At 43.4% G+C, this 72089-nt stretch overlaps 1 protein-coding gene across 3 annotated transcripts; it reads left to right on the forward strand.

Annotated features, from left to right (window-relative positions):
* Window positions 1-5426: 5426 nt before the first annotated feature.
* On the forward strand, window positions 5427-14743 carry LOC100285089 (ubiquitin family protein). Of its 3 annotated transcripts, XM_020551592.3 has the most exons (19): window positions 5427-5730; window positions 5945-5984; window positions 6080-6209; window positions 6415-6532; window positions 7712-7807; window positions 9150-9193; window positions 9447-9515; window positions 9594-9740; window positions 9838-9907; window positions 9991-10142; window positions 10877-11041; window positions 11122-11193; window positions 11274-11388; window positions 11929-12105; window positions 12205-12441; window positions 12565-12854; window positions 13058-13660; window positions 13982-14137; window positions 14238-14658. In XM_020551592.3, the coding sequence occupies exons 3-19, from the start codon at window positions 6081-6083 to the stop codon at window positions 14310-14312; spliced, it is 2715 nt and encodes a 904-aa protein (XP_020407181.1). In that variant the 5' UTR covers window positions 5427-5730; window positions 5945-5984; window position 6080; the 3' UTR covers window positions 14313-14658. The 3 variants fall into 3 exon arrangements, with proteins under 3 accessions (XP_020407181.1, XP_035822841.1, NP_001151456.1); NM_001157984.1 differs by having other exon boundaries at window positions 5610-5730; window positions 11929-12441; window positions 14238-14743; XM_035966948.1 differs by lacking the exon at window positions 6415-6532 and having other exon boundaries at window positions 5477-5730; window positions 7522-7807; window positions 11929-12441.
* Window positions 14744-72089: the final 57346 nt, after the last annotated feature.

Below are 72089 nucleotides of genomic sequence, written 5' to 3' on the forward strand. Positions count from 1 at the left end.
TAGTTCCATCAATTAATCATGTGAGGGCCCGAGCTGCTCATGACCGTGAGCACGGCTAGTATACCAGTTTTACACTCTACAGAGGTTGCGCATCTTTACCCACAAGTCATGTTACCCATCTGCCAAGGGATAGCGACTCCCATACAACTCTACCTAGGAGGCGGGGCAGGGTAACACTACGAGGCATTTACAAAGTTCCACTAACTTCAGAAAACTCGCTACAGTTTCTAGGAAGCTCCAATGCAGGGACCCCTCGCCTGACCGCCATCGCAGCAAAATCAACCCAAGGGCCTCCCTACACTGACCACTCCCCTACTACCCTTGCTCCTTCGGGTAAGGTAGTCCTCCACTAGCTTTCCTAATTAGTCAACCAAGGGCGTCCCATACCACCCTTGTGGTAGCACTGTTTTTCTGGGTGGTCGCTCCATGTTCCAATTAACATAATGATCTTAACATGAACAATAAATAACAACTGATAATAAAAGTATAATCATGAATAATGTGTATCTCTATACCCAAAACCACATAAAGCAATAGCAGGTACTACCCAAAAATTCAGTGGTGAACAAGGTATAAAGATAGTCAAACTAGGGTAACCTATTAGGTCCCATCAAAATTAACCTATACAAATCATTATGATTAATAAGAACATGAGTGGATAAAAAAAAGTGATCAAGGGCACAACTTGCCTGGGACTTGAGATTCCAGGTACCAACTTGCTCTTCAAGTGACTCGTATTCTCGCGCTAGTCGTAGCAATACAAACAAACAATGTATAGACACTATTAACATCACACCAAATATAAGTACAAACTGAATAATAATGATCTACGCGAAGCTACGAGATTGTAGGAACAAGAAACACTAAATTCGGAGTTACAGTTATTAAGTAATGAATTTCTGAAGTTATTAAGCACTTAGAATAGATTAATTCAAATGAACAATTTTAATTTAAGTTTCATGGCTAAATAGTGTTACTAGTTGATAGACAATATTAAAACAAAATTAATGCCACTAAAATGAATTAATTTGGAGCTAAAATGAATTTAATATGAATTGTATAAGTTTTTGGAATTATTTTTGTATTAAAAATCAATTTCTGATATTAATTACCTATTTTCTTAGTTTTCTGGACTGTGCGCCAAATACCAAAGAGTACGGGGGCATAACTATAAAAATCCCCGAGACACAGAGTTATATAGTGATGGACCACATGTTGTTTTTGAATAAGCCTAGGGGCTCTTTAGAAAATCTGTCACGGTGAAGTGGTATTGTGCTATTTGGGTCGTTGGATTTGAGGCATACGACACAGATCTGTCCGGTCATACCCTGAATCAGTACGCCATCATAGTCACCAGATCCGAGATCTACGACCAAAAATCAACTTCACCTGAACCCGTCCGATCTAGTTTCTGCGGCATGGATTCAACACAACGAAAGGTTATCCAGCAACTAATCCCAGCCGTTTATTCACCGATCTACGGCCAACACACTTCTCGCTCTCTCTGACCCCGACCACGGTGGTGCCGCAGGTCATCGCGATGGAGTTCTTGCCGGCGGTCGCCAAACCACGACCCTGGTGACCCAAAAACCAATTTGAAGGGCGCATAACAACCGGAGGGTGGAGCCGCCATGAAAGGTGAGAGGGCCATACCAAGGCTGTGGCACATAGGCGCTGCCCACGGTGAGACGTGGGCCGCGGCGGTCGCCATTGCTCCGGTGAGCAATTGCCCGAGCACCGACCGTCCATTCGTTGATTCAGAGATAGGTACAGTTTCCCCGCGTCCTGGCGATGCTCCTAGTCTCCCTTCCACGGCCAGAGACGCAAGCCCGACCGATGGCCATGGCGGCGACAATCTTCTTCTTTCTCCCTTGCTCTCCCTTTGTTTCTACGCGCCGTTGTTTGGGGAGCAGCGATTCCGCTTTTATACTCCGAGGAGCACGATCGGAGAAATCGGAGTCCGAGCCCAAAACTCGCGCGGGTGGTTTGGTGTCCGAAGATCTCAGCATGGAGGAGATGCGCGCGAAGCTATTGTGGTCATTTCGCGAGGTTGGTGCCGAACCCGCCAGGTGGGGGCCATCTGTAGGTGACCGAAGGCCGCGCGCGCGAGCCCTGTGTAGCCGATCAGCGGGACCCGCACATTAGCCAATAAGAGGACCGCCAGATTCCGTGGTGTACGAGATGAGAGATTGACGACCCGGTCCCACAGGTAAACGTCGCGAACAGAAAGCGAAGAGATTTAAAGTGGCGACTGCACAACGAGGTCCACCCGTCAGCGCAACCAGGGAGCGAGGTTGGGTCGAGGGGGAGGCACGGATTTGGCCCAGGATGGCCCAATTTCTTTTTGCTTTTCCCTTTTTCTTTCCTATTTCAAATTTCAAATATCCAAACCAAATTCAAAGTTTGGTTTTGAACTCTAGATTTCAAATATAAACAAAAGTCTACATGAATTATACTTTTGCTATCTGCAATAATATTATTTATCTTATAATGTGTATTATTTTCTTTTTTTTCTTCTCTTTCCTTTTTCCTCTTATTTTCTGATTTCTATTTTAAATTCAAATCAAGCTCAAGTTTGAATTCCAAACTTTACTTTTAGATGCACAAATAAAACTCCCGCATGAATGAAAAACTTTATACTATTATTTTTTATATATATTTGTTTTAGTTATTTTATACATGATTCCAATAATAAAATAGAGAATAATTCACATCTTATGAATTTTAGTGAAATATAATTTATATTGTAGATTATATATATTAAGAAATAGTTAAATCATAATTCTTATATATAATTTCAATCCAAGAATAATTTAGTTTATCTAGGTATAAAAAAATTATATTAATTTTGGGAGTAGTAACTTTGAAATTATGAATATTTTTAAGAAAAAGTGTTTTGATTGGAAACCTTTTGGGAATTTTTCCTTATTTTCACAAGATTGAACTTTAGGGTGTTACAGTAAGCCTTACATTTCACATGAGCCCACACCGTAAGTGAGCTCATGCACATTATTCCCCATAACTTATCGAGCGATGAATATATGTGAGCTCACCATTGCTGTACTCACACCCCCAGGTCAAGAACAGGTACCGCAAGATAAAGAGCATGAAGGATGTCGCAATGAGTTCGTGAGAGATCTAGGCCGTCGTCTCCCAATCAACTATAGTTGCAGGATCGTTGTCTTCGTATGATGTAATTATTTAGTTATTTTGTACAAAAATCCTATTATATAGTGAAGATGTTACATTTATTTCTGTACCACGAGTCATCATATGTGTGAGACTTGATCCTAGCACATATTTGAGACGCACCCAGGTTTAGCCCTTAAATCCGGGTGTGACATCCTTGGCGCGTGCGTACCATAGAATCTTGTTAATGATTGTAGAACATGGATATATAATTATTCTTTTTTAACCAAGACCGGTCTACGTGATGTTTAGAAGTCATAACAAATGTATGTATACTTAACTAGTATAATAATAAAGGAAGTAATGAAAAACTATAGCGAATGGATAAATGCTTGTACTTGTGATGTTGTGTTTGCGTTGGTTAAGTATAGGAAGTGTTCATTGTCTTCTAGTGGTATTGATTTCGTGTGCCCATTGACGTATAAATAGCTGGCGCTTGAGTATGGTCGTTTACAACGTCTTCCTTTTATTGTTTAGATCGTTGTCATGTGGCTTTGGATTGTCTTGTGCTATTTTCCGTCATGTTCATACATATGCATCATGCATCTTATTTAGAACCTAGAGATGATGATCATGCAGAATGAAGGACGTGAAGTGGAGCTGACCATAAGACAAAGTCGTTCAACATCCTAAAGATGGATAGACTGAACAAATGATGATCGCCAAGTGAGTACCCTCTAACAAACACTAACTACTATTGGATTCCAGGCAAGCCCTAGTTTTATGCATAACCGTTATATATATATATATATATATATATATATATATATATATATATATATATATATATATATATATATATATGCTATTTTACTGCAATTATTGTTTGTAGGTTTGTATTGTGCACTTAGGTGTAGGAGTTGCTTGGAACCCTAGATGCATGAGCTCAGGTTCCCTTGAGATGAATACTAGTATGCTAGGATAAATAGCTGCTATGCTGAATAGGGATCTCGGTACAAGTCGAGTGATTTTTCTAGCACTCGCACCAGGTCAGGAATTGATTGCATTCATTTTGATAACGAGAATTATGATTATCTGTAGACGCGGATCCTTGGAGGATTCCTTGTCTACGAGATGGAATTGGATTAAGGATTAACGTGTGGATACTTGTGTCAAGCGTTTGAACGTACTAAACATATACCGAGAAATATGAGTGAACCTGCCCGTCGGGCAGACTTTCCCCCTCACTAGTCCTGAGATGGAGTCTCCCATGCTAGCAATGGTGGATACAAGTGTGGTCACCGCACGGCTTAGTCCTCGAAGGTGGAGCATTGCAGCCATAATATTGAAATGAGATGTAATTTCAATTCTATTGTTGAATGTCACAAAATTGGAGTTTAGAATTATGCGATCTAATTCCACGCAATTCAAAGGGGTGACACTCTATTTTGGGAGAGAGAGTTTTTAGTTATAGTCCAATTCCAAGGAATTGAGTCTCTGATTTCAAATCTCAATTCCATGTGCAATCGAATAACAAAATTCAGAAAACCTAATTCCAATTTCTAATTCTATGCTCCAATATCTACATCCAAACGGTGTATAACTTTTTCTTTGTTCCAAGGGTCGTGAAAATTTTACAAATGTGGATATATAATTATTATACCATTTTATTTTGTCCGCAACAACAAGAGCCGAGACTCAGGACATGTTTGGGAACAGAGTATTTTCTTAGCCCCCAAGACAATACCGCAGTATTTGAGTATACCATGGTATTTTAGACCAAAAGGTGTTTGGAAGCCTAACTAGAAACTATATATATTTTAAATCATGGTTTCACCAATACCATGATAGTTTTGGGTCTAAAAAATTTGGTCTAGACCAAAGTTTTTCTCTCGCACGTGTCTGCAGTCTACTATCCTCTTACGCTGCAACTAAAATATTGTCTATAAACAGGTGTTGAATTGGACTAATGTAAAATATGCCATAGTTATGTCATTACGTATAGTAAACTATGGTATTATGAGCGTGTTTGGCATGATTCTGCTCCAGTCAAGAGCAACCATACTCCAAAACTCTGGATGAAATAACTCTACTATAGAGTTTAGATTGCTTTCTGATAACCAGTAACAAAGATGGATAAGTAACTCCAAATTATATGTTTAGGTTGCTCTTTAGAATTTTTGAAGGAGCAAAATAGATACTTAAAATGTACTTTAACTCAAAAACTCTATAAAATTTATAACTCTCGAGTTAGAGCGTTTGACAAGCTTTAAATAACTCTTCCGTAGAGTTTTGTTTGGAGTCCTTGTAAACCGTGGTTCGAGAAAAAATGTTCCCAAACCGGCCCTCAAACGCAAGGTGCTCAAGGCAAGTATCGCCGTCGCCGGGAACCCAGCAGTGACGTAGAAGTTTCCAGAAGTTTGCACACACGCGCTCCCCAAGGCCCCAAATACTCCCTGACGCCCTTACCCTCACAAGTCGCAGCCAGGTCTCTCTGTCCGCCGAAGTCCTCCCTCGTCGCGAGAGACGAGTCGCGTTCCTGTTCGCCGCCCCCGCCGCCCATCTCCCAATCCGGACTCAGGAGATCGACTCCTCCTCTCGGTGAGTACCCTAGCTTGCTCGGGCGGGTTTGTCGGAGACCTTTTCGGAGCTCGAGTTGTTCCATGGGGCCCGGTTCCTCGCTGCGTCCCTTGGCGGTCGAATCCAAATCTCGCATCCTCTCCATTGGGTTCGTTCCGTTGGGTTAGGTTTTGTGTTTAATGCCGCGGGACACTCTGATAAACTTCTCGAATCTACTCGTCCGTGTTGCGATCAGGTTGAGGTTGAAGGGGAAGGAACTAGAAGGCTACTCAAGGGTACGAGCTTGTCTATAGACCCATAAACAGTTGAGTTATCCGTGGGGAGGTTTGTGGCGCCTGATCTGCGTAATCATTATTTTCCTCTTGCGCAGGATGGCTGAGGATGCTTCTCACGGGGCCAGCAGCTCGACTGTGATACCTGCTGATGGTCCAGAGTCTACCATCGAGATCAACATCAAGACCCTGGATTCACAAGTCCACAAACTTCGCGTGGATAAGAATGTGAGAATTCTCCTGCCTCCTTCACATTGTTTATGTGTGTCTATCTGCTTATCGGCTTATTTGCTACCGAACTCGACTCCATAGAAACTCTATCCACGACTCTGTGATCCTTTCAGTTACGGTTAGCCATTAGGTGGCGTGCAGATGTTAATATGTGTGTTATGCAATGGTTCGGGAGAGCAAGTAATAACCGCCTCATTTTTAGGCGCCTGTTTCCGTTCTAAAAGAGAAGGTTGTTGAAGCGACTGGAGTTCCATTGGATCAGCAGCGCTTGATTTTTCGAGGAAGAGTCTTGAAGGATGACCACCTCCTATCAGAATACCGTATCCTTTCTGTTTCTGCATCCTGTGTCGGGAAAATTGAAGTGTATACTTGATCCATCTGCATCTTTGTTTCACTTATTCTTTTTGTGAGTCATACTGTGTAATAATCCCTCTGTCCAAGTTTGAGAGGCGCATGAGATCTGAAAAAGTTCCCAAATTTTGCGGGCACACGAGCTGTTGGATGCAGTTTTCTCTCAGGTCCGACACACTCGTTTCTTGTACAAAGTAAAATAAATGCAGTCCGATGCTTGGTCTCCTTCCAAACTGTCCTTGCTCTTGTTTCCCACGGTTAGAATGTACGGCAAGCAGTGAAGAAACGGATTTTTTTTGCTGAGAGTTAACAGATTAAGGGGAGTTATTGGTAATTACTTGGTCTTGGTGAAATTTTCTTGTAAGCCCGTGAAACTTGGATGGAAGGAGTATTTGGTTGCCTATTTCCTTGTTACATTTTCTTCCAGTATTTGCTTAGTTATTTTCTGTGTACAATTAGGACATAATTTATTTTTCTTGCACTGTAAGGACTAAGGTTAGGGCAATTTGATGACATTGAGAACGAGAGGATTTTCTTGTAAGTTGTTCCATAAGGTTTTGTTTGGGTACTCTAGTATTCACCCTAATCCACATGTATTGAGGTGGATTGTAGTGTAAATTGATTTAATTTACACCCCAATCCACCTCAATACATGTGGATTGAGGTGAATACTAGAGTACCCAAACGAGGCCTAAGTGGTTTTAATGCCTTTTTAAGTGGATTCCCATTTAATGTTACAATCTTACGTGCAACTCTGTAGGCCTATGCATTCTGGAGGCTGTGCTAGATTAATGGTTTCCATCACCTTCACATTTATTTCTAGTCCAGTGCTCATTTTTGTATTTTTTTCTTCTATTTTTTCCACTTGTAACGGCCATGCCTAGTGCTGACGGCTCCCACATGAGTCGGGTGTGGGGAAGGAAAAACCAAGGCAAGCCTTACCCATGCATTTTTGCAGGGAGATGCGTCGAACCCAGGACCTTCGGCTCAGTGGAAAGGCTTCTCACCACTGCGCTAGGCTTGTCTTTTCTATTTTCCCACTTGTATGGTTTTAAAATGCTTTGCTGTGTCATTTACCATTCCTATGTGTTTGTTAGTTTGTTTCTCTCCATCCAAATTCTGTCACTTGTATCCTTAACAACCACAAGATTTGGAGGATGGGTATACATTGCATCTGGTTGCTCGGCGTGCAGCAGAGGGCCAGACTTCTTCTGGGGCTTCTGAAGGAAACACAAATGCTAATGGTAAGTCATAATGCTGTTTTTGTGACAGCTGGCTACATGATCTATTCTGAACCACCAAGTATATCTGTATATGTTTCCATGGTTTGTGGCCTACTTTATGCCTTTTATTCCACATAGCTAAGGGCAAACCCAGTGGCGGAGGCTCCCACATGAGTGGGATGTGGGGAAGGGGTAAACCGATGCAAGCCTTTCCTCCTCAAATGCGGAGAGGCCGCTTCGAACCCGCGACTTGATGACCTAAGCTTTCACCACTGCACCATGCTTGGCCTATTCCACATAGATACCATTGGAAAATTAAATAGACTTTGCACTTTCAGCTTAAGGGCTGTGGAAATTAGTTATGTTAAGTAGTGTTAAAATAGTGAGTGCATAGGATAGTGCTGAACAGTGTTTTGAAGGCGTCACCTAGTCATCCAGGCGAGAAATTTTTTTGGGCATCTGGGTCGCCCAAGCATATGGCGTACACCTTCACGTCCTAGGTGTCTGCCTTTCTAGGAGTTTGAGGCATCGTCTAGGAAGCTGCAGCGATTGCCTTACTCGTGAATAGCCTTGCACGGCCACATGAAGGGAAAAGGAAATGCCAGTGCCCGTGTGTGAAGAAATCGATCCAGCGCAATAAAATTTCGCCTTCCACCGTTCCTTATCTGTGGGCAGGAAGGAGATCACACAGAAATCACATGGGAATACTGGAATAGAGAGGGATTGAAGACGAGAAGGATAAGGAAGAGAGGGAGTACGAGATTATTATGGTAGTTGCCTCACCTGCATCCTATGTCCAGCGTTGCGCGGGTCGATTGCATGCCGTCAGCCCATCCCGGTGCGCAGCTTTGGTTTCGTGCTGTACACACCCAGGGCGAGGCCAAGTGGAAAGCTGCTCGGCCTGGCCAAGCTCTGCTTTGCTCTTCCTGGGTGCATCTCTGTTCCTGTCCTCTGCTCTGTGGCTTCCTGCCAGGCTGGATTGAGCCAAGATGTCTATGCTCCTTTCTCTTCCTATGATCTCTTACAAAGCCAAAACTTTCTTGTTCTTCCATGTTGCTTGTACACTTCCTATAGAAGCTTTTATGTTGCGCATTAGTACTCTACTAATTATTGCAGAATTGGACATATTAAGGTATGACCTGCTTCATAATTTTAGTGGCGTCATAGATTGAGATCTTTGTATGGCGTCGCCTAGACGATCACCTTATTCGCCTAGGAGGCTTGCCTCACCTTGCCTTGTTGCCTTTAAAACACTGGTGCTGAAGCTAATTGGTTCTAGCCAAGTAGCCAGTGCTTAGGTTATTAGTTATTACTAGAAGACGTGGGCCTGACAAAAGATTTTATACTTCTCTTTTCTCTGCAGTAAACGTTACTGGAAATGGAGGATTGTTGGATGATATTTCCAGGGTATGTTCCTCTCATTGCTGATTTTCCCCATGAAGTTATCTGATTGCATGACTCTTGGCTATTGTGACATTTCTACACCTTTTTTGTCAAAAAATATTTTGTCAAATTATCTTTGGAGAAACCACATATATGATATGATTAGAGGTTTGTGCTTTGTTCTAGACTTCTAACCCTTTGTATGTTAGCAAAATAACTACCAATTAATTGACAAATTTCTCGGTATGATGCCATCTAATTCTTCTACTATTTGCAGAGTGTTCGGGATCTTCTGGGTTCCTTAGGTGTTGCAATGTCTGGTGGTGTCACTAACACGGCATTTTCGGTAACATGACAGTTCTTCTCAAGATCTAGAGGGGGTATCTGAGACCTAAGAATTAATTGTTTATGGATATTTTATCAGGTTCCTTTGACTAGCACACCAGAAGGGCCCAATAATGTGCCTGGAAGAACTCAGCCAATGAACCCAGCACAACCTGGATTCTCAGTTCTAAATCATCAAATACAAGTAACACAACTTCATCCGCCAGGAGCTATTCCTCGCAATATGGTAGATATTTTGTGCTTTTTCTCTTTTCCTCCTGTATTTCAGTTTGTAGTTTTGTACATCATTATCTTAAGTTATTAACTTTAACCAATGGTAACAGATTATTCCAGATTCTTTGACAACTCTTTCGGAGTACATGGATCGCATTGACAGAGTACTACAGAATAATGGTACCATTTTTTTTTCTTACAGTTGGTTCATCCATTGCTTGCAACCAAATATTTTTATATTCATTTTTATGCAATAAATGAAGGTGTTCCACCATCCAGAGATTCAGAAAGCCAGCAACAACCAACAGTGGATGATGCTAATGCCAACCCAAGATATCCAAGTGCTGATGTTTTGGCTTCAGTTATTGAGAGAGCCCAACAACTTCTTGGTGGCAGTGCAGCTTCTGCTCTTTCAGTATGTTACTTCGCTGCTGTGGTTATGGTGGTTATTTTCTGTACTATTTGCCCCCGACTCTCTGAGATTGATATATTGTTTCATCTAAAATGTTTGCCTCTCTGGTTATGTTCTGCTAAAATGTCCATTTCTGTTCTGGTGGTAAACACATTTAGTACAATGTTCACATCATTATGGGTTGTCTTTTGTGCAATTCTGTGAGAATCTAGATAAGAGAAAATGAAGGACTAGTGAATTCATGACCACCCTTACACATGACCTCAAGGTGAAATTATGAATGCAGAAGGAACTTTTATAATATAATGTCAGCTCACTGTTTATTGTCTCTAATGCCTGCATGATTTTTTGAGTAGGCCTAAACCTTTTTAAGGCTAGTTTGGCACTTTGGCAACCCCATTTTTCCAAGGGATTTTCATTTTCCCAAGGGAAGTTAGTTCATTTTCCCTTGGGAAAACAGGAATTCCTTGGGAAAATGGAGTTGCCAAACTAGCCCTTACATGTTGGATTTTCCCCTTGGATGCAAAGTTGCTGTTGAGCTGCATGGTTCAGTTTTTAGCACACTTCTCAATACTCTTTATGGATTTATTATGAGGATTTATTATGAACTGATAGATGTAAACTTCTCTTTGGAAGTCTTCAAGTTGATACATTTAAGGAATTCCTGAATTTATGGAGGCAAAATTTTTATTGCCAACATCTCTGACTTTTATGTACCTAACAATTTTCTGTTTTAGCGCATTGCACAACGTATTCGGCAAGATGGTGGGACTGCAGATGCATCTCTTCGTCGTGAGATCCAAACTGAATCGGTTCAGCTAGGAATTTCGATGCAACATTTGGGTGCTATGTTCTTTGAGCTTGGTCGGACGATGATGATGCTTCGCACAGGGCAATCTCCTGTATGCATAATTTGTTTTTCCTTCATGTTATGTAACTAACATCGTACATTTAACCATATTGAAATCTTTTAATCCTGCAGTCTGAGGCTTTTGTAAATTCTGGGCCTGCTGTTTATATAAACTCCACAGGACCAAACCCAATCATGGTTCAGGTGATAATTGCTACACATTTTTCATGCTACTTTTGATGGCCAAGAGCGTTATAATCTCATCAACACATTTTTTTGTGCAGCCATCTTTTCAAAACACCCCTCCTTTTGGTGTATCTAATATACCAGTTCTGGGTGGAATTTCTGGTGCTTTTGGTATTGTTGATCCTTCTCGACATATGAATATCCCAAGTAACGGTAAGGTTACATTTGAATGCCTTTCAACTATTGGTTCCCTCTTGTTAGGGTCTTGAACTAGGAAGTTGTCAAGAACTTGAGATTTTCTGAACAAATTGTCTATTGGACTGTTAGATAGGCATAAATTGTTTATAAAATCCAATTGGTCTTTACAGCATTGTTAAACTGCTTTTATTTCTTAATGATACCAATTTATTATAGTTTGTTTGAGATACCGGATATTTACATCTCCTATTCGCTTTTAATATCATGAACTGGATACCTCATAAACCTTATGTGACTGATGTGCTGGCATGATTATACAATACTTATATTTGAAGTTCAAATTAGTGTTGGTTGTAGTCTCTTTCAGATATGATGTGTGTCATCAATGTACTTGCTAGATTAGATGCTCTGTTCCTGAGTATCTTCTGGAATATCCTGGAGTTCATTTGCACATGGAAATTTATATTATTTTGCTAACTAAATCTTTGATTCTTCCACCTTTGTGTTTAGCTGGTTTCCTGTAACTGATATTTCTTTTCTCATTCCCTAACTTAGGTGCATCTGCAACAAGTGGTTCAGCTGCTGGTACTACCACCGGTTCTGAAGGAGCTATCCACGGGAACCGCCAAGATGCGGCAAGAACTCAAGGAGGTAACCCACCAGGTTTCCTGGCTGCAACACGTGGATTGCCAACCAGAACAGTTGTTGCTGCTGTTCCAGCACGGTCCTCAGGCGAGGCTCCAAACCATATCTTTAGTGTTATCCTACCTGTTCAAGTGAGGGGTCAAGTTGTAGTGCCTAATCAGTCCTCTCAAGGTTCTCAAACAGCAGTGGGCAATGGAGCTCAAGGAAATTCAACATCTGCTATTCCACAAGCTTCTGTTGGTGGTGTTTCTGGTGTTCCTCTTATAGCGGCACAGGTAGCCAATGCATTGGCAAATGCACCAAGCCAGGTTTCTTTATCTACACAAAGTGCAGCAGATCAGGGATTTCACCTGACTACAGACAACAGAGCTGATGTTCTGAGTTCATCAACACCAGCCACTACACCACAGAATGGTCCCTCAGGTTAGAATCGTGGACATTCACTTAAAAAAATGCAATATCATGTGACTGAATCATGTCTTTTGAATAGGGTGTTTGCGAGTTTTTTTGTTGGCCTCCTAATGATATTCGATATTCTATTGTTAGGTACTTCCGGTTCCAGTTTGCCATCTCAAGACAGGAATACTTTAAATGTTCCCAGTCTTGATAGTATACAACAGCATCCACAATTGGGAGATACTTGTGCAGATACAGCTGACTTATCAGGAGACGCCACAGCCATCAGTACTCATGATGCTCCTTCGAACCCATCAGTTGACAGTTCTGTGCTGAAGAACAAATCCTCGGATGAAGTAGGTTCACAGACCACTGAGCCTTCTGCAAGTGGCAGTGCTGAACCATTAGGTCTTGGTGGAGGTCTGATTCCAATTCCAAAGGTATTAATTAGTGACTTTAAGTGTTCAACCTATCGGTATTCAGATGTTTGGTCTTCATTATAGTGTTCATTGTATTTGTCGAGTTGCATATTTGGAGTTTGTTGTATTTTTTACTATTATTTGATTCTATCAGCAAGTTACATGTTTGGAGTTTGTTCTATATGTTTCTAGTGTTTAATTGCTTCTTTTAACCACACTTGTAGAGGCGGAGCAAAGCAGTAAAGCCATCTGGGAGCACAACTGATCCTAGTAGGGATTTGTCCTCAGTCAGCCAAAACCAAGATCCTATTTCAGTAGCCCAGCAGTTTCTGGAAGGTTTTGCTTCCCGAAATACTAATGGTAGCAGAAGCAACACCCTCTCCTCTGGTCCTCCATCTTCTGTGCCACAGGCTACTGAAGTTCCTCCGAGAAGACAGGGTGGTGGACAACCTGATATTGGCAGCATGATATCTGGTATGCTCAACAACCCAGTTTTCAGCAACATGTTGTCGAATGTGGCAACACAGGCAGGGGGCTCTAGTGCTGATTTGAAGAGCGTGATGGAAGGATTACAAAGCCCTGCTATTGTAGATACGATAAGCAATATCGTGCAGAATGTGGATGAGCAAGACCTGGGGGCCATGTTTGGTTCAGGCAGAGGACAAGGTGGCATGGATTTGTCAAGGATGTTGCAGCAAATGATGCCCGTTGTATCCCAGGCTCTTGGTGGTGCAGGGGGGCGTTCTGCTGGTGCAAATGGTGGACAGCATAGGTCGCGGCCTCAGCGCATTGACGGTGAAGGAAATGCACCAGCCAGCAGTTCTCAGGTAAGTTCTCAGGAAATGTATATGCCGCCTGTGCTGCATGTTTGGCTTAGACTTTAGACAGCAATACTGTGTGAATGATTTACATTATTTTGCCATATTGATCTTTACTATTCAGCTCAGTTATGCAAACCCTCTTTGTTCAGTATTACTTTCCATGGATGCTTTTACATGGTTGTTAAGAGCCGGGAAAGGCTTATATGACACTAGGGCAAAACCGCAAAACTATCATATGCTTCTTTAACTCTTCCTGTGTGAATTTGAGTTAGGTCTGTCAAGTCTGTTCTATTGCTGGTAGCTCACATTTTTGTATTCCATGGCCAGATTGATCTCCATGAAGCTCGTCAAAGCATTGAACAGCATGAATCCCCAGAGAATATCTTCCGCGCTGTCCTTGAAACTGCTGCTCAGGCCCATGGTGAAGATAACAGCATTCAGGGCATGGTCGAAGAACTTGCCACTGATCAAGAGCTTGCCGATGTATGCTTCCTACACCGTTTCAGTTTCTCTACCAATGTTTAAATAACCCTGTCAGATTTCTGATGTTAACCGGTTAATGCTGAACTCGTGCTTTTGTTAGGACTACATGAAACTTTTGATGGAACAAGTTCGGCAGAGGATACAGTCAGAGTCGCAGTCGGGGAGCCAGCCTTGAAGGATTGGGCGGCAGGGTCGTGTAGCCAGCCATTCGCTCTGCGATATTTATCTATGGGAAAGAACAGAACCAAAGCTGTTGTCTGGGCGTTTTCATGATTAGGTGCCCGGTGTACATGTGGCGTTGTAATTTTCCGAGATAATGTATCTGCAGCAGCATATCTCGTACTCTGGTTAGAACTGTTTTTTTTTACGAATTTTGCTAGAGGTACATACAACGAGTTTTAAAGGTGGTGACGTCTGAATTTCGTGGAATTGACAATGACATGTCTGTATGATTGGTGTCGCAACTCTCCAGTTCGGAAATTTGTTAGCACAGGTTGTCCTTGTTCCTGGCATGTGTTTCACCTTTTAGCCATTAAATACCATTTTGGTTCATGTAAGGTAGTAACCTTGTGCACTGGGTCCGGTTATAAATGATTCCTTAAGGGCTCATTTGAGATCAAAGGTAATGAAGAGGAATAAGGGATCAAAATTCCGTACTATTTAAAATTAGATATGGGATCAAGGGTAATAAAGAGGAATAAGGGATCAAAATTTCTTACTATTTAAAATTGGATAGTAAGATATTTTGATCCTCTCAATCTCCTACAATACATTTGTTTCTAAACAAGTTCTAAATATTATACAACTTATATAGTATGTGTGATCTATTCTTATTCATAAAAATCTTACAAACATAAATATAAAATCGGTGTAAGGTTTATTCTTTTATTTAGAAGATATAATTTAAAAACGAAAAACATCATCTCAAATATCGTGCCTTTGCATGCGTGCGCTGCTTCACTAGAGGAGGTTAGGGTAAGGAAAAATGATAGAGCAAGGAAAGTTTCCATTTCGGATGGTGAATCGTGTCATGTCTGAGGACATTCTTCCTTGACGAGGTTGGTCACCTTTTTCTTTCGGTCTTGGTGTTTCCATCCGAGTTTAGGGACATATAGTTAAGATATATGCGAGAGGATGGACTATATGGTGTAGGTAGGCTAGGATTTTTTTGTGGTAGGTTGGAATAAATAGATTATGCAGCCCATCAAGAATATGTTGGTTAGGCTAGATCGTTTGTTTATGGCCGAGTTGGTCTAGGTCACCGATTTAAGGTAAATAAGGTGGGTACAATGTTTTGTAGGAGTGGTAGCCTAATCTATTTTACCAATATTAACTAATCTAAGTTAATTGGTTCTAACTTTTAGATATAGGAAAGAAAGAGGAATCAAATTAAGATACGAGTTTTAGATTAGATTAGTCTAGATCAGACCAATCATATTAGGTCACCTTATACTAGATCATATTAGATTAGATCATATTAAATTAGATGAGATCTAGATTAGATAGATATGACTAGATTAGACTAGATAAGATCTAATTAATTTGGATTAGGTCCTGGTTGTTACTCTAAAGTGGGATAAGCAAAGTTGTTAAGATGAGATGAAAAGGATAAGTTAGAATCCTTTTAAGGTAAGATGGATCTTGTTAGGATAAGGCTATTAGATGAAATGGATCTATTAAGATAGGTAAAACACTTGCTTTGATTTATCTACCTCATTCTAATGGGTAATAATGTCTCTCATTTTTCTATTTAAGTCGATGTATATATATAGATGCAATTGCGGATAATACTCCACAACTCATCGCACTCAATCAAAGAACCAAATCAAACATGTATCATAAGGACAAATATTCAAGCATATAGATACCTACAAAAGTAGTTTTTCCTATGATGGGGACTCCTATTACTTAGGGTCACATTAGGTATAGGATTCCAAGGTGTAAAATCCATTTTCTTTTGTCTTTAAAGAGAAAAGATAGGAGTAATCAGAGTAAAGCAGCAAAAGATGAGAAAAGATTGAGGGAAGTTTAGAAAGAATCAGAGTAGCTTAGGTGTAAGGAAAATGGACCCGGGCCATTTGGCTCAAAAGGTTTTGGTGTTTGAAGATCAACATTACCTGTGGACTAATATATTTGCTAGTGTTTGTGTTTATAGTTCACAGGATGCGAAGAGGATTGGACTAAGACACCAAGGATGTGAAAGGGAAATAGGGTTAACCTTTTCCTATAATTAATTTTGGTGGTTGATAGTCAACACAAACGCATGGACTAACTAGTTTGTCTAGAATTTATGTATTACAGGTGCATAAGGTTCAACACAAACCAATAAAGATTCAAGTTAGGGACTCAATTTGAAACGGAGCAAAGAACTTTAGTGTGCTGAAAATTGGCGCACCGGACTGTCCGGTGCACCAGGACCGTACACTCCGAAGCAGCCACTCTCGGGAATTCAACGACGCCCCCGCTATAATTCACCGGACTGTCCGGTGGGTCACCGGACTGTCTAGTGAGCCAGCGGAGAAACGGCTATGCAGCGCCAACGGTCGACTCTGACAGGAGCTATAGTGAGCAACAGTGCCGCGCAGAAGTCAGAGCAGCGAAGTCAGAGGGGCACCGGACTGTCCGGTGTCGCAAGAGGACAAAGCCTCAACGGTCGACTCGGCTCCGAACCCTAACGGTTGGGTGACGTGGCAGCGCACCGGACTGTCCGGTGCGCCCTTCGCCAGCAGCCTCCCCAACAGCTATGGAAGTGGTTGGGGCTATAAATACCCCCCAACCACCTCATTCATGTCCATCCAAGCATTCCCAACATCTGATTCAATACAAGAGCAAAAGACTCCACTCCAAGACACATCAAATAGATTGAATCCTCTCCAAGCCTCCAAATCAACTCAATTCCATTAGGGACTTGAGAGAGGGTGTTCTTGTGTTCTTTTGTTGCTCTTGTTGCTTGGCTTGGCCTTTTTTCTTTTCATATTCTTATTCTCAAGTGTTTTGTAAGCAAAGCAAGAGACACCAAGTGTGTGGTGGTCCTTGTGGGGTCTTAGTGACCCATGAGATTAAGGAAGAAGGCTCACTCGGTCTAAGTGACCGTTTGAGAGAGGGAAAGGGTTGAAATAGACCCGGTCTTTGTGGCCTCAATGGGGACTAGGTTCTTTGGAACCGAACCTCGGTAAAACAAATCACTGTGTTCACTCACCTTATTTCTTGGTTGATTTGTTTTCCCTTTCTTTCCGACTTGAATTTAATTCTAACGCTAATCCTTGGACTGTACTGTGTGTTTAAAGTTATAAATTTCACGTTTCACCTATTCACCCCCTCTAGGCGACTTTCAGGATGCAACACCTCAAAAGAAGACATAAAAGATGCCTAGAAGTCCAAGACTCAAGAGGAAAAGAAGCCCAAAAGAAACAACGAAGAAATCCATGAAGTGGGCATTCAACCAGCGCACTGGTGGTGCACTGGACAGTGAATAATAACATGTCTGGTGGGACACCGGACAGTCTGCGCAGAGAGGCCCATAACGGACGCTCTCGGGCTGTAGCACCGGATTTTCTGGTGTGCACCGAATTGTCTGGGTAACGGTCGGATCCAACAGTCGACTGCTACAGACCCCAATGGTCGACTGACGTGGTAGGGCACCGGACAGTGAACAGAGCTTGTCCGGTGTGCACCGGACTGTATGGTGTGTCCGTCGACAGAAAGCTGTTGCTTTCTGTCAAAGGGCTATAATTGTGTGGGGAGGCTATAAATACCCCCAACCAGCATTTCAAGGTGTGGGAGCCCAAGCAATATACCAAGACATATTGTAGACATTTTCAAGTGCTCAAACAACCAAGTGCTTAATAGAATCAATCAGTGGTTAGCGTAGGTGCTTTACGAAGTGCTTAGATTAGTTAGACCGCATTAGCGCTTGCTCTAGGTGAATCCTAGTTAGTTGAGTGAGTTTATAAAAACCACACAACCCCTCGGCTCTTGCGTGAGCCGTTGTAATTGTACCAAGTGGGGCGGGAGTCTTGTGAGACCGTGAAAAGCGAGTTTGTGTCACGACCGCCACCGTGTACCGAAGGGAACGAGGGCCGCGGCATTTTCGGACGAAAGCTCGATAGTGGAGACGGCGGGGAGCGTCCGAGAGGAGCTGGAAGCGGAGCACCACTTGCGCGTGGAGAAGGCCCTCGACTCTCTACAGAGTTACTCGACCATGGTGCTTGGCCCTCGCGTGGGATACCCTTTGCGTAGGGGCACCAATGAGGATTAGTCGGAACCTTGCGTGGTTTTGGATACCTCGGTAAAAGCACTAGTGTCATCCATGAGAGTTTGCATCTCTACCTTGCTATTTACCTTCCGCATTTATATTAAGTATTTAAGTTTCAATCTTGTCTTTAGTTAAATTATTTAGGATTGAAACTTAGCCATTGCGGTAAAAATAGCAACACTTAGACAAAACCTAGTTTGCACATTCTAGATTATTTATTTGCATAGGTTTTGCTCTAGGGATTTATTAGTGGCCTAGTTTTGAAAGAGTTTTTAGAAGTCCTAATTCACCGCCCTCTTAGGTGTCACTGTTTCCTACACTAGGAAAGTAAGAGTTTATCTAGTTCTATCTAGGTCACGTCCTACAGTCAACATTCCTTTGATACCACTTCTGTCACACCCGTATTTAAGGGAAAACTCGGGCGCGTCTCAAATGTGTGCTAGGATCAAGTCTCACACATATGATGACTTATGGTACAAAAATTAATGTCACATTTTTATTATATAATAGAGGTTCTTTACAAAATAGCTAAATAAATACATCATATGACGATAATGATCCTCCACAACCAAAGTTGACTGGGAGACGACGGTCTAGACCTCTTCGAACTCATCATAGCATCGTTCGTGCACCTCATCTTGTGGTACCTGCTCTTCTCCTTGTGTGAGTTAGCAAGGGTGAGCTCACATACGTTCATCGTTCAGCAAGTGTGGAAAAAGTGTAGTGTAAGGCTTACCAAGGAGAATGGTTAAGGCTGATCATCGCTTTTAAATATTTGGTCAAAATTTATTAGCAATTACTAAGTATAAGTGAATACCAACTCAATTAAATAATTGATCATAATTAATAATAAAGCCCACAATGTAATGCATATGACAAATTAAATTTAATTCCATAAATTAATCATGTGAGAGTCCTGAGCCGCTCTTAACAGATTTAATTTAATTTCATAAATTAATCATGCTCTAGATCAGAGGGTTTGGGGGAGAAGGTCTTAGCGATCATTGAGTTGCCCAACTATGAGACTCTCACTGTGGATGAACTGTTCAACAAGCTCAAATCCATAGAGATTGACCTCCAGACCTGGGCAAGATTAAGAACCCTGGTGCACCCACCATGGCCCTGGTCATTGGAGGTGGTTCCTCCTCTTACCCCTCACCTGCTATGTTTGCATTGTCTTCTTTGCTGTCTATCATAGAGGAGCAGGTAGAGAGCCTTGGGAATGAGGAGCTAGCGATGGTGGCCAGACGGGTCACGTGGTTCCACAACGACCGTCAGAACTAGTAGTGTGGTGGGTCGAAGGATGGATGCTTCAACTATGGTCACCCGACCACTTTGTCGCCAGTTGCCCCAAGTAGGGCAAGCGGGATGCTGGTCTGCGCGACCACTCTGGTCAGCGCAAGGGCAAGCATGAGTACACTCCCAAGTAGGGCAAGCAAGATGCAAGCATAAGTCTAAGGGAGGATTCGATAAGGAGGCGCTCAAGAAGAAGTACCTACAGAAGGCCAAGATCAAGGAGCATTCCTTCCTCACCTCCCTCGGCGACCTCGACCACGACTCCGACGATGCAACATCTTCCTCGAGTGACGAGGAGACCCACAGACGAGTTGAGGACAAGCTGAACGAACTCTGCTTCCTCGTGAACACCATAGGTGGCCTTTGCACCATAGCCCTTGGTGATGATGCAGTGGGCAGCTACAACTAGGACATCAGCGATGGCTCTACGTGTGAGGTGTCAGATTCCGCCGATGATCTCATCGCTGAGGTAGAGGAGCTGACAGTTGCTTTGGCTAGTCAGGATAAGCTTCTTAGGCTTGCTGCTCATGAGAGGAAAGATTTTAAATTGAAGATGAGAGCACGCTTAGGAAGCTTGAGTCTGCTAGAGCTTCAGTTGTGGTGTCTGACGAGACATAATGCGATGTGTGCACTCTACACATGTCGAACATCACAACAACTTTGTAGACCAAGTACGCCACCTTGCTAGATGAGCATGATGAATTGAGATCTAGGTCTATCTTTGTGGCAGAACCGCCTGAATTATTCCAGCTTAAGTGCTTAAGTCATGCCTCGGGGGCAGCAACACACTTAAAACGGAATAACCCGTCAGTCTCTCAGATCTAGTCTGATAAAGCCACTTAACCAGGATCAAATACCACAAACTCACTTGAAGGTGAGTCACAGAAGAAATACAATAAAACAGGAAAAACCTCAAATTAAAATACTGGAGTTATTACATAAATCGAAGTTTCTCAAGTAAACTGAAATAGTTCATAAGATAGATTTTGCAGCGGATAATCGATAACGTCGATAGCGAGGAATTGGGCAAGGCCTAGCCCACTACTCCTCTTGCTCCTCTCCTGCCAGAGCAGCATCCCACTCGACCGTCTAACCTGGTGGCAGGGTGGTAAGCCAAGTCACACCATCAACCATATCCTGAAGCGTACCTGCAAAAATTATGCCACAAGCAAGGCTGAGTATACTAATACTCAGCTAGACTTACCCGGTGTGAGGAGTCTACTCCTCTACCTCTAGACCATGCAGTTGTTTGGCTGAGGGGTTTGGTTTGCCAAAAGCACTAGCTGAGTCTAAAATCAATTTTTAGCTTTTCAATTTCTAGCATCATTATCATAACTAGGTTTGCTCATTCTAAGCATACATGGTAGCAAGCATTTAGTACAATCAACAAGTTATCTCAAGTAAACCTCATTTCACTTCTTACTCAATGTAGTACAAGGGGTCAAGCAGTCTCATTAGCTGCGAGAAGCAGACGATTCGAATCGAGTTTTAACCTTGCAAGGTAAACCTAAACACACGACATGTCAGGGCACTCCGTCTCCACACACGTCAACCGTCCCCATCGATTCTCCGTTCGCGGCCAGGCCTCACCGCCTTGGCATACAATGCTCCACTGACCCCGGCTGCCGCCGTGCAGTGGCCGCACTTGTACCCACCATAGCTAGCATGGGAGACCCAGTCTCAAGTCGCGTGAGGGGTAAAGTCCGCGCCCGGCTTCACTCAGGTACTAGGTTTACCGGTTACCATATTTCCCGACATGTGCTTAGTACATTCAAACGCTTGACTCAGGTATCCACACTTTAATCCTTAATTCCTTTTCCCGTCTTATGGACAAGGCATCCCCCTTGGATCCAAGTCCATAGACTAACATAGATCCTGTTATCAAGATGAATACAATCAATTCCTGACCTCGCGCGAGTGCTAGAAAAATCACTCGACTTCTACCGAGATCCTGATTAGCATAGCAGCTACTCGACCTAGCATACTAGTATTCATCTCAAAAAGGAATCCTAAGTTCATGCAACTAAAGGTTTCAAGCAACTCCTACACTTAAGTGCACATTACAAGCCTACAAACATTAAGTGTAGTAAAGTAGCATATATATACGGTTATGCATAAAACTAGGGCTTGCCTTCAATAGCTGGGGCTGCGGGGAGATCCTCGATGACAGTCTCGGGAGTTTGCTCCTGGTCTTCCTCGTGGATAGCTCCTTGCTCAGGGATGAGCACGTACTCTCCGTCAGCGAGATTGCAATCTAATGAATGCAATGAGTGTGAATCATCTAGGCCCCTTTGGTAATGTTTTGGTAATTAATGACAACTGTTTGTGGACTAACGATTCTTGGAGAAATAAGAATGCAGGGTTGGACCACATATAACAGGAAATGTTGAAAAATCATCCGCATTGGTTGTGGATCTGATGAAGGGAAAGGTATAATATAGGTTTTACTTTTGCCGGTCTTGAGGAGTTTAGAGAAGATACCTGACCGGATTAGTAGGCTAGATAGCCGTACTATTAAGAGGGGTCAATGACTCAGATCTGTGTGAAACTTAGTGCCTCATAGAGCTTCAAGTAGTTGCATTTGCATGAGGACTAACAGCGCTTCACATTTCGTGAGTTAAATGTTCTTTCAAAAGCATGTTTGAAAATTGCGAAGTCATGGTGGCGCGGACTGTCCGGGCCTCGGGGGCGGACTGTCCGCGATCCTCCAGAGGGGTCCGAAGTCTGACCATTTGTGGGGACACTTTGTTCTATTGCACTGCGGACCGTCCAGGCCTTAGGGCCGGACCGTCCACAGTCATGACCAGAGGAGGGTAGCTTCGGGCCAGTCCCTGAATTATAGGCGGACGATCCGCCTGTGAGGGGCGGACGGTCCGCGAGTGTCAAACTCGTTTTTGGACAGGGACTGTGTGTTTTTATAGATTTGTACTACGGACTGTCCGGGGGACCAGTCCGGACAGTACTGTCTCAGGTCGCGGACCGTCCGGGATTTATAGCCGGACGGTCCGCGTGTGTTAACTTGTTTTGATCCGAGACTCGGGTGTTTCATTCTGCCAGGTCGCGGACGGTCCGGCCTTGAAGGGCGGACTGTCCGGACCCACCTTTTGAGTCAGCTCTGACATGTTTCAAACGGTCATTATAGCCGTTATGATGTACGGCGGACCGTCCGGCCCTAGGGCGCGGACGGTCCGCGTGTGCGCAGAATTGCCCCCTTTTGCACATAACGGTTGGTTTTAGATGGGGGGCTATAAATAGAAGGGTAGCTCGTGTGAGAGAGCTTCTCTTGGCCATTCCTTGCACACATTGAGCTCACTTGTGATCCTCCAACTCACTCTCTCACACTCTTTGCTTGAGATTGCATTCTAGTGAGAGATTGAGGGTTCCTAGTGCATTTGCATCATTTGGTGATTCTTGAGGCACTAGGTGGTACACCGAGCAAGCGTCGTTGGCTTGTTACTCTTGGAGGTTGCCGCCTCCTAGATGGCTCGGGTGATTGTCTCCGTCGAGCTCTCCAAGAAGATTGTGGAGAAGCCGCGGTGTTGATTGTGAGGGGTTCGCGCCTACCTCGCCGGAGCGGCAAAGGTGACATTAGTGGAATCGAGGTATTGAGTGATTTCTTGTCCACTTGGCTCAAAGATCAAGTCGTGTCTTGATAGAGGAGCAAGTGAGAGCTTGAAGTCCACCTCAACGTGGATTAGGGGTGATCGGCAAATCACCGATACCACGGGATAAATTTCGGTGTCTATTCCTTCTAGCATTACTTATTGCCTTGCAATTGATTAGTGTTTTGCTTATTGTTCTTCAAGTATTCAATCTCCGTAGTTGTCTTTCATACATTGTTTACTTATTGACACTAGTAAATTTATTCCTCTTGTTGTATTGATTAAATTTACTTAGTATTGTTGTTTTTAGTCAAAACCGTCTATTCACCCCCCTCTAGCCGGTGTCCTAGATCCTACAAGTGGTATCGGAGCCGAGGACTCCATTGTTTGTGGATCTAATCATCCCGGAGTGGGACAAAATGGCTAGTAACAACAATGTGCACATTGGGAAGCCACCGCACTTTGATGGAAACAATTATGATTATTGGAAAATAAGAATGTCAATGCATCTTAGAGCAATGGGTGGAAAAATTTGGCCAATTGTTAGAGATGGATTTGTTGTATTGAAGGAAGATGAACCATCCGTTAGTGATAATGAGAATATCCTCACAAATGATCAAGCCATGAATGTTTTTTATGATGCTCTTGATATAAATGAGTTCAATCGTATCAAGAATCTCACAACCGCTCATGAGATTTGGATAAAACTAATGGAGATTCATGAAGGAACTACAATTGTGAAGAGTGCCAAACTATATGTGTGCAAAGGGAAGTTTGAGCAATTTATTATGAAAGAAGATGAGAGTGTATCCGATATGTTCAATCGGTTGAATGAGATAGTAAATGAACTCAAAGGACTTGGTTTTAATGTACCGGATGTGGATTTCACACACAAGTTCCTTAGATCACTTCCGGAGAAATATGAGACTATTGTGACAATGCTAGTAAGGAGTGATCTATCTACAACTTCTCCAACCGAAGTATTGGGAGAAATTCTCACTCAAGATATATTTAAGAAGTCACAAGCCGATGCTTTAAGTTTGGCAAAGAAGGTGAAAAATGAATCTATTGCTCTCAAAGCCAAGGCCTCAAAGGCAATTGAAAAAGAAGATAGCAATGATGAAGAAAATGAAAGTGAGAGTGATGGTGACATGGCTTTATTTGTAAGGAAATTCAATAAATTCATGAAGATGAAAAGAGGCCAACCTAGAAGAGGTCAAACATCTAAAAGAAATGCTTTCAATGATAGAAAATGTTTTGAGTGTGGGGAACCCGGTCACATTGCCATGAATTGCCCAAGCAAGAAGAAGAAGGGCAAAGATGAAAGTGACAAGAAGAAAAAGAAATACTATAACAAGAAGAAAGATGGCAAAGCCTACTTAGTTGAATGGGACTCGGATGATAGCTCGGATGATGATGATGATGACACCTCATCCAAGCTTAATGCCGGAATTGCCATCAAGGAAGCTCCCTCACTCTTCTCATCCCCCCATTGTCTCATGGCAAAGGGAGATGCTAAGGTAAAAATCATCACCGATTTAAATGATATAAAAGATGATGATGATATCGATGATGTTGATGATGATGGCTATTCATATGATGATCTTGTTAGAATGTTAGGTGAGGCCGATGACTACATGCACAAAGAAAAAGAAAAATTTAATACCTTGAAGGAATTGTATAAAACCTCCAAGTGTCTTTTGAGGAGCTCAAGACCTCTCACAATGACCTCAAAGAAAATTGTGAGAAGCTTGCGGATGCTCAAAAATCATCTATTGTGCATGAAGTTGAGGTGGTCACTAAGGATGTTGGAGTCACTTGTGACTTACTTGATAGTCTTACAAGTGAACCACTACCTACTAACTCTATTTGTGATAAATGCAAAATTTCTCTTAATGATAACATTGCTCTTGATGAATCAAAAATTATTGTTGAGAATGAAGTGTTAGTGGATAGAATAAATACTCTAACTCATGACCTAGAAAAGGCATATGGTGGTAAGACTAAATTGGATTTCATATTGGGAAGTCAACGATGCTCTCTTAACCGTGAAGGTCTTGGATATGTTCCCAAGAAAGGAAAGAATGCTTTTGTAAAGCAAAAGACATTGTTTGTGAAAGAATGTGACAAAGTGTGTCACAAGTGTCACAAAAAGGGACATGTTAAGAAAAATTGTCCCAAGTTCAAACATGTATCCTCCACTTGTTTTGAGCATTGTTATGTTCTTTCTCATAATGCAAAAGGTGTTCATGCTAAATTTGTTGGTACTTCAATTGTTGGAAACAAAAAGAAAGCTATTTGGGTGCCAAAGACCTTGGTCACTAACATCCAAGGACCCAAGCAAGTTTGGGTACCTAAAAGAGATTGATTTCCTTTTGTAGGTAAACTACAAGGCGGGAGGGAATCATTGGGTGTTGGATAGTGGATGTACTCAACACATGACCGGGGATATGAAGATGTTTACCCAAATGAGTGAGGAAGATTGCTCAAATTATGATAGTATCACATTTGGAGATAATCGTAAAGGAAAGGTTAAAGGTTTGGGTAAAATTGCTATCTCAAATGATCATTCTATATCAAATGTGCTATTGGTTGAGTCTTTGAATTTTAATTTACTTTCCGTAGCTCAATTATGTGATTTAGGATTTTGTTGCAATTTCACGGTTGAAGATGTTATTATCTCTAGTGTTGATGGTAGCAATCTTAAATTTAAAGGTTTTAGACATGAAAATCTTTATCTTGTTGATTTCTCATCTAATGAGGCAAAGCTCACAACTTGCCTATTTTCAAAAGCTTCACTAGGTTGGTTATGGCATAGAAGACTTGGTCATGTTGGGATGAAGCAACTCAATCGGTTAACCAAGCATGACTTAGTTCGAGGCTTAAAAGATGTGAAGTTTGAAAAGAACAAATTGTGTAGCTCTTGTCAAGCCGGTAAGCAAGTGGCAAACACTCATCCAAATAAAAGTCAAATGTCCACTCATCGACCTTTGGAATTACTTCACATGGATTTATTTGGGCCCACATCTTTTGTAAGTATTGGTGGTAATTCTTATTGTCTTGTGATTGTGGATGACTATTCAAGATTTACTTGGGTTTATTTTCTACGAGACAAATCCAATGTGTTTGAAACATTCAAGTCATTTGCTATATTGGCTCAAAATCAATTTGATTTCGACATCAAAAAGGTTAGAAGTGATAATGGGTCGGAATTCAAAAATGCAAGAATTGATCAATATTGTGATGACAAGGGTATCAAACATGAATTCTCTTCCAAATATACCCCGGAACAAAACGGTATTGTTGAAAGAAAGAATAGAACTCTTATTGACATGGCTAGGTCTATGTTAGCGGAATATAGTATATCGGATTCTTATTGGGCCGAGGCAATAAATACCGCTTGTCATTCATCAAATAGACTATATTGTCACAAGCTCTTGAAGAAAACTCCATATGAATTGCTCATTGGTAGAAAGCCAAATATCTCATATTTTAGGGTATTCGGTTGCAAATGTTATATTTTGAGAAAGGGGAGCCGGCTTTCTAAATTTGAGAAGAAATGTGATGAGGGTTTTCTTCTTGGATATTCATCAAATAGTAAGGCTTATAGAGTCTTCAACAAAACTCATGGTATTATTGAGGAAGCATATGATGTTGAATTCGATGAAACAAATGGGTCTCAAGATGAGAGTGAAAATCTCGATGATGTTGGGGGAACTCAATTGATAAATGCAATGAAAACAATGGCCATTGGTGAAATAAAACCAAAGGAAGATGATGATGAAAATAGCGTGGTTGTCATTCCTTCATCCTCAACTATAAATGAGGAAGATCACCAAAGCCAACAACTCAATGAAACCATGGATACTCATGATCAAGGTACTTCAAGACCTTCGGTTCCTCCTAATGCTTCAACAAGCAATTATCAAACGGTATCAAGAATTCATCATTCCATTGTGAAGGATCACCCGGTTGATCAAATTGTGGGTGATATTAGTAAGGGTGTTCAAACTCGCTCTCGCATAGCTTCGTTTTGTGAACATTTCTCTTTTGTATCTTGTATGGAACCTAACCGTGTAGATGAAGCTCTACTTGATGTTGATTGGGTGAATGCAATGCATGAAGAATTAAATAACTTCGCTCGAAATGAAGTTTGGGAGCTTGTTGAGAGACCAAAGAACCACAATGTTATTGGTACAAAATGGGTGTTTCGCAATAAGCACAATGAAGATGGTGTGGTAGTAAGAAACAAGGCAAGATTAGTTGCACAAGGATATACTCAAATTGAAGGATTGGATTTTGGGGAGACATTTGCTCCCGTAGCAAGATTAGAAGCAATCCGGATTCTACTTGCTTATGCTTGTGCACACAATATCAAGCTCTACCAAATGGATGTAAAGAGTGCCTTCCTAAATGGTAAGATTAGTGAACTAGTGTATGTTGAACAACCTCCCGGTTTTGAGGACCCCAAAAGACCTAACCATGTGTTCAAGCTTTCTAAAGCTCTCTATGGGCTTAAGCAAGCTCCACGCGCTTGGTATGAAAGGCTTAGGGATTTCTTGCTTTCCAAAGACTTCAAAATTGGGAAGGTTGACACTACTCTATTCACTAAAAGAATTGGCAAAGATTTATTTGTTTGTCAAATCTACGTTGATGATATTATTTTTGGATCTACTAATGAATTATTTTGTGAGGAGTTCAGAAAAATGATGTCAAAAGAATTTGAAATGTCTATGATAGGAGAATTGAGCTTCTTTCTTGGCCTTCAAATCAAACAATTGAAAGATGGAATTTTTATAAGTCAATCAAAATATTTGAAGGACATGCTCAAGAAGTTTGGTTTAGAAAATGCTAAGCCTATCAAGACTCCAATGGCAACAAATGGTCATCTAGACTTAGATGAAGGAGGTACTATGGTTGATCAAAAACTTTATCGTTCAATAATTGGTAGTTTGCTTTATATTACCGCATCTAGGCCCGATGTTATGTTTAGTGTATGCATGTGTGCTCGATTTCAAGCTTCACCTAGAGAGATTCACTTGAAGGCCGCTAAAAGAATTCTAAGATATTTGAAGTATACTCCCAATATTGGTCTATGGTATCCCAAAGGTGCTCAATTTGAATTAATTGGGTATTCGGATTCGGACTATGCGGGGTGCAAAGTTGATAGAAAAAGCACCTCCGGTTGTTGTCAATTTCTTGGTAGATCTCTTGTTTCATGGTCTTCTAAGAAACAAAATTCGGTTGCTCTATCTACCGCCGAGGCGGAATATATATCGGCCGGAAATTGTTGTGCTCAACTATTATGGATGAAACAAACCTTATTGGACTATGGAATTATTTTCAAGAATGTGCCTCTCATGTGTGATAATGAGAGTGCGGTAAAATTGGCTACCAATCCGGTCCAACACTCAAGAACCAAGCATATTGATATACGACATCACTTCTTAAGGGATCATGTTGGCAAGGGAGATATCTCTATTTATTCCATTGGCACCGATGATCAATTAGCAGACATTTTTACAAAACCTTTGGATGAAACAAGATTTTGTTCTCTAAGTGAAATGAATGTGATCGATATCTCAAATGTGGCTTGAAGTTGATCACACATGTGTTGTCTTGCATCTCGGGTCTAAGTATGCTCTTTATGCTATTTATTTGGTATTATTGGTGCATTTTTCATTTCTAATTGCTCTAGATAGTTTAATTCAAAAATTTTGCACTACTCAATTACATAATATGTATATGCATGCATACTAACTCTTGGATTGGTCGAAATGTCCATATATAAGCACCAATTCGGATTCGAAATTCAAAATCAGCAAGTGGACAGCAATTGGAAAAATGAGTATCAGGCCGCGGACCGTCCGCCCATGGACCGCGGACCGTCCGCAGCATCAGGAACTGGACAGTCCGATCAGCCTCGCAGACAGTCTGAAATCATCAGGGCGCGGACCGTCCGCCGCCCCAGCGCGGACCGTCCGCGACAGGGCAGTAAAAACAGGCAGTGGCCGCAAACTTGTCAGTTGTGCTCATTCGCTTGTTCTCTCTAGCTCTCCACTCACCAAATACTCTCCTGTGTCGAGTGTGCGCGGACGGTGAAGTGAAATTGTGCGCGGACAGTCCGACAGCTTGTAGCAACATTCCATCAACATGTCTTCATCACGGTATCTTCAAATCTTGTGGATTTCATCAAATCTCTTCTATTTTGAGATTATTTGGGTTTCCTCTCTGATCTAAAATTGAGCAGTGGGTTTCAAAATCTGATTGGTGGGATTGTTAGTTCTCCTCAATATGAATGCCATGCAAAATTTTGAACTTGTTTGGATGCGTATTCTCTGCAAAATCATCAAATTAAACTTTGGTGGCGGCTAGGGTTCTTTGGAATCGCCCCTGGTCGGTCGCGGACCGTCCGCCTGGTGGACGCGGACCGTCCGGGCCTCTGGCGCGGACAGTCCGGCCCCATAGCGCGGACCGTCCGGACCCTGGCAGAGCATTACAGTTCCATTCCTTTTTATAGTGGTGATTGGTATCAATTATTTATCTATGGATGTCTGTCACATTGTTGCAGTGGTTTTGGTGGTCTCCGCAAGAAACTTGCAGGTCGCTTTAAATCCAAGCGCCCTCGTGGAAATGATGATGACTATACACCAACCACTGATTCAGAGGCCCAATCCTCAGCTGGGGGCACTGAATCCATGGATGCTGAAGATTTTCCTCATGTTCATCCCGATTATCCCATTGATACCCAAGGCTGGACTTATCCCAAGCAGAGATTTTCTATGGCTGAGTACTGCTCTAGACGGACTGTGAACCAGTATACTCTGCCATCTGATACAAATATCCAGTTTTTTCACACTCAGCTGTAGTTTGATGTCTTTTGGGGCACCCTGGTGGATACCAATTTTCATAAGCATCAGGTGATTGATTGGTCCTTCTTGCTCGGTCAATCAGTCATGGAGGGTCTCATCCCTAAGTTTGAAACATGTGGATTATATCAGTTTATGGGACAACGCACAGATTTCAATGAAATGGCTGTTAAGCAATTCCTGGCTACCTCAGAGATTGATATTGAAGAAGAATCTATCACCTGGATGACTGGTTTCAAGCGCTATTCTGCTTCTTTTGCTGACTTTGCCGCTGCCAACAGTCTGGACTATGGCACCATTTCTGCTGGGCTGGATCTTTACACTGAAGATAATTTTGAGGATTTTGTGCAGTTTTATGAGCCAGCCAGGCTTGGTATACCCAGGAGGTTTGGAGAGACAGCAGGACTCAGACATCATCCTGCTGTAATCAACAAGATTGCCAGAGTCACCATTCTTCCCAAGAGTGGTGATAAGAGTAAAATACGGGATAAGTTCTGGAACATCATCCAGCACATCATGAATGGTGAAGTCATGAATATTGTTCTTTTCATGATGAGGCAGCTTAATGATTTGAAAATGGACAAGAATCAAAATTTGGCATATGCTCCGTACATTATGGCTCTCATCAAATCCAAGACAAGATTTGAGGGCCCATGCGAGATTGTTCACACCCCATTCAGGCCTTTTAAGAATGAGATAGGGTTTCTCACCAGGCCACTCACTCCCTTCCCGGATGATGAGGAAGACCCTGGCTATGAGGGTGGAGCAGCTCCTAATGTTGAGGGACAGCAGATGCCTCCTCCTCCACCTCCTCCTCAGCCTCAGCACTATTGGGAGCCTGCTCCAGGATACTTTGATCCTTATTTTCACACTATGCAGCAAGGGCTTGAGACTCATATTGATACTCGCTTTGAGGGCCTGATGACACATGTGGATCACCGCCTCGATGACATGCAGTCTCGCTTTGACAGTAACTGGGATGCGCTCAACTCTGAATTTTCTGAGTTTCGTGATCAAATTCACACTAATGTCACTGATCCCATCATGTCCAGGCTGAATAATATGCAACAGAGTTTTCAAGATAACATGGGTGCTCTCTCCAGTCAATTTGACAATCTTTCTACAAATGACAACATGCATGATATAAGTCAGAGGCAGCAGCAGCTCCAGCAGGATTTTGGACAGTTCTCCTCCCTGTTTGACACCTTCAGCACTCACTACTACAACATGCATCCTCCGCCGAGTGATCAGTGAGGCCTCTCCTTTGTGGCAATTGATACCAAAGGGGGAGAGAAGTGATGAGAAGTTGTCTGGCGTCTCCTTCAGGGGGAGTTGGTGGTTCTATGTGGACATTAAGACCATGCATATGCATTTTACCTTTTTATGCCGCTTGCATTAGTTTATGTCTTACGCATTTGGAACTGGTTTGAACTATTAACTCTATGTCGTATGTCTGTGGACTATTATCTGTAATATTCTGTGGGATGAACTATGTTTTAGTTCAAATTACTCTATGTGTGGTTAATCGAGGAGTGATTATAATTGCTGCGCTCACTCTATGAATCATCTCTTGTATGCCTCGATAACCATGATTGTAGGAAAGTCTCCATCAAACTCCAATATATTATGTGTGTTGTATCTTCAGCTTCAAATAATCCTGCACACACTTAGGGGGAGCCTTTCTTACATACTGAGTTTTTTATTGGGATTTATCTATCTCTCGGACAGAACTTCAAACCAAGATAAGTCCTATGAAACTCATCTCCAAGATCTATCTTATACTGTAGGTATGAGAGAGATTTGGAGAAACTAAACTTCTCTTTAATATACTATGTGTTGTTGTCATCAATTACCAAAAAGGGGGAGATTGTGAATCATCTAGGCCCCTTTGGTAATGTTTTGGTAATTAATGACAACTGTTTGTGGACTAACGATTCTTGGAGAAATAAGAATGCAGGGTTGGACCACATAGAACAGGAAATGTTGAAAAATCATCCGCATTGGTTGTGGATCTGATGAAGAGAAAGGTATAATATAGGTTTTACTTTTGCCGGTCTTGAGAAGTTTAGAGAAGATACCTGACCGGATTAGTAGGCTAGATAGCCGTACTATTAAGAGGGGTCAATGACTCAGATCTGTGTGAAACTTAGTGCCTCATAGAGCTTCAAGTAGTTGCATTTGCATGAGGACTAACAGCGCTTCACATTTCGTGAGTTAAATGTTCTTTCAAAAGCATGTTTGAAAATTGCGAAGTCATGGTGGCGCGGACTGTCCGGGCCTCGGGGGCGGACTGTCCGCGATCCTCCAGAGGGGTCCGAAGTCTGACCATTTGTGGGGACACTTTGTTCTATTGCACTGCGGACCGTCCGGGCCTTAGGGCCGGACCGTCCGCAGTCATGACCAGAGGAGGGTAGCTTCGGGCCAGTCCCTGAATTATAGGCGGACGGTCCGCCTGTGAGGGGCGGACGGTCCGCGAGTGTCAAACTCGTTTTTGGACAGGGACTGTGTGTTTTTATAGATTTGTACTACGGACTGTCCGGGGGACCAGTCCGGACAGTACTGTCTCAGGTCGCGGACCGTCCGGGATTTATAGCCGGACGGTCCGCGTGTGTTAACTTGTTTTGATCCGAGACTCGGGTGTTTCATTCTGCCAGGTCGCGGACGGTCTGGCCTTGAAGGGCGGACTGTCCGGACCCACCTTTTGAGTCAGCTCTGACATGTTTCAAACGGTCATTATAGCCGTTATGATGTACGACGGACCGTCCGGCCCTAGGGCGCGGACGGTCCGCGTGTGCGCAGAATTGCCCCCTTTTGCACATAACGGTTGGTTTTAGATGGGGGGCTATAAATAGAAGGGTAGCTCGTGTGAGAGAGCTTCTCTTGGCCATTCCTTGCACACATTGAGCTCACTTGTGATCCTCCAACTCACTCTCTCACACTCTTTGCTTGAGATTGCATTCTAGTGAGAGATTGAGGGTTCCTAGTGCATTTGCATCATTTGGTGATTCTTGAGGCACTAGGTGGTACACCGAGCAAGCGTCGTTGGCTTGTTACTCTTGGAGGTTGCCGCCTCCTAGACGGCTCGGGTGATTGTCTCCGTCGAGCTCTCCAAGAAGATTGTGGAGAAGCCGCGGTGTTGATTGTGAGGGGTTCGCGCCTACCTCGCCGGAGCGGCAAAGGTGACATTAGTGGAATCGAGGTATTGAGTGATTTCTTGTCCACTTGGCTCAAAGATCAAGTCGTGTCTTGATAGAGGAGCAAGTGAGAGCTTGAAGTCCACCTCAACGTGGATTAGGGGTGATCGGCAAATCATCGATACCACGGGATAAATTTCGGTGTCTATTCCTTCTAGCATTACTTATTGCCTTGCAATTGATTAGTGTTTTGCTTATTGTTCTTCAAGTATTCAATCTCCGTAGTTGTCTTTCATACATTGTTTACTTATTGACACTAGTAAATTTATTCCTCTTGTTGTATTGATTAAATTTACTTAGTATTGTTGTTTTTAGTCAAAACCGTCTATTCACCCCCCCTCTAGCCGGTGTCCTAGATCCTACAATGAGTAAGATACATGCATGGTATGATATGCAATTTAGCAATTAAACTTTGATGGTGAATGATCAAATTAATAAGGTAGAGCTTTAATCTTGCTATTGAAGATTCTTGTGGTACACTTAGCAATTTAGGGCCAAGCTTAGTTAAACTAATTGGTAAGTCCATTTTGGTGTTCCACTGATTTCTTTTTAATGTCTTAGTGAGAGTTTATTAAGGTTTCTAGCTGAACTTATTGGAGTGAGATTTATTTTTCCCTCTCTTTTTTTCTATTTCTTTTATGCTTTTAAGGTGAGTTTGAACTACAAGATAGCTTAATAAATTTTCAAAAATTCTGCAAAACTTATAGTGGCTTCTTACTGGTGTATAAGTTTCTGTCTCCAAATTTGAGGTTTAAACAGTGAGGGGTTCTCTCTGTATAAAATTATCAAATATTAGGGCAGAGAGGGTATTTTGAACTACAACCTTCTTTTTACAGTGAGTTATTGTCCAAGACTTATTTTTGCTAGCATCTAGATGTTATAACATGACTTTGTACAAATTTTTAGCCACTAATACTCATTATTTATTTTATTATGATTTTCCAAAGTTTCTAGCCAAAGGGGTGCTTTCTACTACCACTATATTTGAAAAATATCAAACAACAGGTTTCCTATTTTTCCTATCTTCTTCTTTTTACAAGAGCAATCATTCTAAAATTTGGTAACTTTTTGCTTTAAGGAAAGGTGGTAGGAATTTCTTGAACTAAATGGTCTTTTCATGAAGTATTGGCAATGAGTATTATTTGGAGCTTTCAATTGGGTTTACATTTTTCTCTGGTGGTCTACTTCATTACCTATATGGTAAAAATTTATTTGCCCATTATTGCGCTCTTTTTGGTTTGCTCATGATTTAATTGAAATATGGCTCAATATCAAGTTCTATTTGTTTACCCTACTTAAAATGATGGGTTGGGGTGTTTGTCATTTTTTTAGTGGTGTCTTAGTGGTTACAAGTCCACTGGATTTTTTTAACAATTTTAAAATTGTTTTCATAATTCTAATAATTGATTTTCTAGTTTGGTTAGTGCCTAATAAAACATTTCACTGTGAATTTGTTCTGGACTAGGGTTCCCCTTATTTTTCCTATGTTCTTCATTATTTAAGTGGACTAGGAAAAATAATTGCATTCACTGTTCATTATTTTCCAGTCCCTTTCTTATTTTCCTAAGTTTTGGGCAAAAATGACTTTTAATAAATAACCTTGTCTAAATCTTTAATACTAGGGTGCTCACTATTTTTAAACAGTGCCTAAGTGGGGTTTACACTTCTACAATTTTTCTTAAGTTTAGCACAGAAGCATAACTAATTTTCTTTAATTTAATAAGGTTTGGTCAGTTTCCTTAATTAATTCCAAACTCTAAATTTTAAAACAGAAAGCATAGAGTTCAGTATTTTAATTGATAGTCCATAATGTTTTGAATCCAGCAAAATTGGTTTGGTTAAATTTAGTTGAATATAACTCAAGATATAAATTTTCTAAGCTCTCTACTGAATTTAAAAAGATTAATTAGAAATGGATAAAGGAAAAACAGTTTTGCACTGGGGTCCCTGGCGAAAGGTTTTAAGTGTATTACAGACAGGTCCTCGGTGCACTATTCACATGAGTCTACAGCTCTGCTGAAAACCCCCTAGGGTTTTGCGAAATCGAACTCGTAGTCCTTCCCTAATGGAACAGTGGCCGTGGAGGAAGAAAGGGGCGGAGGGGCTTACCGGTGGCGAGACTGCTCCGGTGAGGTGGTCGAGGATGTAGGGGAGGTCCTGAGGGTCATGGCGATGTGCGGGTCGCTGTTGGGAATGGTCGGAGTCGGCCGGTCCACGTGCGCAGGCGGGGGAGCTCGTCGGCGGCGAGGAGTCCGGCCTAACCAGGGCGATACAGTTCAATTAAATGGGTCAGGAATCTTCACCAGAGATCAAGGAAGATGTGTGCGCGAGGAATTTGAGAATGGCTCACCGAATTGCTCGGTCCACGCGCGGCCGCTGGCGACCGAAGTCCGACGAAGATGGTCTCGGGTCTCCGGTGAGGTTCTATCGGGTCCGAGAGCTTGGATAGCTTCACAGGCAACTAGCAAAGCTAACCGAGGGGCAGGCACAACTTGGACATGGCTGGAGTGAGCTGGCCACGGTGGTCGAGGCTCGGGCGGTGATGGCGGGCGGAGGAAAGCTCGCCGGAGCTAAGGAGGGGCGTCTGGCCAGTGAGGGTGAGCATGGGGTGAGGTGAGGCGAGCCCAGGGGTGGCTTTAAAGGCGCGGGGGAGCGCGGCCGAGGGGAGGCTCTGACAAGCGCTCGGGGCGTGCGCGGGCGAGAGCCAGTGCGCGCTCTGGCGTCTGGCACATCGTTGAGCACGAGGCAGCGCAGAGAGAGGTCGTGTTCAAGCGCGGATTGGCTCCAAATCTTTGAGATTATGGCCATGATCCTTGAAAGTCGCCTAGAGGGGGGTGAATAGGGCGAAACTGAAATTTACAAAGTTAATTACAACTACAAGCTGGGTTAGCGTTAGAAATATAATTAAGTCCGCGAGAGAGGGTGCAAAACAAATCGCAAGCAAATAAGGAGTGTGACACACGGATTTGTTTTACCGAGGTTTGGTTCTCGCAAACCTACTCCTCGTTGAGGTGGTCACAAAGACCAGGTCTCTTTCAACCCTTTCCCTCTCTCAAACGGTCCCTCGGACCGAGTGAGCTTCTTCTTCTCAATCAAACGGGAACAAAACTTCCCCGCAAGGGCCACCACACAATTGGTGCCTCTTGCCTTGGTTACAATTGAGTTGATCGCAAGAAAGAATCAAGAAGAAAGCAATCCAAGCGCAAGAGCTCGAAAGAACACAAGCAAATCTCTCTCACTAATCACTAAGGCGTTGTGTGGAATTTGGAGAGGATTTGATCACTTGGGTGTGTCTAGAATTGAATGATAGAGCTCTTGTAAGTGGTTGAAGTAGAAAAACTTGGATGTCTTGAATGTGGGGTGGTTGGGGGTATTTATAACCCCAACCACCAAACTAGCCGTTTGGTGGAGGCTGTCTGTCGCTTGGTGCACCGGACAGTCCGATGCACACTGGACAGTGTCCGGTGCGCCAGCCACGTCACCAGGCCGTTGGGTTCCGACCGTTGGAGCTCTGACTGCTGGGCCCGCCTGGATGTCCGGTGGCACACCGGACATGTACTGTAGAGTGTCCGGTGCGCCACTTCGCGCGTGCCTGACTTCTGCGCGCTCTGGCGCGCATTTAATGCTGTAGCAGGTGACCGTTGGCGCCGAATAGTCGTTGCTCCGCTGGCTCACCGGACATGTCCGGTGAATTATAGCGAAGCAAATTCCCGAAGCTGGCGAGTTCCAGAGTTGCTCTTCCTTGGGGCACCAGACACTGTTCGGTGTACACCGGACAGTCCGGTGAATTATAGCGGAGCGCCTCTGAATTTTCCCGAAGGTGAAGAGTTCAGCGTGAAGTCCCCTGGTGCACCGGACAGTCCGGTGCGCCAGACTAGGGCACACTTCGGTTATCCCTTTGCTCTTTTGTTGAACCCAATACTTGGTCTTTTTATTGGCTAAGTGTGAACCTTTGGCACCTGTATAACTTATACACTAGAGCAAAACTAGTTAGTCCAATTATTTGTGTTGGTCAATTCAACCACCAAAATCAATTAGGAACATAGGTGAAAGCCTAATTCCCTTTCAATCTCCCCCTTTTTGGTGATTGATGCCAACACAAACCAAAGCGAATGTAGAAGTACATAATTGAACTAGTTTGCATAATGTAAGTGCAAAGGTTACTTGGAATTGAGCCAATATAAATACTTATAAGATACGCATGGATTGTTTCTTTAATTTTTGACATTTTGGACCACGCTTGCACCACATGTTTTGTTTTTGCAAATTCTTTTGTGAATCCTTTTTCAAAGTTCTTTTGCAAATAGTCAAAGGTAAATGAATAAGATTTTGCGAAGCGTTTTCATGATTTGAAATTTTCTCCCCCTGTTTCAAATGCTTTTCCTTTGACTAAACAAAACTTCCCTTAAATGAAATCCTCCTCTTAGTGTTCAAGAGGGTTTTGATATATCAATTTTTAAAGTTCTACTTTCTCCCCCTTTTGAACACAATAAGATACCAAATTGAAATTTACCAATTGAAAAATCCTTAGTTTTAAAATTAGGTGGTGGTGCGGTCCTTTTGCTTTGGGCTAATATTTTCTTCCCCTTTGGCATGAATCGCCAAAAACGGAGTCATTAGAGCCCTAGGAATTACTCTCTCCCCCTTTGGTCGTAAATAAATGAGTGAAGATTATACCAAAGACGGAGTCCTTTTCTCCCCCAAAGATGGAGGGTTGCTCGGAGCGGCGGCGAAGGATGAGTTACGGAGTGGAAGCCTTTGTCTTCGCCGAAGACTCCAATTCCATTTCAATATACCTATGACTTGGTTTGAAATAGACTTGAAAACACATTAGTCATAGCATATTAAAGAGACATGATCAAAGGTATATGAATGAGCTATGTGTGCAATTTAACAAAAGAAGTTCCTAGAATCAAGAATATTTAGCTCATGCCTAAGTTTGTTAAAAGTTTGTTCATCTAGTGGCTTGGTAAAGATATCGGCTAATTGATCTTTAGTATTAATATATGAAATCTCGATATCTCCCTTTTGTTGGTGATCCCTTAGAAAATGATACCGAATGGCTATGTGCTTAGTGCGGCTATGCTCAACGGGATTATCCGCCATGCGGATTGCACTCTCATTATCACATAGAAGAGGAACTTTGGTTAATTTGTAACCATAGTCCCTAAGGGTTTGCCTCATCCAAAGTAGTTGCGCGCAACAATGGCCTGCGGCAATATACTTGGCTTCGGCGGTAGAAAGCGCTACCGAATTTTGCTTCTTTGAAGCCCAAGACACCAAGGATCTTCCCAAGAACTGGCAAGTCCCCGATGTGCTCTTTCTATTGATTTTACACCCCGCCCAATCGGCATCCGAATAACCAATTAAATCAAAAGTGTATCCCCTAGGATACCAAAGCCCAAACTTAGGAGTATAAACCAAATATCTCAAGATTCGTTTTACGGTCGTAAGGTGAGCTTCCTTAGGGTCGGCTTGGAATCTTGCACACATGCATACGGAAAGCATAATATCCGGCCGAGATGCACATAAATAGAGTAAAGATCCAATCATCGACTGGTATACCTTTTGATCGATGGATTTACCTCCTTCGTCGAGGTCGAGATGCCCATTGGTTCCCATGGGTGTCTTGATGGGCTTGGCATCCTTCATCCCAAACTTGCTTAGAATATCTTGAGTATACTTCGTTTGGCTTAGGAAGGTGCCCTCTTGGAGTTGCTTTACTTGAAATCCTAAGAAATACTTTAACTCCCCCATCATCGACATCTCGAATTTTTGTGTCATGATCCTACTAAATTCTTCACATGTAGACTCGTTAGTAGACCCAAATATAATATCATCAACATAAATTTGACATACAAACAAGTCATTTTCAAGAGTTTTAGTGAAGAGTGTAGGATCGGCCTTTCCGACTTTGAATCCATTAGTGATAAGAAAATCTCTAAGGCATTCATACCATGCTCTTGGGGCTTGCTTGAGCCCATAAAGCGCCTTAGAGAGTTTATAGATATGGTTAGGATACTCACTATCTTCAAAGCCGGGAGGTTGCTCAACATAGACCTCTTCCTTGATTGGTCCATTGAGGAAGGCACTCTTCACATCCATTTGATAAAGCTTGAAACCATGGTAAGTAGCATAGGCTAATAATATACGAATTGACTCAAGCCTAGCTACGGGTGCATAGGTTTCACCGAAATCCAAACCTTCGACTTGGGAGTATCCTTTGGCCACAAGTCGAGCTTTGTTCCTTGTCACCACACCATGCTCATCTTGCTTGTTGCGGAAAACCCATTTGGTTCCTACAACATTTTGGTTAGGACGTGGAACTAAGTGCCATACCTCATTCCTAGTGAAGTTGTTGAGCTCCTCTTGCATCGCCACCACCCAATCCGAATCTTGAAGTGCTTCCTCTACCCTGTGTGGCTCAATAGAGGAAACAAAAGAGTAATGCTCACAAAAATGTGCAACACGAGATCTAGTGGTTACCCCCTTATGAATGTCGTCGAGGATGGTGTCGACGGGGTGATCTCGTTGGATTGCTTGGTGGACTCTTGGGTGTGGCGGTCTTTGTTCTTCATCCTCCTTGTCTTGCTCATTTGCATCTCCCCCTTGATCATTGCCGTCATCTTGAGGTGGCTCATTTGCTTGATCTTCTCCTTCATCAATTTGAGCCTCATTCTCATTTTGAGTTGGTGGAGATGCTTGCGTGGAGGAGGATGGTTGATCTTGTGCATTTGGAGGCTCTTCGGATTCCTTAGGACACACATCCCCAATGGACATGTTCCTTAGCGCGATGCATGGAGCCTCTTCATCACCTATCTCATCAAGATCAACTTGCTCTACTTGAGAGCCGTTAGTCTCATCAAACACAACGTCACAAGAAACTTCAACTTGTCTGGAGGACTTGTTAAAGACTCTATATGCCCTTGTGTTTGAATCATATCCTAGTAAAAAGCCTTCTACAGTCTTAGGAGCAAATTTAGATTTTCTACCTCTTTTAACAAGAATAAAGCATTTGCTACCAAAGACTCTAAAATATGAAATATTGGGCTTTTTACCGGTTAGGAGTTCGTATCATGTATTCTTGAGGATTCAGTGTAGATATAACCGGTTGATAGCGTAGCAGGCGATGTTGACCGCCTCGGCCCAAAACCGATCCGATGTCTTGTACTCATCAAGCATGGTTCTAGCCATGTCCAATAGAGTTCTATTCTTCCTCTCCACTACACCATTTTGTTGTGGCGTGTAGGGAGAAGAGAACTCATGCTTGATTCCCTCCTCCTCAAGGAAGCCTTCAATTTGAGAGTTCTTGAACTCCGTCCCGTTCTCGCTTCTAATCTTTTTGATCCTCAAGCCGAACTCATTTTGAGCCCGTCTCAAGAATCCTTTTAAAGTCTCTTGGGTATGAGATTTTTCCTGCAAAAAGAATACCCAAGTGAAGCGAGAATAATCATCCACAATAACTAGACAGTACTTACTCCCGTCGATGCTTATGTAAGCGATCAGGCCGAATAGATCCATGTGTAGGAGCTCCAGTGGCATGTCGGTCGTCATGATGCTCTTGTGTGGATGATGGGCACCAACTTGCTTCCCTGCTTGGCATGCGCTACAGATCTTGTCTTTCTCAAAATGAACATTTGTTAATCCTAAAATGTGCTCTCCCTTTAGAAGCTTGTGAAGATTCTTCATCCCAACATGTGCTATTCGGCGATGCCAGAGCCAACCCATGTTAGTCTTAGCAATTAAGCAAGTGTCGAGTTCAGCTCTATCAAAATTCACTAAGTATAGCTGACCCTCTAACACTCCCTTAAATGCTATTGAATCATCACTTCTTCTAAAGACAGTGACACCTACATCAGTGAATAAACAGTTGTAGCCCATTTTGCATAATTGAGAAACGGAAAGCAAATTGTAATCTAATGAATCTACAAGAAAAACATTGGAAATAGAATGGTCACGTGATATAGCAATTTTACCCAATCCTTTGACCAAACCTTGATTTCCATCCCCGAATGTGATAGCTCATTGGGGATCTTGGTTTTTCTCGTAGGAGGAGAACATCTTCTTCTCCCCTGTCATGTGGTTTGTGCACCCGCTGTCGATTACCCAGCTTGAGCCCCCGGATGCATAAACCTACAAAACATGTTTAATTCTTGACTTTAGGTACTCAAATGGTTTTGGGTCCTTTGGCATTAGACACAAGAACTTTGGGTACCCAAACACAAGTCTTTGACCCCTTGTGCTTGCCCCCAACATACTTGGCAACTACCTTGCCGGATTTGTTAGTTAAAACATATGATGCATCAAAAGTTTTAAATGAAATGTCATGATCATTTGATGCATTAGGAGTTTTCTTCTTATGCAACTTAGCACGGGTTGGTTGCCTAGAACTAGATGTCTCACCCTTATACATAAAAGCATGGTTAGGGCCAGAGTGAGACTTCCTAGAATGAATTCTCCTAATTTTGCTCTCAGGATAGCCGGCAGGGTACAAAATGTAACCCTCGTTATCCTGAGGCATGGGAGCCTTGCCCTTAACAAAATTAGACAATTTCTTAGGAGGGGCATTAAGTTTGACATTTCCCCCTTTTGGAAGCCAATGCCATCCTTGATGCCAGGGTGTCTCCCACTATAAAGCATATTACGAGCAAATTTAAATTTTTTATTTTCAAGTTCATGCTCGGCAATTTTAGCATCTAATTTTGCTATATGATTATTTTGTTGTTTAATTAAAGTCATGTGATCATGAATAGCATTAATATCAACATCTCTACATCTAGTGCAAATAATAGTGTGCTCAACGGTAGATGTAGATGGTTTGCAAGATTTTAATTCTACAACCTTAGCATGCAATATATCATTTTTACTTCTAAGGTCGGAAATAGTAGCATTGCAAACATCAATATCTTTTGCCTTAGCAAGCAATTTTTCATTTTCATCTCTAAGGCTAGCAAGAGAAATGTTCAATTCTTCAATCTTAGCAAGCAAATTATCATTATCATTTCTAGGATTGGGAATTGAAACATTACAAGCATTAGAATCAACCTTGGCCAATAATTAGCATTCTCATTTCTAAGGTTGTCTATGGTCTCATGGCAAGTGCTTAGCTCACTAGATAATTTTTCACATTTTTCAACTTCTAGAGCATAAGCATTTTTAACTTTAACATGCTTTTTGTTTTCCTTGATTAGGAAGTCCTCTTGGGAGTCCAAGAGATCATCCTTCTCATGGATGGCACTAATTAATTCATTTAATTTCTCTTTTTGTTGCATGTTTAAGTTGGCAAAAAGAGTACGTAAATTATCTTCCTCATCACTAGCATTATCATCGCTAGAGGATTCATATCTAATGGAGGATTTAGATTTAACCTTTTTCTTTTTGTCGTCCTTTGCCATGAGGCACTTGTGGCCGACGTTGGGGAAGAGAAGTCCCTTGGTGACGGCGATGTTGGCGGCGTCCTCGTCATCGGAGGAGTCGCTAGAGCTTTCGTTGGAGTCCCACTCGCGACAAATATGGGCATCACCGCCCTTCTTCTTGTAGTACCTCTTTTTCTCTTTTCTTCTCCCCTTCTTGTCGTCACCCCTGTCACTGTCACTAGAAATAGAACATTTTGCTATAAAGTGACCGGGCTTACCACACTTGTAGCAAACCTTCTTGGAGCGGGGCTTGTAGTCTTTCCCTCTCCTTTGCTTGAGGATTTGGCGGAAGCTCTTGATGACGAGCGCCATTTCCTCGTTGTTGAGCTTGGAGGCGTCGATGGGTGTTCCACTCGGTGTAGACTCCTCCTTCTTTTCCTCCGTCGCCTTGAATGCGACCGGTTGTGCTTCGGACGTGGAGGGGCCGTCAAGCTCATTGATCTTCCGTGAGCCCTTGATCATAAACTCAAAGCTCACAAAATTCCCGATTACTTCCTCAGGAGTCATTAGTGTGTATCTAGGATTACCACGAATTAATTGTACTTGAGTAGGGTTAAGGAAAATAAGAGATCTAAGAATAACCTTAACCATCTCGTGGTCATCCCATTTCTTGCTCCCGAGGTTGCGCACTTGGTTCACCAAAGTTTTGAGCCAGTTGTACATGTCTTGTGTCTCTTCTCCTTTGCGAAGCCGGAAGCGACCGAGCTCCCCCTCGATCGTTTCCCGCTTGGTGATCTTGGTTAGTTCATCTCCCTCGTGCGCAGTCTTGAGGACGTCCCAAACTTCCTTGGCGCTCTTAAGTCCTTGCACTTTGTTATACTCCTCTCGACTTAAAGAGACGAGGAGTATAGTTGTCGCTTGGGAGTTGAAGTGCTCGATTTGAGCCGCCTCGTCCTCATCATAATCCTCATCCCCTACGGATGGTACCTGTTGGGGGCCTTCGTCCTCCGAAGGTCCTCAAAAACATGATTTGACAATGTTTTCCGAGTGGATTATGTGAACAGGTATTTTCGGATCCAGAATTATGAATATGGAGCACGACCAGGACGAAGCCTGAACCAGACGAAGGTCGAGTGTAGCCGAAGCTGTGCGCAGGAAAGCTTCGGCGCGATGGCAGTAGGGGGAACCGACTTAAAGATGAAAAGACTTCGGGGGCCTCGAAAGATTTCCATAAGCCGTTAACAAATGTAATGGGCATGGATGTAATTTTACGTGGGCTGCGTCCCGCGTCTATAAATAGATGAACAGTACTCCCGTACTGTTCACGCTGACTTTACATTTGCTTTTGCGTCACGCCTGTACTTTTTACCTTCTCTCAGGACCGAAGGTACATTTGTAATTTGAAATCATTTCTATTTTTCCATGTTAATAAAATAGAAATGATTCTATGATGATGCTTATATTATATCTCATGCTTTATATGAGTCTTTCGTTATTACTTGTTATGTTTACGAAGGTATGTCTCTTATGACCTTCGTCCGAAACTCATTATTTCCCGAAGGGACATAATGCTTCGAAGGACGAAGGACTTTAACACTTAACACTTTTCATGTTGCCTTGTTCTTAACTCTTAGCATTTGAGAACAAGTCACCAACATTGGCGCCCACCTCCGGTGAACTCACTTCCACTTCTTGAGTTTTTCGGCACCTTCGGCAAGCATCAGCTTCGTCATGCCGCCGAAGAAGGCTCCAGCACCAGGGGCTGGCACGCTGCAGCCGCTGGACCCCAATCAAGATGTCCTTTCTCTCAGAGAGGCACGAAGCCAGAAGAGGAAGGCTACCAGTCCAACACATCCGGAGGATGATCTAGATCAGGGAATTCAGAATCTGGAAATCCTTCAGCAACAGGTTCAACGCAGGAAGGAGAAGATGGCCAGGCTAGCTGAACTGCAGAGGCAGATAGATGAAGCCTCTGAAGAAGTTCGTCATCTTGCTCAGGATGAGCAACTCCGAAGGCCTCAGCATCAAGACCTTCATCAGGAGGGCTTTCACAACGAAGATGACTGGTATGACAATTTCCATCATGGGAATTTTGTTTTTGATGATGCTTCTCCCTTGTCCGCTGAGTTGCAGGCTACGCCTTGGCCTCCGTCCTACAAGCCGCCTCAGCTCCCCGTATTTGATGGCCATTCTGATCCGAAGCAGTTTTTGATGAGCTACGAAGCAACAGTGTCTTCGTACGGTGGCAATGCTTCAGTCATGGCCAAATCTTTCGTTATGGCTGTCAGAAGTGTTGCTCAAACCTGGTATTCCTCCCTTCGACCAGGAACGATCACTTCATGGCAGAAGCTGAAGGACTTGTTGTTAACCAGCTTTCAAGGATTTCAGACGAAGCCGGTCACTGCTCAGGCTCTGTTCCAGTGCACTCAGGACCCCGAAGAATACCTTCAGGCATATGTCCGAAGGTTTTTGCGTTTGAGGGCACAGGCACCAACGGTGCCCAATGAAATTGTCATTGAGGCCATGATCAAGGGGCTTCGGCCAGGTCCGTCAGCTCAGTACTTCGCCAGGAAGCCTCCTCAAACGCTGGAGAAGCTGCTCCAGAAGATGGATGAATATATTCGAGCTGACAATGATTTTCGCCAAAGAAGGGAGGAGGCCTTCAGATTTTCTGAGATGACCAGGGGCTTCGGAGGAAGATTCTATCCGAGGCATGTCAGATCAATTCATAATTCCAATCAAAATGATGATAAAGGGAGCCAGCAGCAAAGGCCACAGTACTCCTCACAGGCTTCGGGGCAACAGCAAAGCTCCTTCCGACCACCAGCTCCAAGAGGCAGAGGCGCCAGGGGCTTCGGAGGAAGATTTGGCGATCAACCAAGAAGAATCTTTTGCTTATTCTGTGGTGAGAACAAAGGCCATACTACCAGGATGTGCCATGTTACTATACAGAAGCAAAAGGAAATAGCTGAAGCAGCAGCACAACAAGCCCAGCCGAAGCAGGTCATGCATACAGCTTCGTATCATTCGCCCTACATCCCAGAATATGTGGGCAATCATCCTGTAGTCTCTGCTGCTTCGGCAAGTCAGCCTTCAGCTTCCTGGCAACAGCCTCCGCCTCCACCTCCGTTGCAACAAGGTCAGCAGCCAGAAGGGAGCCAATATGCTCCACATCAAAGGGACTTCAGAGAACAGTCCGAAGCTCGCACGGTCAACAGCACCGTGCCAGAATCAAAGCACATCTATTGACAAATATCCTACCTTAATAGCAATCTTTTTCATTCAGTTTTATTCTCTGTAATAAAGGACATTGTTTTCATGTAATTAGTTTCGTTGATTCCTACAAGAAAAATATGTTTTCTTCACAGGTTTGCGACAATAAAAAGGACCTTCGGACTATCGAAAATCCTTTGAAGCAACGAAAAGTCGTTCTAAGAAACGCAGAGTAAGTCTGACGAAGTCACAAAAAGTCGTTCCGAAGGGAGCGCAGCGTAAGTTTTCTGCTCCAAAGTCGTTCCAAAAGGAATGCAGAGCATACAGCGAAAAGTCAACGCTGATACCGCCTAAGTAAAAGGCGAAGAAGCTCCAAAGACGTTCCTAAGGGAATGCAGAGCTTATACCGCCTAAGTAAAAGGCGAAGAAGCTCCAAAGACGTTCCTAAGGGAATGCAGAGCTTATACCGCCTAAGTAAGAGGCGAAGAAGCTCCAAAGACGTTCCTAAGGGAATGCAGAGCTTACAGCGAAGAATCAGTGCTGATACAAAAATATTGTGTGGGGATATGTGTGTATCTTTCGGAACAAATGTCATCTACGTAGCATAACATCATTACATCATTTTGCATAGCATAAGCATCATACATCATGTTGCATATGGCCCAAGAAGGGGACACGATATTGATCTTCGGAAGTATGATTTGAAAGAGTGAAAATCGTGGTCCCAAGAAGGGGACACAATATTGATTTTCGAAAGTATGATTTGAAAGAGTGAAAATCATGGTCGTAAGGAGACACAATCTTCATCTTCGAAGTATAGCTTCGGAGAATTTTTTCACGAAGTTTGGATATTCTTCACGAAGCATGAAAAGAAGGGAAGGTGTTTTTTTTTTCGCCAAACTCAAAAACGGTACGTGTGTAAAGTTTCATGCATCGTAAAGAATTGAGTAGCAAAAATAGATATATTACATTCGGGGTTACAAAAATGTTACATTATATTACATTTCCGAAGTTTTTTACAAAAATGTTTAATCCTCTCTCAAAACGACTCCTGCAGCTTCATTCAGAAGCCGATTGACGACTTCGTCCATAATATCTTCGGCCATCTTTTTAATTTCGTCGTCCCCCTTCGGCTGAGGGCCCGAAGGCGCTTTAGTCGGATCTGAAGCAGGACACGACTACATTACTATTACAAATCGCAAACAGATCTTAAAACCCTAAAGATTACAACACGGTAGAAACTATTATTTAGTACCTAATTGACCTTCGGGCTCTGTGCTCTTTTCAGCAGCCTTAGCCACTTCTCTAGCATCATGAATGCCCTTTTCACTTCTCTGAATAATTTCTCTTGCCATTTCTCGGCCACCGTTGTCCCAGATGTCGGTGAAAAATTTTCCCCCTACCGCGCTAGCTTCGGCTGAAGGATCTTTTATATCTTCAGTCGACAAGGTGGCTTCGGACTGTGCTAAAATTTTCACATGTTCACAGCCCTTCTTCTCTAAAATAGTGGCAATCCCTCTGGCGCCAGAGAAGGCACATATATCTCCTCGGCTATTTAAAATTTCTTCGAAGGCTTCAGCTTCGTGGTCAATCCATTCAATGACACTTTCGGGATTGCCCCTCAGAAAATCTTCTTCACTTGAGAATGCGCCGACCTTGGCGAAGCTAGCCTTTAATTTTTTAACACAGTCTATAGATTTATTGTAGCATCTCTTTTTGGATGAACGAAGCTCTTCAACAGTCACTTCTAGGTGATCTGCCCATTGATCGCTGAGTTCACGCTTTGTTTCTTCAAGTATACGTTCCTCTGTGGCTCTGGCCAGTTGTTTCCGAAGGTCTTCAATTTCGCGTTTCTGAGCTTCAGCCTGACTTTTGAAAGCAGCTTCGTCCTCCTTTATTTTATCTATCAATGAGTACAATATTTTGTCTTTTTCGAGACCTTCGTTCCTCAGTTCAATTACTTCGGAACGAAGGTTGCTCAGGGCTATAGTACACCCTTCGTCTTCAGTATCTTTCTGGGCTCTGAGAGCATTGCTAAGAATCAAGCCCTGCAAAAAGGAATATGTGTGTGTGTCAGAGGGTTTAAATGAACGGAAAAATACAAGGATTTCATTTATCATACCTTTAAACTGTTATAAGCTAGGCTGTCAGCCAGATCGTTTTTTGATAGCACCGAAAGTCCGTCTTCTAAAGTTGGGAATCCGAAGCTTCTGCTTATCTCCCGACAGACAGAAATTTCCTTGTTGTCGGGAAGACAGTACAAGAAGTCTTCTTCTCCACTGCCATTAAATATTAATGCTCCCTTCGGATATTTCAGTTTTTGGGCATAATGCTGGGCCTCTTGTTCTTCTTTTTCTGATAATTTTTTCCCCGAAGCATGACGAAAAATATAATCACGAATTTTGGGGGATGCTTCGGGGGCAACAACACTAGATTCTTCAATAGTTGGCTTTGTTATTTTCTCTGTCTCACTTTCCAAAGTTTTTGCGGGCTCTGAGGGTCCAGCTTCGGCTGAAATCTCTTGCTCTGGAGCTGTAGAACCAGAGATTTCAGCTGTTGTTTCAGGAGTAACAGCAGCTTTCTTCGGAGGTGTGCTCGAAGATTTGATCGTTTCCAATACGTCTAGCACATTAGCCATTCTTTTTCTCTTCGGAGTTGCAGCTGGCACTTTTTCATTTTTTGCTGTCCCAATGATTGTTGTAGGACTCAAAACTTCTGATGTTTTGGAGCCCTCAGTTGCTTCTCTTACCTCCTCAATTTTTTCTGTGAGCGGCGCTTCGGTTTTCTCTTTAGTTTCTGGCAACAAAGTGTTTGATTGTTCTGATTCCATCTTTGGTGGCACTTCGGCCGTTTCTGCGATCTCTGGCAACAAGGCTGGCTCGATTAGTTTTTCAGCTTCGGTGGCTGAAGAAGTTTTCCCGGTAAACTCCGGCACCGAAGCTGGTTCAATATAACGCGGCCAGTGCGTAAGAACCTTTATCTTTTTCCTTTTCAGTTCTGGCTCGCTAGGAGCAGCTGCAGCTTCTTCTTTTGCAGAGATTGTGTTTTTTCTCTTCTGCCTTCGAATGGGATAGCAGTAATCAGGGTAGACAAACCCAATGGCATCAAATACCCGATTCAGTCTCTTCTTTTTTCGGCCTCCGAAGGCTGCTGACATTGCATTATCTTCAGCCTTCGAGTAGGTCCCGAGTAGCTCATCACTTAAATTGTCAATGCTTTTCAACCACTCATCATCTGGCTCAATAAATTTATCCCCAAATTTGAAGGTGTACTTCAGTCTCACAAGCTCACCTTCGTCGGCCTCTTTTATGGTTTCTTGTGGCATTTCCCATTTATCAGCAAGCGGCCACACCCTGAAGGCGATATGTTCTTGTACTAAGTCCCTTGTTCCTATAAAAGAGCAGACAACGCCGAAGGCTCTTTGGCACTCTTCGGCGGCTTCGTTCATTTCAACCTTCGGCCTCCGAAGGCCGAAGCTTTGCCAAATAGGACGCATAATTATACCTTTGATGTCTTCTCGTGCTGATAAGTCATTCTTCACATAAAACCATTCTGTCATCCAATCCCCGGGCCATCTCTTCCGAAAGGTTGGTACGGGACAGCTTGCCCCGGACCGAGAAACGAAGCTGTAGCAGCCAAAGTTGTTATGGTACTGTTCTTTGCCCCAAGGCTTTGTTTCATATAATAATTCATGAACATTGCAGAAGCTTCTTGCGTCAGGCTTCAGACCTTGGCTCCTCGCGGCCCACACGAAGATATTTAGCCTTATAATTGCCTCGGGAGTAAGTTGATGAAGATAGACTTCGAAGATTTTCAACACCTCCACGACGAAGCTGCTCAAGGGGAATCGCAGTCCAGCTTTCAAAAAGCTTCGGTACACCACAACTTCATTTTCTTCAGGGTGTGGACAAGTTTTTTCCCCTTCGTCCGCCCTCACAATGGACAGATCCCGGAAATACCTTCCTCTCATATTAACAAGATGATTCTCTTTGATAGTTGATTTACCATAAACTGAATGGCTTGGTCGCCACGGGCGATCTTCGGAGTCTTCGCCACCGCTGTCCATATCATAACTTTCACTGTCACCAGTATCTTCAGACAGCCCCTCCAGAATTTCCTTGGTAATCTTTTCTGTGTTGGACTTCGACATCGCTATAAGAAACCCTAGGTTCTTCTCTTCATCAAGACTCAGCTTCATCTCAGCAGCAGCCTTCTTAGCAGCTTCAGACATCTTCGGAAGTGCTAAAAAACTGTTTTTAAAAGCCGAAGCTTCAAAGCCAAAAACTTAGCAGATCACAGTGCACAAGAACTAAAAAATGAATGAGCAGGAGTGGTTGGCCAGAAAGCGTGCGAAATAAGTTTGCGGCATGGCCGTATTTATACGATTGATGCGTTGAAAGTTGAAAGACCCCACTTGTCATTGAATGTTGCTATTCTAGCAAAAGGAAGGTGTTTTTTCGGACCTTCGGCTCAAGGCCTTCGTCCATATCGCAATCTGAATTTATCATTTACAAATTAATATTGCGAGGGGCTACTGTTGGGGGCCTTCGTCCTCCGAAGGTCCTCAAAAACATGATTTGACAATGTTTTCCGAGTGGATTATGTGAACAGGTATTTTCGGATCCAGAATTATGAATATGGAGCACGACCAGGACGAAGCCTGAACCAGACGAAGGTCGAGTGTAGCCGAAGCTGTGCGCAGGAAAGCTTCGGCGCGATGGCAGTAGGGGGAACCGACTTAAAGATGAAAAGACTTCGGGGGCCTCGAAAGATTTCCATAAGCCGTTAACAAATGTAATGGGCATGGATGTAATTTTACGTGGGCTGCGTCCCGCGTCTATAAATAGATGAACAGTACTCCCGTACTGTTCACGCTGACTTTACATTTGCTTTTGCGTCACGCCTGTACTTTTTACCTTCTCTCAGGACCGAAGGTACATTTGTAATTTGAAATCATTTCTATTTTTCCATGTTAATAAAATAGAAATGATTCTATGATGATGCTTATATTATATCTCATGCTTTATATGAGTCTTTCGTTATTACTTGTTATGTTTACGAAGGTATGTCTCTTATGACCTTCGTCCGAAACTCATTATTTCCCGAAGGGACATAATGCTTCGAAGGACGAAGGACTTTAACACTTAACACTTTTCATGTTGCCTTGTTCTTAACTCTTAGCATTTGAGAACAAGTCACCAACAGTACCTGTACACCAAACTCAACGACATCCCATATACTTTTGTGGAGTGAGGTTAGATGAAATCGCATTAAATCACTCCACCTTGCATAATCTTCACCATCAAAAGTTGGTGGTTTGCCTAATGGGATGGAAAGTAAAGGTGTATGTTTAGGTATGAGAGGATAGCGTAAGGGGATCAAAAGTTGGTGGTTTGCCTCATGGCACTTAGAAGTTACGGAGGGCGCATCGGAGCCAGAGGTAGATGGCGATGAGGTGTCGGTCTCGTAGTAGACCACCTTCCTCATCTTCTTTATCTTGTCGCCACTCCGATGCGACTTGTGGGAAGAAGCTTTCTTTTCCTTCCCCTTTCCCTTTTTGCGGGACTCTTCCGATGAAGCCTTCCCGTGGCTTGTAGTGGGCTTTTCGCCGGTCTCCATCTCCTTCTTGGCGTGTTCTCCCGACATCACTTCGAGCGGTTAGGCTCTAATGAAGCAAAGGGCTCTAATACCAATTGAAAGTCACCTAGAGGGGGGGTGAATAGGGCGAAACTGAAATTTACAAAGTTAATTACAACTACAAGCCGGGTTAGAGTTAGAAATATAATTAAGTCCGCGAGAGAGGGTGCAAAACAAATCGCAAGCAAATAAGGAGTGTGACACGCGGATTTGTTTTACCGAGGTTCGGTTCTCGCAAACCTACTCCCCGTTGAGGTGGTCACAAAGACTGGGTCTCTTTCAACCCTTTCCCTCTCTCAAACGGTCCCTCGGAGTGAGCTTCTTCTTCTCAATCAAACGGGAACAAAACTTCCCCGCAAGGGCCACCACACAATTGGTGCCTCTTGCCTTGGTTACAATTGAGTTGATCGCAAGAAAGAATCAAGAAGAAAGCAATCCAAGCGCAAGAGCTCGAAAGAACACAAGCAAATCTCTCTCACTAATCACTAAGGCGTTGTGTGGAATTTGGAGAGGATTTGATCACTTGGGTGTGTCTAGAATTGAATGCTAGAGCTCTTGTAAGTGGTTGAAGTAGGAAAACTTGGATGTCTTGAATGTGGGGTGGTTGGGGGTATTTATAACCCCAACCACCAAACTAGCCGTTTGGTGGAGGCCGTCTGTCGCATGGTGCACCGGACAGTCCGGTGCACACCGGACAGTGTCCGGTGCGCCAGCCACGTCACCAGGTCGTTGGGTTCCGACGTTGGAGCTCTGACTGCTGGGCCCGCCTGGATGTCCGGTGGCACACCGGACATGTACTGTAGAGTGTCCGGTGCGCCACTTCGCGCGTGCCTGACTTCTGCGCGCTCTAGCGCGCATTTAATGCTGTAGCAGGTGACCGTTGGCGCCGAATAGTCGTTGCTTCGCTGGCTCACCGGACAGTCCGGTGTACACCGGACATGTCCGGTGAATTATAGCGAAGCAAATTCCCGAAGCTGGTGAGTTCCAGAGTTGCTCTTCCTTGGGGCACCAGACACTGTCCGGTGTACACCGGACAGTCCGGGGAATTATAGCAGAGCGCCTCTGGATTTTCCCGAAGGTGAAGAGTTCAGCGTGAAGTCCCCTGGTGCACCGGACAGTCCGGTGCGCCAGACCAGGGCACACTTCGGTTATCCCTTTGCTCTTTTGTTGAACCCAATACTTGGTCTTTTTATTGGCTAAGTGTGAACCTTTGGCACCTGTATAACTTATACACTAGAGCAAAACTAGTTAGTCCAATTATTTGTGTTGGTCAATTCAACCACCAAAATCAATTAGGAACATAGGTGAAAGCCTAATTCCCTTTCAATCCCGTTGAGAGATCTCTTCCCCTGACATTCCTTTGTCGCTTGTGTGTGGAGGCTTGCAGGTTTCGCTGACTGGATCAAGAGATATGGAGGAATGAAGTTGGGTTTGTCTCACTGCCGAGCACAGGGAGAAGATCTCGGGTTTGACGTGTCCAGGGCACGTGTCCCGATGCCATCTTCTGGTATGAGGTAGAGGGGTTAGTTAGACACATTTTTGTCAATGGGAGCTTAGAGTTTTGAGATAGAGATCAAGGTGAACGCGCTCGGTTTTGGTTCAAGGGCTGAAAATTCAGAAATCTGAATTTCAGATTTCCCCATTGAACCTCCACTTGAATGGCTTGTTTGGAGTTTTTAACACACTATTTTGGCCAAACTTTCATAATCTTTATTGTAGCTTAGTTAGTGTATTTCAATTTTTATACTTGTCCTAAGTCATGATTTCAAGTTTTTCATGGTCTTTCACCCCTTTTCTTCTTTTCTACTTAAATAGCTTAATTAGGGTTGATATTAGGGTTTCAACAATTTTTTTACTTTTTGAAAACTTCATTTGTTTTAGACATGATTCTTTAGATATAAACTTAGTGGATCTTTTATTTTTAAATTGATTTGGTGCTTCATGCTCAATTTGGCTTATATGAAATGATGATTCTTGAGTTAGCACTGAGAAAAGCCCTAGGTGACACTGGGGTGTCACAAGCTTGTTGGGTGCATGTATTGTTTGTCCTTATTTGTAGACTGAGGTAGAAGAGAGAGACACTAGGATAGCCTTTCTTGAGAAGGCTACCTCATTGAGTTCCCTTGCACCTACGCAGTGTGCAGTTTGTGGTGGTTTATAGTTTGCTTTTGAGTCCTACCGACATGGCAAGACCAGGATCAAGGAAGAAAACACATACCTTCGATCGGTCTTGAGCTAGGTGTCGTGCGGTGAGCTCCAGTTTTGCATGATGGTCAGTCAGTTCAAGAGGAGAACTAGAGGACCAGGATTAGGCTTTGCTGCTAAGGATGGGAGTGCTGCTTGCTTCGGAACGGTTGTTGAGTGGAGTGCATTGAAACCATCAGAGAAACCTTTAGCCACTCCCAAGCTTACCAAAATCACCCTACCTAAGCATGATGCCCCTGTGACAGATGGAGTGATTGAGGAGCCTATGAGAGCCCCTCCTTAGAAACAAGTGTGGATTCCGAAACCAAATCATCTCAAGAACACACTTGATACCCTTCCCGACATCTCTAGTGATCCCCTTCCTAGAGTCCCTCAGCCATCCAAAAAGAAAGCTCCCTTGAAAGTCCCCTTTGTCCAGGAACAAGATCTAGATGTCACCTAGAGGGGGGTGAATAGGCGAATAAAAAATATCACTTTAAAACTAGAGTTTCTTACACTACTCGAATACTGGATCGCAGAGGAATGAAAGACACTTCGAGTAGATCACAGCAGAAATTAAGTTCCTGTCTCAAAATACCCTGCACTTCAAAGACACCTTGTACCATAGATAAGTATTGAAGTGCAAGTATAAAAGCAATAAAGACAAAGAGATAGAACACAACACAGAGCAAAGCACATAGACACAGGGATTTATCCCGAGGTTTGACCAAGCCTGAAATGCTTGCCTAGTCCTCATTTGAGTTAGCCACACCTTGGCTTGGAGTCTATTTCAACTCCTTCCTTCGTTTGCTCAGATCTGTCAGTGCGACAAACAGAGCTTTCCACCATGTTGATGTCAGTTATAACGATGTCGTGGCTGCTTACAATCTTCTCGACAACACTCTGCCAGAGTAACAATGAGCTCAAGATCTTGTTCTAGCTCTCAGCAGCATTTCCTCTCTCTCTCTCTCTAAAGGCTTATAACCTTGCCTCTACACAAACTAGAGAGATACGAGAGAAGAATTTGATTACTTGATGTATGGAGTTGTTTGCTGCACTTGTACTCTCGTTGGAGGCACCTAGGGGTCCTTTTTATAGCCCCAAGGGGCCTAGGAGCAGTTGGAGTCTTCATTTGGAAGCTCCAAAAGTGCCTTATTCACAGATGCACCGGACAACGCACAGTAACGGTTGCCTGCAGATCTGATTGGCAGTTTCATTCTCTGAAAGGGCTAGCCATTGATGCACTGGACATGTTACTATTCACTGTCCTATGCACTGGACATGTTATTATTCATTGTCATGTGTGCACCAGATACGTTACTATTCACTATCCTGTGCGTCAGGCAGTTACTATTCACTGTCCTGTGCATCGGGCTGTTACTATTCACTGTCTTGTGTGCCAGCCAACAACACACTAAGTTTTTTCCTCCATTCTTTCTCCATTTGACTTCAACTTTTGGGAGGATTTTCCTGAGACTTAGACAAACACATTTAGAGTATAACCTAATTGACTTGGTCCCAGAAATTTACCTCTTTCCCATTCTTCTCCCAACTTTTCTGTTTCTCCTCAAACAGAGCTTAGAATGGCACTTTATCTACAAAAAGAGTTAGAGAGCAAACCAAAGTACCAAACATGCAGTAAAAGGTGTATGCAACATAGTTGAACACTCAAACCTTACATACTTAACCTTTTCCATTGCTTTACCCATTTTGGCCTGTTTGAGGTCAATGTTGGACTCTAAACCATCAAGTCAACTTGACTTGATCTAGATTGACATATATGAGCTCCAACACCTTGCAAAGGTCACATAGAACATATTCAAACAAGGAACAACCCAAACTAAAGGTAAAAGTGAACTTAGCTCTTTTGAGCTGCTTCAAGGTTCTAGCTTTGACACTACTCCTTCTAGTGACCTTGTTCACTTCTTGAGCTTCATCTTGAGCCTTGTGACTTACACCACACAACCATAGTATTACCTCATTGGTTATAAGTCATGTTCTTAAGTCATGATCCTCGATGCATCATATCTCTTCTCAATTGGATCAATCTTGACTTTGTAAATCTTCTTCTTCACTCCTAGCTTCGGGTTTCTTGGCCTCCATGACCTTCTCCCGTGCACTCGGTATCTCAAAGCTCTTCTTGCCTCCTTCTTTGGCTTGAACAATTGTCATTGAGTTATGGACATCGAGTCTCACTTAAGCAATGTATATCTTACTTCTTGACATCATTTATCCATAAACATTCCAGCCTTTGGACCATCACACTTGTCTTTATGTGTTGAACCTTTTAGACTTTTCACTTAGTACCTATTCAACACTTAACACCCTGGATAGACCTTTAATTGTGTTGTCATCCAAAACACCAAAACCCACAAGGGAGCTTTCAATCTCCACCTTTTTAGTGATTGATGGCAACAATATTAAAGCTTACAAAAGATATCAAATCAAAGCATAGTTTTTGAATTCTAAGCTATAGAATGCTCCCCCAAAATATGTGTTTACATGAAAATCTCAATTTTGACCTCATATGCCAAATTGCACATACTTAGACTAAGTGCGAAGCATTACTACATCTAAGCATTCGTGGGGTGCATTTTGTCAATAATCAAATTGTGATACATATGACACACAAATGCTCACAATCAAAGTTAAATGCTATAGAGATACCAATTAAACAGATATAACTTAGGATCCCAACCTATCACTATACCCCCAAAAGATACCAAATAAAGCATCATATAAACAAACAACACATGATTATCTTCAACAAAATGAACAACAAGCACCATATATATCATTTAGTCTATACATAAAAAACAGCTAAAGACGATGCTACACCAGATGATATCAAAAGATAGATTAAGCATCGATTAGCACCAAAAACACATTATCGCCATATAATATAGCAAGAAGCACAAGATAAGCATTAACAACACTGCTAAAGCATTCTCCCCGTAAGATCAAAAGGAACTCAAGAAAACCCCACCTTAACAAAGGTGAGCTCATCCTCATCACAAGGTTGAGAAAAGCTTTCCTCTCAGGTCGAGATAAGCTTTAATGCACACTTTCACCCCTTTTGACATCAAACACCAAAACCATATAACAATCAGGAATGTAGGATAATGTCAAGGGACAACAGGGAATGAAGTAGGGAAAATGCAACACACTAACATTACTCCCCCTTACCAATTAAACATATGCAACACAACCATTAGAGAGAAATTAAGGTACAAATATTCAATATAAAAAAAATCAATACCTCATTTTGTACCTTTACCATGTGGTGGTGTCCTTTCCATCTAAGGCTTGTTCGGTTATTTTCAATCCATATGGATTGGAGGATTGATACGTATTGGGAGATATTTTGACTTACTAGGGATTGAAACCCCCTTAATCCCCCTCAATTCATATGGATTGGGATAAAACCGAACAAGCCCTAAGTTGGCGGAGTTCCCTTTGTCATCAATTTAAGTTTTCCCATTTGAAAGCTTTATCTCTAGGGAGCTCCATACTTGTGCTTGATCCTTTATCCTAATCTTTTCTTGTTACTAAGACACCAGACTTAGAACAAGTTATAGCATAAACAGCACAAGAGAAAAACTTCTATTCTTGTGATCACCAAACTATACCAATTGAAAGATTACCACTATACAGGTGAACACTAAAATAGCTCCATGATATTGAAAGAAAAAACATCTAGAATCATCGACTATCTTGGAGAAAACAATAGAGAGCATGAGAAATCTTTAAATACGCAGTTACTCAGAACTTTAGAAACCAATTACACGACTTTGCAGAGGTACCCAAGTACTGATTGCTCCATATCTTGCTCATCTTCCCTTTTCCACCTTGAGACTATATAGGATCACTCAAGAAACAATTAGTCTCAAAGGATACAAGTTATGTGTGCTCCCCCTAAAGATGTGCATTAAGTCTTTGAATGACCTGCACCTCGCACATTCTAGCATTTTCAAAAACCAGAGGGGTTCACAACATGCCTTGGTCTAGGCACAACAAAATTTAAATCAATTACATCACAAAAAGATTCCAATTACAAAAATTTGGCATAATTCAACCTAAGCCTAGTGGATACAAGGCATGCCTCAAGAGATATAACACTTTAAAAGCAACCTTGGCACACTACACACATGATGATCATTGCAACACATAGACCAATTGAAAACGACAAGATCATACATATAAAGCACAATATCTAGGCACACCATGATTAAGAGAAATTTTTCTTAGGTACACAAAATGAAAGGAAACAACATATTAAAGCATAAATCACCTAAGCCAAGATACTACCAATTGAAAGGCAAGAAAACAGCTTTGATCACAATCAATGGAACTTCAAGATTTTCAATGAATTACATAGTTCTTTATTCTATACCTTTGCCTTTTACCCGAATACCATGAGATCCACTCTTTTAGGCAATGTGGAGTGAGAGCACCCATTGTTACCAAATGAGTGCTCCTTTTTACTCATGCACCTCCTTTCTTAAGATCACCTTATCATAGCTCAAAGGGGTGCATTAGAGACACACCATGGATTTCTTGTTTTGGTATACATAGTACCAAGACAAAGAAAACATGTGAACATGGACTAAAAAACTATCATGCTTGCTCATAGGTTAATATTAATTGATGTGAAATATGCCCTTATCGGATCCTTATTTTTGGATAATTTGATCATCTAGTGAGCAACGAATTTGGATGTTTAGTAGTACTACTGGATGTAGTAAATTAAATGTCTTCCAAGAGTGGTCGAAGAATATGGCAATGTGACTTCCGGCTCAAGGCGTGGGCTACAACGTTAGCCTTGCCTCGGTAGTAGTGTACTTGCAAATTATAGTCCTTGATCAATTCGAGCCATCTGCGCTGCCTCATATTAAGCTCTGGTTGAGTGAAGATATATTTTAGGCTTTTGTGATCGGTGTAGATGTTGCACACATTTCCTATCAGATAATGCCTCCAAATTTTTATTGCATGAATAACAGCTACTAGTTCCAAATCATGTGTTGGATAGTTGATCTCATGTTTTCTCAATTGGCGTGAAGCATAAGAAATTACTTGGCCTTCTTGCATGAGAACACAACCAAGTCCAATCCCTGATGCGTCATCGAACACATCAAAGGGTTTCTCAATATCTGGTTGGGCCAAGACAGGAGGAGTGGTCAACAACGTCCATAAAATACGAAAAGTTGTTTCACACTCTTCCATCCAAGCAAACTTATGATCCTTCTGCAACAACCGGGTCATGGGTTTTGCCATCTTTGAGAAATTTGGTATGAAACGATGGTAGTAATCGACCAATCCTAAGAAATTTTTGACTTCTATGACCGAGGCAGGTGCTTTCCACTCCATTACTTGCTAAACTTTACTTGAATCCATGGAGATTCCCTTCTCTGACAAAATGTGCCCTAGAAATTGCACTACATTCAGCCAAAACTCGCACTTACTGAATTTGGCATACAACTGATGTTCCCTGAGTCTAGTTAGTACAATTCTCAAGTGCTCTTTATGTTCCCTTTTGTTTTTAGAGTAGACCAGACTGGCATATCATCAATGAACACCACGATGAAGCGGTCCATTTCAGGCATAAAGACCGAATTCATCAGATACATGAAGTAGGCGGGAGCATTTGTCAAGCCAAAATACATGACAAGGTACTCATACAACTCGTATCTGCTGGAAAATGAGTCTTTGGGATATCCTGAGGTCTAATTCTAATTTGGTGGTATCTCGATCTAAGACCGGTCTTGGAAAATACCTTAGCCTTGGCTAGGTGATCAAATAAAATGTCAATATGAGGCAATGGGTACTTGTTCTTGATGGTTACTGCATTAAGGGGGCGATAATCCACGCACATTTGTAAGGATTGATCCTTCTTCTTTACAAATAGTGTCGGACAACCCCATTCCGATGTGCTTGGTCTGATCAAGCCTTTGTCCGACAATTCCTTCAATTGGACCTTAAGTTCAGCTAGTTCATTGGGTGGCATCTTATAAGGTCTTCGAGACATTGGTGCTGTGAAGGGTACTAATTCTATGGAAAACTCCACATCTTACTTAGGTGGGAGTTCCGATAAATCTTCAGGAAAAACATCTGGGAATTCACATGCCACTGGGATTTCTTCTATGGTGGTTGCTTGGGTTGCAAAAGATGCACTAGTTAACTCGAGACGACGAGGTAAGGTTACCTGAAATAGTCCAGTACCACGTGGCTCCATAAGTGAAAAGGTCCATGTTGTTGTGTCGAGGATGGCACCCCAATCCTTCATCCAATTCATTCTCATGATTACATCCAAGGACAGTCCTAGCATAACTATCAAATGTTCTCGAAAATTCCTTCCCTCAATCCTAAGGGTTGCCCCACGGACTATACGATTAGTGAAAACTTCAGCCCTAGCTGAACTTATCCGGTACTTATGTCCCACTTCTACTGGTGATTCATTGAATCAATGAGCAAATGTATACTCAAAAACGAATGAGAAGATCCAGAATTAGATAATACAACGGTAGGGTGATGGTTCACAAGAAACGTACCAGCCATAACAGGTTCTCCCTCAGCGACCTCATCTGTTGTGGTATGATGCACACGAGCAGGATAAACATCTGTCTTCTTTTTAGGACGAGGGTAGAACTTAGTGAAGTGTCCTATTTGTCCACAGTTGTAGCATGGCCCTTAACTTGGGTAGTATTTCCAGTTGAGCTTCCCTGTCTAATCTTTGTACATGGAAGAGCCACTTTGAAAACCTTCTGACCTTTGAATCCCTGTGGTTGGGTCTTCTTCTGAGGAGGAGGGCGAAATCACACACCAGGTAACACTAGCCTGAAATTTGGTAGAGCCATCAATGTGGTTCTATGCTACGACGATCTAGACTCCAAGATTCTCTTAAGCCCCTTTGACATGGTGTAGAGATTGTTGTTGTTCTCCTGAGTCAAACAGTCACTCATGAAATCATTGAAGGAGGTACGAGAGGAGATTCACGTGCTCTTCATCATCTTTGGGCTCAAACCCCTCTTGAAAATGGCAATCTTTTTGGCTTCCATGTCCACATAGTCAGGCGTGTAGCGAGAAAAGTTGTTGAAAGCATGCAGATACTCTATCACTTACTTGGTACCTTGAGTCAATCTCATGAATTCTGACACCTTCATTGCCATCAGACTAGGTGGAATATAGTTCCCTCTGAAGGCTGTAGTGAACCTTGCCAAGCAATTGGAGCATTCTCAGGGTAGGCGATGCAGTGATGAGACCAGCACATCCCTGCAACTGGTGCTGCATACTCAGTCTTGAGATCTTCTGTAAGTCTCACCAAACGAAACTTCTGCTTCATAGTGTTAATCCACCCATCTGCCTCTAAGGGTTCTGCTGCCTCCTTGAATATAGGCAGTCTAGTGTCCATGAAATCCTTGAAACTGTTGTACTAAATGACTCCATGTGCGCCCTGAGGTTGCCCATGACGAGTGTTATCAGGAATGTTCAAAGCTCTGCCTCCATGTTTCGCTATAGGTTCTCTATATTCCTTTGAGCTCCTAGAAACTGCATGAAAAACTACTTAGGCGTGTAGGGTGGAAATGAAGGAAGAGGCATTTCTTGATTACTCTCCTTGTTGCCACCACCAGAAGCCCCACCTGCTCCCGGGTTGATCTGACGGGTAGTCACCATCTTCATATTTTATTATGGGTAGCTGGTGAGACATGCCGTAACTTTTTTGAAAGAAGGAAACTATGGCATATAAGATCTCATAGAAGAAGACTTCATGTGATAATCATAAAGGCAAGAATCACATTCTAAGCACACACAACATTTCCACCACATACTTCATAAGATAAAATGTGCATACAAGCCAATTGTTTTGCTAGCATACACATGCTAGACCAAAAGAATGTTCTCCACACACACGTTAGAAGCCATCACATCACAGGCCTTACACCATATGTCTTGTTCCTACTCCTAGGAACGCTAAACAAAAGAAATTAGTCTAGCACCTAACGATGGGCTAATAGACTAATTATGACCACTGCCGACCTCAGAGACGGTCCCACCATCATCATCTACTATTGTTGTTGCATCTGCTTCATCATGTTCTAGCGGGTTGACTAGGTTTAGCTGGGCATGCAACTGATGAACCTCTTCATGTAGGTTAGCATTCCATGCCTCTGCATTGTTCAACTGTTGCATCAGGTTAACCTAGGTTGCCCTAAGCTGATTTATCTCGGAGGTTGCATTCCTTTCCCTAATGATATCTACTACAATTGCCTGGTAGTCCTGGCATTTGCTGATCCACATCACATTATCGAGTACAACCATGTCCCTGACCTGAACTGCCTCATCTTTCTCCAAGGTCATCTGAGCTAGCTCTGCCTAGACTCGAGCAAATTCTGCAGCATGCACCTCTCGAGTCTGGTGTAACTCATTCTGAGCCACAACAAGAGAGTTGCGGACCATCCCCAAGTTGCGCTCAGAGTTGTTATATAGTTGCATAACTACAAACATAGCACTAGATGTTGTAGTGTCATTGTGTTGTTGCTCATTATCACCTCCTGCCATAGCACTACCCTCAGGCTGGTCCCACTTAGGGTTGAAAGGGTCACCCCTAGGAAAGACCCTAGGCATGGCGATAGCGATCTCTCCGAGGAAACGATACATCAAGTCCTAGAGTATCTTGAATGTTGCTCTTGTTGTCCCTTCCTTGGGTGTGTGGCTTTACGATCCAAAGTGCCTGCCACCCATATTTGAATCATCACCTCTGGGCTTCACCACAGCTGTCACCCAAATGCCTTCCCCATCAGAGCTCAGTCTTCTCTCCCATAAGTAACTCGGCTCCTTTCCCTCTGGGTATCCCAAAGTGAAGAGAACACGCCACAATGGGGTGGGCAAACCGTACTTCGAAAGAAAGGTGCTACGACGACGGGAAATGCTTGAAGCAAGCTGGTGATGAGGAACACGTCCTCCCGTAGACTTACGGACGGTGAGTCTAGGGTGGGCCATCTGTTACAAGGTTATACTCTCGTGATAATTTGGGAAATAATTTTAATTACCTAATTTAGCAAATAAAACTTTTAGCCATAGTTTTAAGGGGGAGATAATGCAATGAATGATGAGAATGATTTTTAATGTCATGATGCATGCACGTAACTTACGACCTCACAACATATTCATCCTAATGTCATAAGCGGTGGCATACTCGTTCACTCATAGATACGCGACTACACGAACTATTCGTTTCGTGGTTAATGTACCTACAGAAGATTTCATTACAGCCCATCCCCATGATGCAACAATTATATTTGAAAAGTAAAAACGAGCTATCGACTATCTTTCATAGGTTGCTGAAAATAATTCTACTGGTCCTTATACAACATGTATGGTTGCCCACACATGAGGGCAGCCGACTAGTCCCGGTCTGCATGGTTCTACACTTACCTTTCTTACCTTGACGGCGAGGCGACAACATTTTATAGTAATCATCTAATAAAATTAATAGAATAAAAATATGATGCATGAACCCCTAGAGTTAGTACTAAGTAAGCCACCTAGAGTCCTTATATGGGCTTAAGGGTTGACAGTTGGCTCACACTTAGTTTGAAACTATAAGCTTTAAACACCTAATATAGCTATAAGTTTGATAAATATTTTTGTAAAACCAAACTCATTTTGTTTGAAATGCCCACATGAACAGTAAAATGCTAGTTTTGTCCAATGCCAGCTGTGGCGACTCGACCAAATTTATTAGAGGTCGAGTATGAAAACCAACTGCCCGACAGTGATTTAACACACTTGAACCCACATAAACCTAGGTGTCTAATGAAATCGCGAAGGATCTCAAACTTTTACCTTCACACCCAAGATCGTAATAAATTAACATTCACTGTGTCACATGATACAACATTCCCTAGAAAATAAAGTAGATCGGACTAAATACAGTTATTACAACTTAGTCAGCACAAATGCTGAAATGTGACATAACAAAGTAAATAGAGTTATTACAACTTAGTCGGCACGAAGGCCCAAATGTGACATAACAAAGTAGTAAAATAAAGTAGTTTGTCTTTTCTTGGTCGGTCTTGACTATTGTTTTAAGCAATCATACACCCCATCACCTTCTCCTCTATAAGGTAGTCCTACCTAGCAAGGTATCTACCCTCAAGCAAGCCATTACTCACTAAACATGGTATACTTTTATTTCTTTACCAAACTACTTACTTTCATATACTTAGCAGGGTTGGAGGGCATACATTTTACTCCAAGACATTGTACACAAACATCACACCCGCAGTCAATACATCATACACATTGAAGAATTTCTCATTGCTTACAAAGGAGGACTTACTACACAAACTGGGTTATCCTAACATCAAGCATTTATGGCTATCAGCCTTGTATTAACTATAACAAAACAAAATCACTTAAATCCATATATCCTTACTTAATTGGACTTACACTGCAACTACCATTTCGATTCTTCCTAAAATATCATAAACATTACAGTGAGTAGTGTTTAGCTAATAGAGTTCACCATAAAAATATTATCTCATTTGGACCCATAATTCTCATTGTACAAAAATAAAAAATAATAGGACAGAGAAGCACTTTAGACTACTTTGCACTGCCAAACAAACCAAACAACATACGTTATAATTTTCCCATGAATTACTTAGCATAAGAACATAGCACAAAAATTTCCATAGTTATTCTCACTAGAGTTCCTTTTCTATGATTTTCTAAAGAAAACATCCTTTTCTGTTTTTAAATCTTAACTCACAAAATTTCTATAAAACAGTAGCTCATATTTGATTGAGAGGTGATAAAAATATAAGAAATTCTCACAAAAAGTTTCACACCAAACTCACAATGTTTCCTATTTATTTCTTATTTTCTAAGGAATCAACACTTTTCATTTTTCTACTACAAAAGCAATTTCATTCACAAAACATATTCACAATATATTTATCATAGATAGGTAATCGTAGGAGAAACCTAACCAAATTGGATACATATTTTTCTGACCATTATCCCGGTTACCAAATTTTTTAGAAGAAAAACTCAGTTTCTTTATTTAAATCAAATCTTGTTTGCTAGATTTCCCCTTTTGGTTGAGTTTCCAGTGTTGATTTTTCACATTCTTCTAACCCTTCTCGATGTTTGCTGGCAGGATCCTCTTCTTTGATTTGGAAGTGTCATAGGAGCCTAGGAAACTTGAGCTTTGATCTGTTGTGTATATTGAGCTTACTTGGCTTGATCTAAGGATTGCCCAAATTGAAATTTGAGAAGGATCTTGTCTATCACCCTTGTCGTCCCTGCAAGATGGTTGTTGCTTCCCATTCCCCACTCACCAAGGCGATGACTTCGCAACACGACGAATTGCTTCATATGGACATTGTTGGTCTAGCTCAAGTTTGCTCTTTCGGGGGGGGATGTGGTATGTGCTTGTGGTCGTTGAAGATTTTCTCACTGTTCTTAGGCGTTCTTCATGAAGGCGAACAATGAGGCTTTCACTCATGCTCAAGATTTGATTCTTAGGTTGCAAAATGAGTTTCCCAAGATTGCCATGAGTGCTTCTTTGGGACTTGAGCATCAGTTTTCCTCTTCGTATGTGCCTCAGCAGAATGGCATTGTTGAATGCAAGAATTGGACCCTTGTTGACATGGCCAGGACAATGCTTGATGAGCATAGGACTCCTAGGCGCTTTTGGGCCGAAGCGATCAACACTACCTACCATGTGTCGAAATGTATCTTTCTTAGAGCTTTCTTGAACAAGACTTCATATGAGTTGTAGTTTGGATGGCCACCCAATGTTAGTCATTTTAGAGTGTTTGGCTGCAAATGCTTTGTGCTGAAACAGGGAAATCTGGAAAAATTGGAGTCTCGGTCTTCTGACGGGTTTTTTGTGGGTTATGCATTCATTCTTGTGCTTATCATGTTCTTAACCTAGAGACTAACCACATTATGGAGACTTGTGAGGTTACATTTGATGAGACTGCACCTTATCCATCCCCTGTCTTTGAGCTTACATCTCCAAATCAGATGGGACAAACCATATTTATGGAGGAGGAGCATGGCGATGCCGAATGGGGTGATCCCGAGACGACTCCACTAGCTGCCCTAGTCGAGCCTGCTTCCACTACATTGGCTGACTTTAACACCCTGAATTTGAGGGTATAAAATTAATTTCTTCTCTAATATCTACCAAAATCAGGTGTTACCTCTATTCTCCTCTCTATATATTTCTTTTCTCTTCCTTTTAATAGAGTTTGATTATTTATTTGGGAGATGTATTATTACTTTGGTAGATTAAACCCTAGGGGAGACATGAAATGTTGCATCATGCTGAGCTTAAACTTTTCTTTTGGTTGGTGCACATGTTTCAAATATTCAAATTTGAATTTGTGGTTTGGTTGGGTTTGAATTCAATGGAGAAAATAAAAAGACAAGGAATTAGAAATTCAGATTTAAAAAGAAAAGCCAAAGCATCCCAGAAAACCCCCTCCCTCGGCCTTTCGACCCAGTTCGCGCCCGCGCGCGTGCCCTCGCTCTCTCTCTCTCTGCCCGGTGGGGCCTACCTGTCGGCGCCAACTTCCCCAGCCGTGCGCTCCCCCGCTCTCTACGTCGTGAGCCCAGCCTATTAGCGTTGTTTCCCCCTCATGCGCCTGTGTCTCTGCTCCGTGGACCTGTTCTATCAGCCCTATATTCCTCGCAACCGCCACTGACCCCACCGTGCACGCACGCCGAGAAGCCCAGCCACGTCGCACCCCACGTCCCTCAGCACATTTTTGAGCCTCGTGCGCACCCGCCCTCTCTCCCTACCTCATTTCACTCTCTCCCAGCCCCTCTCATGCACAGCAGCCGCCCCCTGAGCTCGCCGGTGATCCGCCCCCGCCGTGTCGACTACCCAGAGCTCTAGACGTCGCGGCAAGTCCTCCCTGAGCGCCGTCCCAAGGTAAGGAACTGCCCCACACCTTATTTGCCCTGATTTCCCTTCCCCTGTAGTGAATTAGCGCTCGCCGGAGCCGCTGCACGCCGGTCCGCCGCACCCGCACGGCGCTCGGTCAATTTAGCCCCACCATGTGCCTACTTTTCGACCCTATGTGTCCCAAACCCCTCACCGGAACTCGTGCCAGCCTTGGTGCACTCGATCACCCTCCCTGTCGGGATTGCTCGCCGGAGTGACCCCAACCCACTTGGAGCGCCATTTCGTCGTTCACCCGTTTCCTGCCCCGCGCTCGCGGCCAACACCCTGCCATCGAGTTCGTCGGGTCCCCCTCACCGGTCCTGGTCAGCTCTAGCGACCTCAGACCCCCTAGAGCTCGCACCTGCCTCGTCTCCGGCAACTTCACTGCTTCAGATGGGAGCGGTGCCGCCCAAAGCCGTTAAACCACCTGAACGCCTGATCCCAACCGTTGGGCCCCGATCCAGCGGTCCAGATCTCTGGATACCGGTTCGCATGAGCGCTCCTACCCCTGGGCCCCACTCGACGATCGCTTGCGCCCCTGGCGCTGGGCCCGACCGGTCTGCCTGCCATCACCCCTGAGCTGCTAACTGCCCTAGCCCGCCCGTCAGTGCGCGCCCCCGCGCGCGCGCTCACCCGCTGGATCTATTCTCAGCCGTCGACCTGAGATCGAATGGCCGAGAACACTGGTACCCCTTTGCTTGGTCTTTTTATTAAAGAGACCCCTGGTTTCTTAGAAATCAACATGGCGTCATGTTTTCTTGCGCCTGAGCCCCTGGTTTCTTGCAGAGATACCCCTAGACTTTATTTTAATCACGGAAATGGGTATAAATTAGGGTTTTTGAATTCTAAAATTTCCAAAATTCATAACTTTGTCATATGAACTCCAAATTTAGTGGTTCAAATTGCAAAATGTTCAGTATAATATTTTCTATCTGTTTAGATTATGTTTATCCTCTGTTTCCTTGTTTCAATTTTATGGTTAGACTCTAAGTTAGAATAAGGCTATGGGAATTTCATTAGAAAATAAAATAAAGGTAAAACCCTAATGAATATTCAAGTGCTTAACTTTGTAGACCTAATACCATTTAATGTATGACCCCATCCCTGGAATAAGTTTATTTAAGTAAGTAATTTACTGAGATGGACTTAGTTAGAGAACAATATACCACTTGACATAGTGATCTACCCCAAAACCTAGATTGCTCTTGTGTGTCTTTACCCTTTTATTGAACCTATGTTCACTCTATTGCAAATGTTTGGTGTACTGTTCTTTTGTTATTCACCAAGTGTGTTGAATGAATGGTTGCTTTGTGTAGACAACGAGCAGTATGTGGTTCCCGAGTGTGTTGCAGGAGACTTCCCTGAGCAGCAACCTGGTGAAGGCAAGTGTCCTCTGACCCATTATGTCTTACTTACTTTATAATTCATTGTCCCGCATACCATGATCAACCTAAGGATTGACTAGTGTTTTGTTTTTTCTATCCTTGGTTATCCATTGGGAATTGGTTACTATGATTAGTATCATGATATTGCTTTACTTTAATCAATGATCATGATGAGAATATTTATAATACGATAATATTGTTCTAGATATGATGATGAACTTGTATTACTTTAGGGGACTCGGGTTGTTTCCTGAGTACCTCTTCGTAAGGACCTGATCGTTGGATGACCACCCGATAAAATAGTACAACCATGATGGTGGTATGAGACGACCTTAGTTGATTAATTAGAGGAACTTGAGGTGTAGTCGGCTTCGTCGTCGTGCCATCAATGGGGCCTAGGCATAGTACTTGCTCTGCCAAAGCTGGCTACCGAGGTTCTTTTGGGTTGCTTTTGTTAGTCACCCTTCCTGTGGGGAGAGGTACTGTGTTTATTAAACTGGAGAAACCTAACGACAGCTATGACCTCTAGGGAATCTTTGTAAAGGCTACGTATTGATTCACTAGTGATTCACCTCGGTAGTGAAGATCGGGTCTGTACAACCCAGGCTAGGAAGAAATCATGACTTGTGGATAAAGTGTGCAACCTCTGCAGAGGGTTAGAAACTGGTATATTAGTCGTGCTCATGGTTATGAGCAGCCTTGGGAGCTCCTTTGATTAGAGTTACTTTGGATACCTTTATGATGATGCTTGATGATGATGGTTATAATTATGGTATTTGGTATTTCCTCTTGGAGGGAGTACTAATTGGGTTAATAACTTGGGATTATTGCTAAAACTTGGCTCTCTACTAGTAATAAATACCTGACCAACTAAAAACAATTGCTTCAAGCATAACCCCACATACAGCTAGTCCACTTTAGCCAAACGGGACATTTGTTGAGTACATTGATGTGTACTCACCCTTGCTTAAAAACACCAAACCCCAGGTTGTCCCCATTGCAACCAGTACTCAAGAGAAGATGAAGGCAACATGGAGGACTTTCAGGAGTTTCAGGACTTTGACGAGTCCTAGAATAGATTAGTGGCAAACCCCCAGTCAGCTGCCTGTGAAGGTCTTATCGTACTGTGTTTCATTCAACATTTTGATTATGACTTAAGTTAATGACTTTGTGGATGTTTCAGACATTGTGATGTAATAAAGTACTCATTTCAGCTATTATTTTGAGCAATGTGTGATGATGTTCAATTATGTAATTGTTGTGTACGTGAATTTCTGATCCTGGCACATACATGGTTCGCATTCGGTTTACCTTCTAAAACCGGGTGTGACATAAGTGGTATCAAATCCTTGCTGACTGTAAGACCGCTAACCTAGACTAGAATGGTCATTTTAAGGACTATAGACCCTCATCCTCACCTTGACCTTTGGTGTTATTTCAAAAGTTGGTCTTCTCGACCAATTCTATGTTATACTACTACATATATACTCACCTTGCAAAAATTTCTATATTTCTGCTTATGGTTTACTTGTTGGTCATATAGTTCTATTCTTACTCTTATGCTTACGACATATTTTGTAGATAGCCCGCCTTAGGTGCACTACACGTAAGTCAGTGGTCCATTTCCTGCCCTCTCGTCTTGCGGAGCATCCACTTCACCGCATGGTGTCTGGACAGTCGAGCCACCTAGAGAGATTGCACCACCGCCTGCATGAGGAGCAGGAACACCGACGCCAGGAGAGGGAGCATTTCCCCTTGCCTCAGCAGAAGGTAGAGTCTAGGAGGTATCTCTCCTCTGTGCCTCAGCTAGAGATGCCCCCTGCACCACCATAGGGCACCCAACTGCTAGAGGAGACCCCGATGGAGACGACGACGGTGACAATTCGAGCCATAGCACGGAGCCTTCGGAGGAGTAGGAGCTAGAAGGATGGTGTCGGCGTTTCGAGACAGGGGGTCCCTAAGCCGACGAGTGAGTGTGTTGCGTGCCCCAGCCCAGATGGGTCGAGCGCGTGGGCGAGCGCGAAGGGGGGAGAGGCGAGGTGGCCGGAGTCGAGCGTGAGAGAGGTGGAAGTCCCGCGGCCTTCGTGTTCGTCCCGCGCCCAGGTCGGGTGCGCTTGCAGTAGGGGGGTTACAAGCGTCCACGCGGGTGAGGGAAGCGAGCGGCCCTAAGAGAGCGCCTGTCCCGTCCTCGGTCCCGCGCGGCCAAACTTCTCTAAGAAGGCCCTGGTCCTCCCTTTTATAGTCGTAAGGAGAGGATCCAGGTGTACAATGGGGGGTGTAGCAGAGTGCTACGTGTCTAGCGGAGGGAGAGCTAGCGCCCTAGGTACATGCCAATGTGGCAGCCGGAGAGGTCTTGGCACCTTGCTGGCGTGATGTCGTGGCTGTCGGAGGTGCGACGGAGCCTGGCGGAGGGACAGCTGTTGGAGCGGTCGAGTCCTTGCTGACGTCGCCCTGCTTCCGTAAGAGAGCTGGGGGCCGCCGTCATCACAGAGCTTGTGGAGCGCCATCATTGCCCATTCGGCGGAGCTGGCCGGATGGGACGCCGGTCTTGTTCTCCGTGACCCGAGTCGATTCGGGGTAGGACGATGATGGCGCTTCCTGTTGACGTGGCGGGCCTGTGCCCTAGGCAGGGTGACGTGGGGGCTCCTCCGAAGCTGAGGTTGAGTCTGTCTTCTGTTGCCGAGGCCGAGTCCGAGCCATTGGGTCGGGCGAGGCGGAGGTCGTTCGGCCGAGGCCAGGGCGGAGTCCGAGCCCTGGGGTCGGGCGAGGCGGAGTTTCGTCGTCTTCCGGGTCTTAGCCCGAGTCCGAGCCCTGGGGTCGGGCGGAGCGGAGTTCGCCGTCTTCCGGGTCTTAGCCCGAGTCCGAGCCCTGGGGTCGGGCAGAGCGGAGTTCGCCGTCTTCCGGGTCTTAGCCCGAGTCCGAGCCCTGGGGTCGGGCGGAGCGGAGTTCGCCGTCTTCCGGGTCTTAGCCCGAGTCCAAGCCCTGGGGTCGGGCGGAGCGGAGTTCGCCGTCTTCCGGGTCTTAGCCCGAGTCCGAGCCCTGGGGTCGGGCGGAACGGAGTTCACCGTCTTCCGGGTCTTAGCCCGAGTCCGAGCCCTGGGGTCGGGCGGAGCGGAGTTCGCCGTCTTCCGGGTCTTAGCGCGAGTCCGAGCCGTGGGGTCGGGCGGAGCGGAGTTCGCTATGGCGCCTTTGGCAAGGCCTGACTGCCTGTCAGACTCACTCTGTCGAGTGGCACTGCAGTCGGAGTGGCGCAGGCGGCGCTGTCCTTCTGTCAGACTAGTTAGTGGAGCGGTGGAGTGACGGCGGTCACTTCGGCTCTGCCGGGGGGGCGCGTGTCAGGATAAAGGTGTCAGGCCACCTTTGCGTTAAATGCCCCTGCAACTTGGTCAGTCGGTGTGGCGATTTAGTCAGGGTTGCTTCTGAGCGAAGCCAAGGCCTCGGGCGAGCCGGAGGTGTGTCCGCCGTAAAAAGGGGGGCCTCGGGCGAGACGGAAGTCTCTTGAGGTCGGCTGCCCTTGGCCGAGGCTAGGCTCGGGTGAAGCGTGATCGAGTCACTCGTGTGGACTGATCCCTGACTTAATCGTACCCATCAGGCCTTTGCAGCTTTATGCTGATGGGGGTTACCAGCTGAGAATTAGGCGTCTTGAGGGTACCCCTAATTATGGTCCCTGACAGTAGCCCCCGAGCCTCGAAGGGAGTGTTAGCACTCGCTTGGAGGCTTTCGTCGCACTTTTTTGCAAGGGGACCAGCCTTTCTCGGTTGCATTTCGTTCCGGTGGGTGCGCGCGAGCGCACCCGCCGGGTGTAGCCCCCGAGGCCTCGGAGGAGTGGTTACACTCCTTCGAGGTCTTAGTGCCTTGCGTAATGCTTCGGCTGGTCTGGTTGTTCCCTCATGCGAACTGGCCGTAGCCCGGGTGCACGGTCGGGGCCCAAGCTCTCGGGCTGGTATGTTGACGCTGTCAACGGTTTGGCCGGAGCCGGTTTTTGCGAGAGCAGCCCCCGAGC

Source organism: Zea mays, chromosome 4, assembly GCF_902167145.1.
Source record: "Zea mays cultivar B73 chromosome 4, Zm-B73-REFERENCE-NAM-5.0, whole genome shotgun sequence".
In the NCBI taxonomy this organism is placed as follows: domain Eukaryota; kingdom Viridiplantae; phylum Streptophyta; class Magnoliopsida; order Poales; family Poaceae; genus Zea; species Zea mays.

Coding starts and splice junctions, on each gene's coding strand:
- LOC100285089 (NM_001157984.1), top strand. CDS start 6,081: ATGGCTGAGGATGCTTCTCACGGGGCCAGCAGCTCGACTGTGATACCT. Junction 12,442..12,564: donor ACCACAGAATGGTCCCTCAG/GTTAGAATCGTG, acceptor TTCTATTGTTAG/GTACTTCCGGTTCCAGTTTG. Junction 13,661..13,981: donor CACCAGCCAGCAGTTCTCAG/GTAAGTTCTCAG, acceptor TTCCATGGCCAG/ATTGATCTCCATGAAGCTCG.